This window comes from Rutidosis leptorrhynchoides, chromosome 7, assembly GCF_046630445.1.
Source record: "Rutidosis leptorrhynchoides isolate AG116_Rl617_1_P2 chromosome 7, CSIRO_AGI_Rlap_v1, whole genome shotgun sequence".
NCBI lineage: Eukaryota > Viridiplantae > Streptophyta > Magnoliopsida > Asterales > Asteraceae > Rutidosis > Rutidosis leptorrhynchoides.
The window spans coordinates 263,856,051-263,928,139 of record NC_092339.1 but is presented as its reverse complement, the minus strand read 5'-3'; the positions used below and the strand labels follow the sequence as shown (position 1 = coordinate 263,928,139).

The 72,089-nt window shown below is 32.7% G+C and overlaps 1 protein-coding gene and 1 non-coding gene across 2 annotated transcripts; both read left to right on the top strand.

Moving 5' to 3' along the window:
* The first annotated feature begins 27,174 nt into the window (after positions 1–27,174).
* On the top strand, positions 27,175–27,281 carry LOC139860938 (small nucleolar RNA R71). Its single transcript, XR_011763563.1, has one exon. It is a non-coding gene; the product is annotated as a small nucleolar RNA R71 (small nucleolar RNA).
* An 11,282-nt stretch (positions 27,282–38,563) lies between these two features.
* Positions 38,564–41,813, top strand: LOC139859990 (uncharacterized). The gene is made up of 7 exons (XM_071848761.1): positions 38,564–38,932; positions 39,093–39,425; positions 39,855–39,916; positions 40,072–40,442; positions 40,506–40,775; positions 40,952–41,070; positions 41,184–41,813. The coding sequence occupies exons 1-7, from the start codon at positions 38,564–38,566 to the stop codon at positions 41,811–41,813; spliced, it is 2,154 nt and encodes a 717-aa protein (XP_071704862.1).
* The last annotated feature ends 30,276 nt before the right edge of the window (positions 41,814–72,089 follow it).

The window sequence follows — 72,089 nt, the reverse complement described above, 5'->3', positions numbered from 1 at the left end:
AAACTAAGTACACAAGTAATTTGTCCATGGTTGTTCATACTTTAAAGATTCAAACCAAAGTTTGATCTTTAAGAAAGTAAACTTTAAAGTTTACTTCATGAATTACAAGTATGCTTTACAACCATGAACTTACAAACTTTGAAACAACATAAGTAGAACATAAACTAGTAAGCTTAGTTCTTGTGTGTTCTTGTAATTACAAGATAAAATGAAGAATGAAACTAAAGAGTTTGATTCTTGAAAACTAGTAAGTAAATGATAACAAGTAATAAAGTAACAACAACTAACAACAAAGAACAAAGATGATGATGATTTAAGGGTGTTTTGGTTCGGTTTTATCAAGACAAAAAGGAAGAAGAAGTTGTTCTAAATACTTACAAGAAAGAAAGAAACCTTGAGAGAAAAGAGAGTAAAAAAATGAAAGCAAGTAAAAGTGTGTGTGTAATTGTGAGAGAATACAAGTAGAAATAATACAAAAAATGAAATGAAAACTCCACACTTGGCCTACAAAGGCCGATGGCCAGCTGCTCCAAGGGGGAGGGGGGAAGTATTTGTTGGTCACTAGCATGAAAAGCTCATTAAAGTTGGTTATTAGGTGTTAGTTCATGGGGATTATGTGCAAGTAACATGGTAACTAGATTCCATACAAGTTAAGTCATCTAGTTAAGTCTTAGGAGTAATACTTACATACAAAAATGGGCTAACTAATTCCTTTAAGATGTAGGGTGGGCTTATAAGCCCATGTTCAAAAGTCAATAACATTAACAAGGCCCAAGTTCAATTAATTAACAAATTAATCCATTTAAAGCCCATGTAACTAACTAATAACCTTAGTTAATTAAAATGATTAATAAAATTAATCATGAATGTAAATAATATTCTAAAAATATTATTCGTGAAACTTTCGTGTGTCACAAAGACGTTTCGGCCAATTAAAGTCAAGTTCGGGCAATCATGGCAACATGTAAATGTAATAACATACATTCGTTTTATCACACGTATTAATAATAACAATTATTAATAAATAACGTTGGAAAATCTAGGGTCGTTACATTACCCACCTGTTAAAGAAAATTTCATCCCGAAATTTAAGCTGAGATAGATGGAGGAGTCGGGAAAAGGTGAGGATACTTCCGCATCATTTGATCCTCTCGCTCCCAAGTAAACTCAGGTCCTCGTTTGGCATTCCATCGTACTTGTACAATCGAAATCTTGTTGCGTTTCAAAGTTTTGATCTCTCGATCCATAATTTCAACAGGCTCTTCCACAAAGTGGAGTTTGTCGTCAATTGTAAGTTCCTCAAGTGGTATGATAAGTTCAGGTGCAGCAAGACACTTCTTCAAGTTTGACACGTGGAAGGTAGGATGAACTGAGCTCAATTGTGCTGGTAGATCTAAACGGTAAGCAACGGGTCAACACATTCCAAGATTTCAAAAGGACCAATGATAAGGCTAAAAAGGAACATATATTTCATAGCAAAATCCCCCAAGAAAGACAAGATTCTAGTTGCAATTGTTCCATTTTCGAGTAATATTCGTTTATTTTAAATAAGTGCGAAGACAAAAGGCGAAAACGAAGATTTGAAGACACAAAGGTCCAAAAAGCTCAAAAGTACAAGATACAATCAAAAAGGTTCAAATTATTGATGAAGAACGTCTAAAAATGACAAGAGTACAAGTTACAAAACGCAAAGTACACGATATAAAATTGTACGAAAGGGCGTTCGAAAATCCAGAACCGAGGCATGAACCAACTTTCAGCGCTCGACGTAACGGTGTAAAAATTACGAGTCAACTATGCACAAGAATAAAATATAATATTTAAATAATTCATAATAAGAATAATATTAAATAATAAAAAGTTGTTAATTGAGCATAGTTCAGGGGTCGTAAATGAAAATTTCAATTCTAATTTCACCTATAAAACTATGATTTACGATCAATTTTATGATACCCTTTTCGATAGTTTTTCTATCTTTTTCTTATTTTTCTATCTATCAATATCAATATCTATAATTTATATCTATAATTCTCTATCATAATGTTAATGTAATCAGATATAACAATAATCTTAATTTTAATTTTAAATTATGATAATAATAAGATTTATGATAGAGATCGTTTGAGTGTGTAAGTCGAAATTCTGTCCGTGTAACGCTACGCTATTTTTAATCATTGTAAGTTATGTTCAACCTTTTTACATTAATGTCTCGTAGCTAAGTTATTATTATGCTTATTTAAAACGAAGTAATCATGATGTTGGGCTAATTACTAAAATTGGGTAATTGGGCTTTGTACCATAATTAAGGTTTGGGCAAAAGACCGACACTTGTGGAAATTGAACTATTGACTATTAATAGATGGGGGGTATTGTCTAATTGAGTGACAACTCATTGGAGTCTGTCGAACCTATCTTCAAATTAATTAACCTAATAATTAATAATGATTATGGTTGTCCTATTTAGTGATGTTCATATGGAATCTGTTATAATCATTTAATTAATCAATTGGGTTGGGTAATTGATTATTCATTCTGATCAAGTGGATGAATTAATATTCATAAACTAATTAAAACAGGGGTGGATTACATACAGTGATAACTGGTGTAATTGTTGACAGAAGTGATAACTGCGTCACAGTTTAAATCCTTAATCAGTTGGAATATTTGACTTCGGGTATAAGGGTAATTTGACGAGGATACTCGCACTTTATATTTATGACCGATGGACTATTATGGACAAAAACCAGATAGATGTATCAAATAAACCAGGACAAAGGACAATTAACCCATGGTAATAAATTAAAATCAACACGTCAAACATCATGATTACGGAAGTTTAAATAAGCATAATTCTTTTATTATATTTCTCATCGTATCTTTATTTACTGTCATTTTATTACTCGCAATTTTATTTTCTGTCATTTTATTTATCGCAATTTATTTTACGCACTTTAATTTTTGTCATTTATTTTTACGCTTAAAATCGACAAACCGGTCATTAAACGGTAAAACCCCCATTTTATAATAATACTACTACTTATTTATATATATATTTTTACAAATAAACTTAATAATATAGCGTTAACTTCACCAGCTCCCTGTGGAACGAACCGGACTTACTAAAAACTACACTACTCTACGATTAGGTACACTGCCTATAGTGTTGTAGCAAGGTTTAGGTATATCCCATCCGTAAATTAATAAAACTTGTGTCATATTTTGTAGTATTTTGTATTAAAAATAATGCTATTTCGTACCCTCACGCTACATCATCAAGTTTTTGGCGCCGCTGCCGGGGACGCTAAAACGCTATATTTTTAATAATATAATAATATTGAAATAAATATAATAATATAATAATATTGAAATAGAATATAATAATATAATAATATTGAAATAGAATATAATAATATAATAATATTTTAGAATCAAAATATAATCGTAAAAGTTTTAAAAAGTCGTATTTATTAAATACTTCAGGGGTATATTATGTAACTTGTAATTAATAATTACTATCATGTCGCTTTCATGTGAATAATAAATTAATTAATTTCTTTTCATTTACTATTTATGAATAGTAAATGAGTTAAAAAAAAATTTGTGTAAAAAAAAAAAAACGTTTTTTTTTTTTTAAAGAAAAAAAAAATTCGTTTTTTTATATAAAAAAAAAAAAAAAGTTTTTTTTAAGAAAAAAAAAATTGTTTAAAAAAAAAAAAAAAAAAACGTAAAAAAAAAAAAAACGTAAAAAAAAAAAAAAAAAAACGTAAAAAAAAAAAATTATTAAAAAAAAAATATATATTTTTTAAGATTTTGTCTATAAAAAAAAATGTTTTTTTAGTTTTATTACCTTTAGATTTTTAGACTATAGTCGCAACTTTTAGTATTAAGTTTAGTTTTGCCATAGTTATTTTTACTTCTAGAATTTTTAGGCTTTGCCGTAAAATCCCTTAAGTGCTTATTCCTTAGATTAAGTTTTAGGTGCTTTAGAATTTTACGACGCCGTATTTCGCACTACTTTCTTATTTTTATTTTTCGACGCCTATTTTTCGACCTTTTTATTTTTCGACCTTTTTCGACGCGCAATCTTTTTCTTTCTTATTTCTCGCCATTCTAGTTTTTAGGACTTAGATTTTTTTCTACTTCTTCTCTAAATTTCTTAAAATTACGAAAATTTATTTTAAGTGGTTAAATTGATAGACATCAAAATTTTCTGGTTCGTAGTAATAGTTGGATTTGTACGTGGACCGGGTTATTGGAGCCAAACAGTACTCAATTATATTGAGACCAAACGAATCCTGCCCCTCTGCTGCATCTTTTGGCTATTCGAAACGTGGGCAAAATCAGAAAAGTCTATTGATTGGACAACTTATATAAGTTTTTCTTATTTTTATAACTAATAGGATATTCTGTGAATGCACCGAGCAAAACGTTCACCACCTTTCATACGTTCACCACCTGTAACTCGATCAAGACATCGTTTAACAAATATCGCCGCCGTTGATTTTTCTTTAGAATCGTCATCTAGTCGAACAAGAACTCCAACTCAAATTTCCGATAATCCATCTTTTGAACCCGACTTCACAATTAAGAACCCGGAGCATATTCAAGGACAATTCCAAGATCTTGAACCACTAATTATTTCTCCTGAGCCACAAACCATTAAATCAGAATCCTCTAGTGATTCGTATTCAACAAATTCAATTATGGAAGTAACGGAACCTCTAAGTATGGAAGATCGAATGAGAGCCACACGCACGGGCCAAGGTCACGCCATTATTAAACCAGAAGTTAATGCTCCAGATTATGAAATTAAAGGACAAATCCTACACATGGTAACTAACCAATGCCAATTCAGTGGTGCACCGAATGAAGATCCTAACGAACACCTTCGTACGTTTAAAAGAATTTGTACACTATTCAAAATCCGAGAAGTTGAGGATGAACAGATCTATCTCATGTTATTTCCCTGGACTTTAAAGGGAGAAGCCAAAGATTGGTTAGAATCGTTACCTGAAGGGGCGATTGACACATGGGATGTTTTAGTTGAAAAATTTCTTAAACAATTCTTTCCGGCATCTAAAGCCGTGAGACTTCAAGGAGAAATTGTTACGTTCGCGCAAAAGCCAAATGAAACTCTATATGAGGCGTGGACAAGATTCGGAAGGATGTTGAGAGGATGTCCTCAACATGGTTTAGATACTTATCAAATAGTACAAATATTCTACCAAGGTGTCAACGTTGCTACACGAAAAGACATCGACATAACAGCCGGTGGTTTCATTATGAAGAAAACCGCAACTGAAGCTTACAAAATTATTGATAACACAGCATCCCACTCTCATGAGTGGCACCAAGAAAAAGATATCGTTAGATCATCTAAAGCGGCTAGAGCCGATTCTAGCCATGACTTTGATTCCGTTTCCGCAAAAATAGATGCTTTCGAAAGACGAATGGAAAAGATGAATAAAGATATTCACGCAATACGAATCAGTTGTGAGCAATGCGGTGGACCACACTTATTGAAAGATTGTCACATTGAACCAACGATGGAACAACGAGAGAATGTTTCCTATATGAACCAAAGGCCGGGAAATAATTATCAAAATAATTATCAACCGCCAAAGCTAAACTTCAATCGAAATCAAAACATTCTTTACAATCCAAATGGACCAAACAACAACTCGTATAACCAACAAGGTCCGAATAACCAACCAACTCAAAACAACACTTTCAATCAACAAAGACCTAGCTTGTATAAACCACCACAACAAACCGAAGAGAAAAAGCCAAATCTAGAAGAAATGATGGCAAAGCTAGTTGAATCTCAAACACAATTTATTACATCTCAAACCCAAATAAATGATAGGTTTGATCAGTCATTAAGAACTCAACAAGCTTTCATTTTGAATCTAGAAAAACACGTAGGTACTCTTGCTAGCATGATGAGTGAGAGGGAACAAGGAAAGCTACCGAGTAATACTGAAGTAAATCCTCGGAATGAGAATGTTAATATGGTTTCAACGAATTCTGAAAAACCAGCACCAGAAGATGGGAAGGTTTTAGATGTGAGTAACAATGAAGAAGTTACATCACCACCACCAACCGAGTATGTAAAGCCAGTGGTGGCACCATACAAACCACCCATCCCGTTTCCAAGAAAAGGAGTTGAGTATGAGCAAGTGATAGGTAATAAAGATTGTGATACCTCTGGAAAGAAGAAGAAGAAGAAAAAGAATAAGAAAGTGCAAGAAACAAAAGCCGTAAATATAAACCCGGTGAAGACAGTTCCACCAAAACCTCCACCTAGGGTAGGTGATCCGGGTGAATTTATTGTTCCTTGTCTACTTAGTGATTGTGTCATGTATGATGCACTAGCAGATTTAGGTGCGAGTGTAAGTGTTATGCCTCTTTCCTTATATAAGAGATTAGGTGTAGGTAAGTTAAGTCCAACGGATATGAGTGTTCGACTCTTTGATCAAACCATTAAGCACCCAGTTGGAATTGCTGACAACCTACCCGTTCAAGTAGGCAATTTAACCTTTCTAGTCGAATTTATTGTCATTGACATAGAAGAGGACCCAAACGTTCCTCTAATTTTAGGTCGACCATTCTTTGCGTCCACCGGGGCGTTATTTGATGTAGGAAATGGAAGAATGACACTTAAAAGTGGTAACAAATCAATCACCTTTATGATTCGAAAGTCTAAATCTCCACCAACTAAAACCGTTGAACCAGTAAAAACGATTGGTAATAACCATGTTGTTTTACCAACTCCAACGGTAGTGCTTAGCAATAATAAAACGCCTAAGTGTGGGGAAAATGAAGTAAAACCTAATGATGACTTGATAATAAAGAACCCCGTTGTTGATACGAAATTAAATGACCCCGTTATTAACAGTTCAATGAAGAAACTTTTTAAACGGGCTATCGATGCTAGAAGTAAGGGGAACTTTAAGTTATGTAACCGGTTAGTATCCAATCTGTCGCCTAAAGAAAAGGCGAAACTAGTTGAATTTTGGGATATTACGGAAGAAGCCGGGCACTGGCTTAAAGAAAAAGTCACAGATAGGCAAGTTGATTATGGACCAAAAGAAATTGACGATGAAGTTAATCACAATTTCGACACCACAGCTACCTAAGTGTGGGGAGATTCAAATGTTCTAAGAAAATGTTATCTAGAGTTAGTTGTTCTGTTCTCGTGTAGTTCCGAGAATGGAATCCGATTGGTCTTTTCCGCTAGCAGACACTAAAGAACTAGTTTTCTCCCCCCATTCTGAATTTTTGTTTTTTTTAGGTTTTATATGAAATTAATATGCTTTTAAGTTTTGTGTGATATTTAAAAACAAAATTTACTTTAATTCATTAAGTTGAAAAAATGATTTCTAAAATTCGTCGTGAGTTGAAGACTAGGTCATTAAGCCGAAATTGCTTTACCCGAGGGTGGGACGGCAAATTTTGTTATCATTATTTTTAATTTTATTGATCTAAAGTATGCCAAAAAGATATTAGACTTTATAAATTTTTGAACGTGGGGTAATATACCCAACTTCAAAAATATGTATATATATGTTTGTATTTTATATTATGTACAAAACAGGGTAGAACAACGCACTTTCAAAGACTAACATTAAGTTCAGCAATAGCTACTGATTTTGACGACAAGAAGCAAAATATCAAATGTGATGTAAAATAATATGCTTACAAACTGGGTATTTTTAATCACTTTTCTACACTAATCACCCTCATGAATTTATAATTATAGTCTGATTTCATGCAAATGAGGGCATTGCATGATCTCAAGTGTGGGGAAGGGTTATAAATTCTCTCGGGTTTGCACTTAGTTTATTTGCCAAATTTTGTGAAAATTTGAAAAATTTTTAACTAAATGAAGTCAAAATCATGTTTATACATATTTATGAACGGTGAAAACTAGGTGATAATACCGAAATTATCGTTACCTCGAAAAGGACATAAATTGAGAAACAACCTAAAATGCTTGAATTCATTTAAAATGGAATAAAGGAGAATAAAAAGGCAAAGAAAGAAACTAAGTGTGGGGAGAATGTACCAAGTTATTCAATTAAAAACTATCTATCACATATCTTTGTACAAGATTATTGCAGGTACTTTTGTTTTGGATGATACTAATCAGTTTTACCCGGTTTACTGTAATATATTTGAAAGAATAGATGGATCTACACGATGAATCAATTCCATCATTTGAAGGAAGTAAAGTCTTCCGAAAAAGACACGCGCTTCTTGATTTAGGTCATGAAGTTGTCGTTCAGACCAGCTGTAGGTTGACGAAAAATCTAGAAAAGTCATCTCTAAAATCAGCAGGAAATCCACGGACCTCAGCATCAAACAGGGTCGCCAAGTGGTTAGATTTATCCTAACCATGAGAAGGATTTATCTCGTACAATGGGGAGGCACCGTGCAAATTAGCTTGATAAGACTAATGAATCAGATCCCCAGAAAGGATAATCTCCTTAAAAGATTAAAAATCAGCTTTTAAGACTGATATTACTCAATCCTTGAGATTGACCTTAAAGATTGAGAATTCAAACTCATGGAATTCAATGATATCTAAACTCGAGCTTGAACGAGAAAATATTTTGATCAAAAATACAAACCGATTTGTTTTCTGAAAACCCATTTTCAATGCGTTCATTACCATTAAACGTAAAATCCTAGGAATTCACCTGGAATTCATTAGGTCACCTGAACCAAATCGGGTGTCAACCGTAAGAACGGTGGTTGCATAGCATGGTCGGAGACAGGACCTTGTGCCAGACCGAAAAATCATAGGATGATCTTTACTATCGCTCCTACCAAGGATAGTTCTAGCATCCGACACGTTAAAAGACCATAATCAAATGCATGTCACGGGACATTGCCTTAACAGTTTCTTGTTCATCGCTTTCCTTTACAACCGGACGGTAGTTTACCGAAAGGTAATATACGGAACAAGTAAACTGGATGTGTGCTTTCCGATACCGGGATAGCAGTGGATTACACGAACCTAAATGTTTTTAGCCAAAATATTGATCCACAAATATATTTTGCAACACCGATGGTGGGTCAAATCAGAAAACTTGTCTAGGGTAAAATCTAGCTTGAATTTTTAAAAGATCAAATGTTTTCATAAAGATCCAATTTCCTAAAGGATCTACATTTTTATAGTCATGTGGGACTATAAACCGCCTTTCAAATGTGCACTTTGCTTTGGAAACCGAAAGTAAATCGGCTATTTGATTGCAAGTGTCGTTGACCTAAACCCAAGGCAACTGTGGATGACACACCCACGTTTAACCATGGTTCTATTGTTAATATCATTGTTTATACCGCTATATCAAAATCACTGATGTACAAAGTGTGAAGAATAAAGAAGTGATTCGTGTGATGTATTATATTATTTCAAGACTGTATTGCTTGAGGACAAGCAACGCTCAAGTGTGGGGATATTGATAAGGCTAAAAAGGAACATATATTTCATAGCAAAATCCCCCAAGAAAGACAAGATTTTAGTTGCAATTGTTCCATTTTCAAGTAATATTCGTTTATTTTAAATAAGTGCGAAGACAAAAGGCGAAAACGAAGATTTGAAGACACAAAGGTCCAAAAAGCTCAAAAGTACAAGATACAATCAAAAAGGTTCAAATTATTGATGAAGAACGTCTAAAAATGACAAGAGTACAAGTTACAAAACGCAAAGTACACGATATAAAATTGTACGAAAGGGCGTTCGAAAATCCAGAACCGAGGCATGAACCAACTTTCAGCGCTCGACGTAACGGTGTAAAAATTACGAGTCAACTATGCACAAGAATAAAATATAATATTTAAATAATTCATAATAAGAATAATATTAAATAATAAAAAGTTGTTAATTGAGCATAGTTCAGGGGTCGTAAATGAAAATTTCAATTCTAATTTCACCTATAAAACTATGATTTACGATCAATTTTATGATACCCTTTTCGATAGTTTTTCTATCTTTTTCTTATTTTTCTATCTATCAATATCAATATCTATAATTTATATCTATAATTCTCTATCATAATGTTAATGTAGTCAGATATAACAATAATCTTAATTTTAATTTTAAATTATGATAATAATAAGATTTATGATAGAGATCGTTTGAGTGTGTAAGTCGAAATTCTGTCCGTGTAACGCTACGCTATTTTTAATCATTGTAAGTTATGTTCAACCTTTTTACATTAATGTCTCGTAGCTAAGTTATTATTATGCTTATTTAAAACGAAGTAATCATGATGTTGGGCTAATTACTAAAATTGGGTAATTGGGCTTTGTACCATAATTAAGGTTTGGGCAAAAGACCGACACTTGTGGAAATTGAACTATTGACTATTAATAGATGGGGGGTATTGTCTAATTGAGTGACAACTCATTGGAGTCTGTCGAACCTATCTTCAAATTAATTAACCTAATAATTAATAATGATTATGGTTGTCCTATTTAGTGATGTTCATATGGAATCTGTTATAATCATTTAATTAATCAATTGGGTTGGGTAATTGATTATTCATTCTGATCAAGTGGATGAATTAATATTCATAAACTAATTAAAACAGGGGTGGATTACATACAGTGATAACTGGTGTAATTGTTGACAGAAGTGATAACTGCGTCACAGTTTAAATCCTTAATCAGTTGGAATATTTGACTTCGGGTATAAGGGTAATTTGACGAGGATACTCGCACTTTATATTTATGACCGATGGACTATTATGGACAAAAACCAGATAGATGTATCAAATAAACCAGGACAAAGGACAATTAACCCATGGTAATAAATTAAAATCAACACGTCAAACATCATGATTACGGAAGTTTAAATAAGCATAATTCTTTTATTATATTTCTCATCGTATCTTTATTTACTGTCATTTTATTACTCGCAATTTTATTTTCTGTCATTTTATATATCGCAATTTATTTTACGCACTTTAATTTTTGTCATTTATTTTTACGCTTAAAATCGACAAACCGGTCATTAAACGGTAAAACCCCCATTTTATAATAATACTACTACTTATTTATATATATATTTTTACAAATAAACTTAATAATATAGCGTTAACTTCACCAGCTCCCTGTGGAACGAACCGGACTTACTAAAAACTACACTACTCTACGATTAGGTACACTGCCTATAGTGTTGTAGCAAGGTTTAGGTATATCCCATCCGTAAATTAATAAAACTTGTGTCATATTTTGCAGTATTTTGTATTAAAAATAATGCTATTTCGTACCCTCACGCTACATCATCAACCAATGTATCGTGGGTTCAACTTTCCACGTTTTCCAAAACGAATTACACCTTTCCAAGGTGCAACCTTCAACATTACACGATCACCAACGTTGAATTCAAAGTCCTTACGTTTAAGATCGGCATAACTCTTTTGACGATCGCGGGCAGTCTTAAGTCTAGCTTGAATCTGAGCAATCTTCTCCGTGGTTTCGTGGACTACCTCGGGTCCGGTGATTTGCTTTTCACCTACTTCGGCCCAACAAATAGGAGATCGGCACTTGCGGCCATACAGTGCTTCAAAAGGTGCGGCATTAATGCTAGAGTGATAACTGTTGTTGTACGAGAATTCGGCTAATGGCAAATGCCTTTCCCAAGCCTTTCCAAAATCAATAACACATGCACACAACATGTCCTCCAAGGTCTGAATCGTTCGTTCACTTTGTCCTTCAGTCTGAGGGTGATATGCAGTACTCATGTCAAGACGAGTTCCCATGGCTTCTTGTAAAGAACGCCAAAATCTAGAAGCAAAACGGGGGCCGCGATAGGAGATGATCGATAAAGGTACACCATGATGAGATACAACCTCTTTGATGTATAGTCGAGCAAGTCTTTCCATTGTATCCGTTTCCTTCATTGCTAAGAAATGTGCAGATTTGGTAAGGCGGTTAACAATAACCCAAATAGTATCGTATCCGCCCACCGTCTTCGGCAGCTTGGTGATGAAATCCATTGTTATCTGTTCTCACTTCCATTGTGGGATTTCTGGTTGTTGAAGCAATCCAGAGGGCCTCTGATGCTCGGCTTTAACCTTCGAGCAAGTCAAAAACTTACCAACATAAGTCGCCAAGTCCTTCTTAAGATTCGGCCACCAATACTGTTCTTTAAGGTCGTGGTACATTTTGCCCGCTCCAGGATGAATCAAATATCTCGATTTGTGTGCTTCATCAAGTATAAGATTCCGTAAATCTCCATAAAGAGGTACCCAAATTCTTCCGGCATAACATCGGAGTCCAGACTCCCTAACCTCGAATCGAGAGACAAGTATGTTCAAATGTTCATGAGATATATTCTCCTCCTTGAGAGCCTCAACTTGGGCTACTCTGATCTGGCTGTTGAGGTTCGAATGGATGGTGATGTTCAGAGCCCTAACACGAAGAGGTGTCGTCCTCTCCTTTCGGCTTAAAGCGTCAGCTACAACATTGGCCTTGCCAGGGTGATAACGGGGTTCACAATCGTAGTCGTTGAGCGTCTCAATCCATCGACGCTGTCTCATATTCAGTTGCTTCTGATCAAAGATGTGCTGGAGACTCTTGTGATCGGTGAAGATAGTGCTCTTAGTTCCATACAAATAGTGTCTCCACAATTTGAGCGCAAAGACAACGGCTCCAAGTTTGAAGATCATGGGTAGTGTAGTTCCGCTCGTGAATCTTCAATTAGCGGGAGGCATATGCAATAACCTTTTATCGTTGCATCAGTACACAACCAAAACCACTCTTCGAAGCATCGCAATAAACAATGAAATCGTCACTGCCTTCAGGAAGCGATAGGATAGGTGCGGTGGTTAACTTCTTCTTCAAAGTTTGAAATGCTGATTCGTGTGCGGGTTCTCAAATGAACTTCTTGCCCTTGTGAGTCAGCGCGGTCAAGGGACGCGCAATCAGAGAAAATCCTTCAATGAACCTTCGGTAGTAACCGGCGAGACCTAGGAATTGGCGAATATGAGTTGGAGTAGTGGGGGTTTCCCACTTGCTGATGGCTTCAAACTGGCGGGATCAACTTTGATACCCTGGTCGCTCACAACATGACCCAGAAACTGAACTTCCTTCAACCAAAATTCACACTTGGAGAATTTGGCGTAAATTTGCTCTTGTCTTAAGAGTTCAAGTACTAATCGGAGGTGTTACTCATGCTCTTCTTCACTCTTAGAGTAGATGAGGATATCATCTATGAAGACGATAACAAACTTATCCAAGTACGGCTTGCAGACACGATTCATGAGGTCCATGAATACGGCAGGTGCATTGGTTAATCTGAATGGCATCACGAGAAACTCATAATGACCATAACGAGTTCTAAATGCAGTTTTCATCACGTCACTTTCCTTCACCCTCAATTGGTGATAGCCAGATCGTAAATCAATCTTTGAGTAAACGCTCGATCCTTGCAGTTGATCAAAAAGATCATCAATTTGTGGAAGAGGATACCGATTCTTGATAGTCAATTTGTTGAGCTCACGGTAGTCGATACACATATGGAAGGATCCATCCTTCTTCTTCACAAACAACACAGGTGCACCCCAAGGCGAGAAACTTGGTTGGATAAATCCACGGTCTAACAGCTCTTGTAGTTGACTCTGTAATTCTTGCATCTCGGAAGGTGCGAGTCTATAAGGTGCGCGAGCTACAGGTGCAGCTCCTGGCACTAAGTCAATTTGAAACTCTACTGCTCTCTGCGGCGGCAATCCCGACAATTCCTCAGGGACGACATCGGAAAATTCTTTCAGAATTCGAACGTCGTTCACGCTTTTCACCTCAGTTTCTACTGTTTTCACATGCGCTAGGACAGCAAAACATCCCTTCTTCATAATCTTTTGCGCTTTCACGCAACTAATGAGGTTCAGCTTCGAGGTACATCTCTCTCCATAGATAACCAGTGGCTCACCATCTCCTTGTGGTATATGAAGAGCTTTATCTCCACAAATGATATCGGCTCTTATCTTGCTCAACCAATCCATACCAACGATCACGTCAAAACTTCCCAGTTTGATTGGTATCAAATCAATTTCGAAATCTGCACCAGCTATGTTGATAATAGCTCCACGACTAATGTGGTTAACTTTTTCAAGTTTACCGTTGGCGACCTCGACAAGCATACTCTCTTTTAACGGGACTAATGACCAATTAATCTTATCGCAAAAATGTCTACATACATAACTTCTATCCGCACCAGTATCAAACAAGACAGAAGCTAAAAGATTGTTGATTTTGAATATACCTGTCACCAAGTTGGGGTTTTCTCGGGCGTCCCTTGCATTAACATTGAAAGCTCTAGCGCGGGGTGGTCCGCCGTCTTTTCGCTTATTTGGACACGCATTCCTGAAATGGCCCATCTGCCCGCATTCGTAACACTTCTTCAGCCCTGTGGGGTTCAGGTTCCCATTCAAAGTGGTGACCTTGCAGTCTTTTCCAACATGCCCAGACCGTTGGCACTTCTCGCAGACAACATTGCAATACCCAGTATGATGCTTGTAGCACCGCTTGCATTGTGGTAAGGTTCCTTTGTAGTTCGGGTTGGAGTTGGTGTTGTTGTTGGGGTTGGGGTTTCCACCGTTGTTGTTTCCTCTGAAACCCTCATGTCGTTTCGCCGAGTTCTGTTCATAGTTCCTTCCCCTGATGTTGTTGTTGTTGTGGTTATCCCATTTGCGCTTCTCACTAGTACCCGCTTCAGACTTAGTTTTCTCCGGTTCATCGATGGTTATCTGATTCATCAAAGTATGCGCCATGCGCATCGCTTCGGGAACATTCGGTGGATTGGATGAGGTGATGTTTCCCTTAATGCTCTTAGGGAGTCCCCAAAAGTACCTTTCCATTCGTTTGAATTCTGGGGTGACCATTGTCGGACACATCAGGGCTAACTCCAAAAATCTCCTGTTGTAACTATCAAGGTCGTTCCCAACGGCCTTTAACTGCATGAATTCCATTTCCATCTTTTGGATTTCGGTTCTCGAACAATACTCCTCAATCATGGCACATTTAAATTCTTCCCATGGCATAGCATACGCCTCATCAATGCCTTGTGCCTGTGCCATTGTGTTCCACCACGTGAGCGTGCCGTCAGATAGCATGCAAGAAGCAAATTTGGTTTTGCTGTCCTCCGAACAGTTGCTAACTCGGAATACTGATTCAAGTTTCTCGAACCATCTGGTGAGACCAACCGGTCCCTCAGTGCCGCTAAAGTTATGTGGTTTGCAGCTCTGGAATTCCTTGTAAGTACACCCATTTCGAACGGGTGGGATAACCGGTGGTGGTGGCGGTGGCGGTGGAGCTTGGGGTTGCATTTCCGTAATGGCTGCAGCTACACGTTCTTGGATCATCTCTTCAATTTGAGCAGCAGTAGGTGTGGATCGACCGTTAGCCATGGTGTTCTATACAAACATTTTGACTCAAGTCAAAATCCAGCATTCAATATATAATAATATAGTAAATAACAACCAACATGTAAACAGCACAACACATGTTAATTAAGTAACGCAAGTTGATACAAGTACCGCAAAACACCATACAGTAACGTAAATAGAACACTTGTGCAAAAAGTAACATTACAAAGTTTCCATTCATTAATAATAAGTTTCATACATCATGATAGATTCGTACAATACATAAGTGAAATATGAAACTACAACTAGATTACATCATGAAATCTAATACAAAAGGTTCTACGGTGAAGGTGGGTGTAGGATGTCCAAAACCTGAGCCAACTGCTCCTCGAGCTCAGTAACCCGAGCTCGGAGGATTCCTACCTCCCTTGTCAATTCCTTGACAGTGGGAGATGGTGGGGCAGGTGGTGCTGGTAGTGCAGGTGGTGCGGGTGGTGCCGGTGGTGTGGGTGGTGCAGACCGCACGAAACGAGGTGCAGACGTTCTGGCTCCAGAAATGGTCAGTACGTAACGGAGTGTCTTACGCACTTGTGGGTCGGCAGGGTACGGCACAAGCCGCTTACGAGCAGTAACCCTACAATTCCGACCAAATGCGTCAGTGAAGACTCGTCCTCCGTTGATCCCCGGAATGATGGTACCGTCGAAGCGATACCGCTTCTTCGGCAGGGTGGAGGGTGGCTGAATAGGTATATCAGCAGGGTCCTCGTCGTCACTGGAGTCTGATGAAGAATCATCTGATGAAGAATCGGCGGATGATGAGTCATCTGAATCATGTGGTGGTGGCACGGGTGGCTGAACTGGCAGTCCGAAGGCGGCCAACATCTCTCTGTGTCTGCCTGGCGGAATCGGCACTAAACGTCCATTAGGAGCGCGTCGGCATGGCATGCGCATATGGTTACGGAATGGCCCTTCCCCGAACTCCGCGGGAATCACAACACCACCGATGCGGGGCTGTGGCTCCGAGGGTCCGGGAGCAAACGGAGCTGGAATCTCCGTAGGGTCCACGTGTCCGTCAATAGTAGCCACTGGGGCAGGCGCCTGGCTGCTAGTCCCTGAAGATGAAGCGCCGGGGTCACTCGTGGGTAGCGGGATTGGTGTGTTGGCAGCAGCAGCAGGTGGGGTGGTTGACGAGTCTAAACTGCCCAAAACGATAGCAGGTGGAACATCCGACATCTGAACAAGGAAAAATAAATTTTCCATGTCAGTAAGTCATAAAGCAAGCACGTATTAGGCCAACAGTTTAAATCATGTATAACAATAAGTAGCATGGCAATAATAACGAATCGTACAGAAGTAGCATGTAATCGAAAGCAAGTGATATTGTACAGTAGTGAAATCATGTAGTAGCATACGGCATATAGCAGTAAAAGTAAGCAGCAGCATGCAGTAAGTTCAGCGAAAACAAGTAACTAGCAAGTTGTAGATTAGTCCTATTAGTGAATCCTACTCGGGTCGGTCTTAGACTCACTAATGCAACCTAATTCCCTACAACCAATGCTCTGATACCAAATGTGATGCCCCGTATAAAACCATCGTGTATGAATCATCAACAACAGGATCATTACAAGGTTAAGTACTATATGTATTTTCAAAAAGAGTTTGCATTCATTAATAAAGTGATGTCTAAACCAACATCGAATGTTTTACAATCCAAAAGCATGCTTCACTAAGTAGAAGCAAATAATAAGTGTATGTGACCACAACGGTCGTTACAAGTCATAGTTCAAAAGTACTAATGTTTGAATGCAAAATAAAGTAGTTCATACGATAACAACTCTAAGCAGCGGGTGTCTACAGCACGACTAGTACACAGCGGAAGCTAACCTCAAGCACCTGAGAAAAACATGCTTAAAAACGTCAACACAACGGTTGGTGAGCTATAGTTTAAGTATAAAAGTAATGTAAGGTAGGCTACGAGATTTCAGTGCTACAAAGAGCGATTCAAAATAGTATGATAAAGTATATGTTAACTGTGGGCACTTGGTAACTAACTTAATGTTTATACCCCCTGAAAGTACACTTGGCAAGTGCGTATGTCTACGAAGTATTAAACACTCGTTAAATGCTAGCGCTACTAGCCCGAGTGGGGATGTCAAACCCTATGGATCCATATCTAAGATTCGCGTTCACCGGTTCAAAAACCAATGACTAAACGTTACCGAGCTAAAGGGAATGTTTCTGCCGTTATATAACCCACACATATATAAGTTTAAGTACTCGTGCCTAGTATGTAAAACATAAAATCCGCATGTATTCTCAATTCCCAAAATAAGTTAAAGTAAAAAGGGAATGCTATAACTCACAATGATAAAGTAGTCGTAAAGTCGAGTCGGGAAAAGTGTGCAAGTAATCGGTCCGAAAGTCCTCAACCTAAGTCAAATAGTACTAAGTCAGTAAATCGTCCGAAAAGGTTTAAAAGTATGTAAATAAGGTCTTAAGGGTCATCATCATTCATCATCAAACAAAAGGTGTAAAGTAGGTTTCGTTCATGAAAGTAGTTTAAAACAAAGGCTGAATTCGATCAGTCACCACGGCCTCTAACCTTACTGAATTAAGGTGAGACCAGTGGCCATGGCTTTGTATATGAGTCCTTTAAGTGTGGTAAAATTTACAGAAGCAAACTCGTCTTCGTTTGACCGTGGCGACGGTCTAAGTGCAAGTAGGTCAGAAATTTCTGCACAACATTAAAAGGACATGGTGATGATCGGAGGGCCATAAATCCTAAACCGTAACTCGGATTAAGACGAGTCCTATATGAAAAGTTATCTACTCGAAAAGATCTATCTGAAAGTCATTGTTATGGTAGCCCAGGTTTACTGTTCTGTTACAGAAACAGCACAGCAGTAGGTAGAAGGCAGAAAGCAGAAAAATAGTGGGTTCCGGTGGGTTTGTTGCTTGATGTTCATCATGGTTCTCATCCTTGATGCCTATAGCTTCAAGTGTACAACTCATTGATGTGTTTACATCATCTTAACCAAGTTTTGACCATCATAACCCTAGTGTAAGTCTAAGACATGAAGCACAACTCACTTAAGTGTTGTATGAAGTTTGATGAACCAAAGTTACATCAAGGTCTTAGATCTAACACTTACATGAACTTTAAAACTAAAAACAAGTTACAAACTTGAAAGTAAACTAACTAATCAAGATCTTAAGATGTAGAACATAGTTCTTAGTTAGATCTTGAAGATCCAAGACCTTAAAGTCTAGATCTAAGGTTATTAAGTTAAATCCAACACAAGTATGTAAAGTTATAAATAAAGAGCTACACTTCCATGTTCTTGAATCTTTAAAGTTAACTTTAAGTTTCAAGAAAGTATGAGATCAAGGCTAACTTGTAGTACTTGACCAACAACAACAACAACAAACTTGAAATTAAAGTGTATAAAATGAAGAAGTACACAAGTAATTTGTTCATGGTTGTTCATACTTTAAAGATTCAAACCAAAGTTTGATCTTTAAGAAAATAAACTTTAAAGTTTACTTCATGAATTACAAGTATGCTTTACAACCATGAACTTACAAACTTTGAAACAACATAAGTAGAACATAAACTAGTAAGCTTAGTTCTTGTGTGTTCTTGTAATTACAAGATAAAATGAAGAATGAAACTAAAGTGTTTGATTCTTGGAAACTAGTAAGTAAATGATAACAAGTAATAAAGTAACAACAACTAACAACAAAGAACAAAGATGATGATGATTTAAGGGTGTTTTGGTTCGGTTTTATCAAGACAAAAAGGAAGAAGAAGTTGTTCTAAATACTTACAAGAAAGAAAGAAACCTTGAGAGAAAAGAGAGTAAAAAAATGAAAGCAAGCAAAAGTGTGTGTGTAATTGTGAGAGAATACAAGTAGAAATAATACAAAAAATGAAATGAAAACTCCACACTTGGCCTACAAAGGCCGACGACCAGTTGCTCCAAGGGGGAGGGGGAAATATTTGTTGGCCACTAGTATGAAAAGCTCATTAAAGTTGGTTATTAGGTGTTAGTTCATGGGGATTATGTGCAAGTAACATGGTAACTAGATTCTATACAAGTTAAGTCATCTAGTTAAGTCTTAGGAGTAATACTTACATACAAAAATGGGCTAACTAATTCCTTTAAGATGTAGGGTGGGCTTATAAGCCCATGTTCAAAAGTCCATAACATTAACAAGGCCCAAGTTCAATTAATTAACAAATTAATCCATTTAAAGCCCATGTAACTAACTAATAACCTTAGTTAATTAAAATGATTAATAAAATTAATCATGAATGTAAATAATATTCTAAAAATATTATTCGTGAAAGTTTCGTGTGTCACAAAGACGTTTCGGGCAATTAAAGTCAAGTTCGGACAATCATGGCAACATGTAAATGTAATAACATACATTCGTTTTATCACACGTATTAATAATAACAATTATTAATAAATAACATTGGAAAAATCCAGGGTCGTTACACAAAACTTATGGTTTTGTGTCACCCACTTGCTAACCTTGTATTAGGAAAGCAACACGTTCAGTTTACTTGCTCCGTATATTACCTTTCGGTAAACTACCGTCCGGTTGTAAAGGAAAGCATTGAACAAGCAACTGTTGAGGCATTGTCCCGTAACATGCTTTTGATTATGGTCTATATCGCGTCGGATGCAATTACTATCCTTTGTAGGAGCAATAGTAAAGATCACCCTATAGTTTTTCGATCTGGCACAAGGTCCTGTCTTCGACCATGCTATGCAACCACCGTTCTTACGGTTGACACCCGATTTGGTTCAGGTGACCTAATGAATTCCGGTGAATTCTTAGGATTTTACGTTCAATGGTAATGAACGCATTAAAAATGGGCTTTTAGAAAACAAATCAGTTTGTAAATTGATCAAAATATTTTCTCGTTCAAGCTCGAGTTTAGATATCATCGAATTCCATGAGTTTAAATTCTCAATCTTTAAGGTCAATCTCAAGGATTGAGTAATATCAGTCTTAAAAGCTGATTTTTGATCTTTAAGGAGATTATCCTTTCTGGGGATCTGATTCATTAGTCTTATAAGCTAATTTACATGGTGCCCCCCACTGTACGAGACAGATCCTCTCATGGTTAGGATAAGTCTGGCCACTTGGCGACCCTGTTTGATGCTGAGGTCCGTGGATTTCCTGCTGATTTTAGAGATGACTTTTCTAGATTTTTCGTCAACTTACAGCTGGTCTGGACGACAGCTTCCTGACCTAAATCAATAAGCGCGTGTCTTTTTCTCGGAAGACTTTACTTCCTTTTAAATTCCATTTATATTACATTAAACTGGGTAAAACTGATTAATATCGTCCAAAACAAAAGTATCTTCAATTATTTATACAAAAATATGTGATATATGTTCTAAATAACTTGATAAATTTTCCCCACACTTGGTTTTATTTTCCTTTCTTTGCCTTTTTATTTTCCTCTATTCCATTTTAAATGAATTCTAACATTTTGGGTTGTTTATCAATTTATGTCTTTTACAATGTAACAATAATTTCGGTGTTAACACCTAGTTTTATCGTTCATAAATATGTATAAACATGATTTTAAATTCATTTATTTGAAAATTTTGAAAATTTTTACTAGAATTGGGTAGTCAGTATCAGGGGCGATTCTACCTTATAGGCTGTGGGGTCCGATGACCCCACTACTTCGAAATTTTTTTATACAATGTACTCTTCAAATTGTATAGGACACCACTAAATTCAACTATAGGACCCCATATAATTTTAAAATTTGGGGTTTTTTTGAGTTAAACAACCACTAAAGTACCCTTCAAATATAATTAGCTCTGAAATTTTTTTGAGGGACCCCATTGGGTTTTCATCCTAGATTCGCCACTGGTCAGTATATAAGACTATGGTTGTTCTTTATTATCAGAGAGCACTAGATTCTAATACAACTACTACGTTACTAGTATTTTTAATGATAACCAAGTGTTTAAATTTAAAATTTTAAAAATCCGAAAGAATTTAACCCCTTCCCACACTTAAGATCTTGCAATGCCCTCATTTGTAAGAAATCAGTAACAATTTAAATTATTGAGGGTGATTAGCATAAAAAGATGATTAAGATTTTACCAAAGTTTCCAAACATATTGGCGTTTGTTTTGAAAGCAAAGATTTTTGGGTTTTTTTAAATGTTTTTGGCATACTTTAAATCAATAAGATTACAAATAATGATAACAAAATTTCTCGTCCCGTCCTCGGGTAAAGCAATTTCGATTCAACGACCTAGTCTTCAACTCACGACGAATTTTAAACATCAAATTTTTAACTTAATGAAATAAAGTAAATTTTTGTTTTTAAATTCACACCAAACTTAAATTTAAAATGCATAAAATTAAAAATTCATATTAATATTATTAATATTTTTATACATTAATTTTACAAACTTTATATTGAAAATATTAATTTTTAAAATATTTAAAAACTTAAATATATTGATTTAAAAAGATTTACAATATTAATTTAATATTTATATATTAATTTAAAAACAAGGTAAAAATAAAATTAAAAATCTTTTTGGTCTTTTATCCCACTTTAATTAATCAAATATTATCAAAAATATACGCCCCTCTTTTGGGTAAATTAATTTCAGCTATTTTACCTAGTTTTACCCCTGACGAATTTCTGAAATATTTTGAATTGATTGATTAAAGATATTTATACCTTAAGAATAAACGGTAAATTTCGCAGTGATGTAATAAATTTTTGTATTTATACCTAATTTTATTGAATATCAATTTAATACTTTATAGCGAACGATTCAGCGTTTATTATCAAAAGGTTAAAAGCAATAAAATAAAATAAAAACTGTACATACTTACCTATGAGAAAGAATTCTCAGAGACCTGCTTTAGCCGACTCATAGGAGAGTCGTGTGATTTGGTTTTCCATAGCTACATAAGCGTAACCTCGATTCTTCAATAACTTTTCTTCTAAACATATGAACGGTCCTTCTCTGCATAGAGTAACAAATTCGGTATTTGAATATGTTTGATTGTTCAAACATTTACCTTTGTGTGACCATTTTCCGCATTTATGACATCTTTCAAGGTGTCGTGCTCTTTTTTTTGCTGCGGATTTTGATTTTCCTTTACCAAAATGTGTCTTATGATGATTCTTCCTGAGTTCTTTCCTCACTTCATCCATTTTACCTCTTATGAATGATACCAGTTCACTCGGGAAGATGTTATTATTACGTTTAGTAATAAAATCGTGTAGTAGTAGACCATGGTTCAGATCAAAGGAATTCTTCATCTCGTAAAACCTAAAAGAAATAAAAATTCAGAATGGAGGGAGAAGGCTAGTTCTTTAGGGTTTGCTAGGGAAAGACCATTCAGATTCCATTCTCGAGAACTACACGAAAACAGAATATCTAACTCTAACAGAAATATATATTATCCTTAAAAATACTTGATTCTCCCCAGACTTAGTTAGCTGTGGTATTGAAATTATGATTAACTTCATTGTCAACTTCCATCAGACCATGTATGTAATGTTTAACTCTGTGACCATTAACTTTAAATTCAATCCCATTTGAATTTATCAACTCTATTGTTCTATATGGGAAAACTCTTTTAACTATGAATGGTCCAGACCATCTAGATTTTAATTATCCAGGAAATAGCTTGAATCATGAATTGAAAAGAAGGACTCTGTCTCCTTCCTTAAATTCTTTTGAACTTCTGATTCTTTTATCATGCCATTTTTTCGTTCTTTCCTTATAGATTAACGAATTTTCATATGCATCATGTCTTAATTCTTCTAATTCGTTTAGTTGACTTAATCGTAAAGGTCCGGCTTCATGCAAATCAAGATTACATGTCTTCAAAGCCCAAAATGCTTTGTGCTCAATTTCTACTGGAAGGTGACATGCTTTTCCGTAAATGAGTTTAAAAGGTGTGGTTCTACTTGGAGTTTTGTAGGCTATTCTAAAAGCCCAGAGTGCATCTTTGAAAATTGTAGGCCAATAGAATCCAGCGTCGTAAACTTTTCTTGCTGTAAGTTGAGGCCCATAATGCCCTCCTGTTGATCCAGTGTGACAATGGTTTAAGATTTGACTAGCTTCATCTCCGAATACGTATCGGCGTATTATTCCATCGGGACAACTTTTAAATAAATGTGGATCTTCCCAGAAATAGTGTTTTATATCACTAAAGAATTTCTTTCGTTTTTTGTACGACAACCCTTTTTCAAGGAATTCACATACTAAGTAGTTTGCATAGTCTGCAAACCATGAAATTTTATTATAATCGATCTTCAAAAGATATTCATCAGGAAAGTTATCTTGTATAGCCGATTCATTTAGAACTTCTAATTCAGGATTTTCAAGACGAGAAAGATGATCAGCTGCGAGATTTTCTGCTCCCTTTTTGTCTCGGATTTCAATATCGAATTCTTGTAAGAGTAAGATCCAACGTATTAATCGTGGTTTAGTATCTTGTTTTGAAAATAGGTATCTAAGAGCAGAATGGTCGGTATATACCACCGTTTTAACTAGAACGAGATATGAACGAAATTTGTCAAAAGCAAAGAAAATAGCAAGGAGTTCTTTTTCAGTAGTTGTTTAATTCGTTTATGCTCCTTGTAACGTCTTACTAGCATAATAAATAGGTTGAAATCGTTTTTCAATCCTTTGTCCTAAAACGGCTCCCATTGCAAAATCACTTGCATCGCACATGAGTTCAAATGGTAGATTCCAATATAGAGTTATCATGATCGGCGCATTAGTGAGTTTTTCTTTAAGAATATTAAAAGATTTGATGCATTCATCTGAAAAGATGAATGGAGCATCCTTTTCTAGGAGTTTATTCATAGGAGTGGCAATTTTAGAAAAATCTTTTATGAAACGTCGGTAAAAACCGGCAAGCCCTAGAAAACTCCTAACTCCTCTAACATTGGTGGGATGTGGAAGTTTAACAATTACATCTACTTTAGCTCTATCCACTTCAATTCCTTCCTTTGAAATTTTATGACCAAGAACGATGCCTTCTTTAACCATGAAATGGCATTTCTCCCAATTAAGAACTAGATTTGATTGTTCGCATCTAATAAGCATTCGTTCAAGATTAACTAGACATGTTTCAAAAGTATCACCGAAAACTGAAAAGTCATCCATGAAAACTTCTATGCATTCTTCTATCATGTCATTAAAAATCGCCATCATGCACCTTTGAAAGGTTGCAGGGGCGTTGCAAAGTCCAAATGGCATGCGTTTGTAACAAAAGTACCATAAGGGCACGTGAACGTGGTTTTCTCTTGGTCCTCGAGTGCTATTGGAATTTGAAAGTATCCGGAAAAACCGTCAAGAAAACAATAGTAACTGTTCCCAGCTAACCTTTCCAACATTTGATCAATGAAAGGTAAGGGAAAGTAATCTTTTCTGGTGGCGTCATTTAATTTTCTATAATCAATACAAACACGCCATCCTGTTACAGTCCTAGTAGGAATAAGCTCTTTTTTTTCATTTATGATGACAGTCATGCCACCCTTCTTAGATACGCATTGAACTGGGCTTACCCATGGACTATCAGAGATTGGATAAATTAAACCTGCATCTAGCAGTTTAATAATTTCTTTCTTAACAATATCTTGCATATTAGGATTTAGTCTTCGTTGGCGTTGCACATACGTTTTATGACCTTCTTCCATAAGGATTTTATGTGTGCAATACGAAGGACTTATGCCTTCAATATCATGAATCTTCCATGCAATAGCTGGTTTATGAGCTTTTAGCACAGCAATGAGTTGAGATTTTTCATTTTCAGTAAGAGAAGACGATATTATTACAGGTAATTCAGATTCACCATGTAAATAAGCGTATTCCAAATGGTTTGGAAGTGGCTTTAATTCTAATGTCGGTGGTTCTTCTATCGATGATTTGTATCGATATCTGTCTTCCTCTTTTAGCATTTGAATTTCTTCTATTGTTGGTTCGTATCCATTAGTCATAAGTGCGGCTAACATTTCAGCTTCATCAATTGGTTCAGTTTCTTCTCCTAAAGAACATTCTCCTGTTCCTTGTAATTCTGGAAATTCTTCTAACAATTCTGCATGTGAATCTATAGTTTGAATATAATAACATGTATCATCTGCAGATTGCGGTTGTTGCATGGCTCTATTAACAGAAAAGGTAACACTCTCGTCCTCTATACTTAGGGTCAGTTTCTTACCGAACACGTCTATTATTGCTTTAGCTGTGTTTAAGAATGATCTTCCTAATATAAGAGGAACTCGAGAATCTTCTTCCATGTCCAGAATAACAAAATCTACTGGAAATACTAAAGTACCAACTTTAACTAGAATGTTCTCCATTATCCCTCTAGGATATTTTACTGATCGATCTGCTAGTTGTATACTTATTCGTGTTGGTTTCAATTCTCCAAGGTCTAGTTTAGCGTATAATGAATACGACATTAGATTTATACTAGCACCTAAATCTGCCAATGCTTCTATTGAACTAAGACTACTCAGAAAACATGAAATTGTGAAACTTGATGTATCTGATAATTTCTCTGGTATCTTATTCAACAACACTGCAGAACAATTAGCATTCATAGTAACAGCCGAGAGTTCTTCCATTTTCTTTCTATTTGTGATTAGATCTTTCAGAAATTTAGTATATCTTGGCATTCCTGAAATCACATCAATGAAAGGAAGATTTACATTTATTTGTTTAAACATATCCAAGAATTTGGATTGCTCGGCTTCAAGTCTTTCTTTTCTCATTTTACTTGGATAAGGAAGTAGTGGTTGGTATGGTTTAACATAAGGTTTAGTTTTAACTGTGTTATCTTCATTAACCTTTTCAACTACCGGTTCTGTTTCCTTCTCTTGTTCAGGTTGTGGTGCCTGTGGAGTACGAATAGCGTCATCAGAAATTACAGGTATTTCAGGTGGTTTAAATGTAATACCACTTCTTGTGGTAATGGCTTTAGCTGTTTCATTCCGAGGGTTAGCATTTGTATCGCTAGGTAGACTTCCCGATTTTCTTTCACCCATCAACCTTGCTTGGTTATTTACTTCTTGTTCCATATTTTGAATAGAAGCTTGTTGATTTCTAAATGCTTGAGCATTTTGTTCATTGGTTTGTTTCTGACATGTGAAAAATTGCGTTTAAGATTCAACTAGCTTCGACATCATGTCTTCTAAATTTGGCTTTTTATCATCGGTTTGTGGTGGTTTATTTGGAAAAATAGGTCTTTGCTGATTGTAAGTATTGTTAGATACTTGTTGATTGCTAGGACCTTGTTGATTGTTATATGGAACATTTCGGTTATAATTCTGATTTTGATTGTAGATTGGTCTTGGCGGTTGATAATTATTCTGATAATTATTTCCAGGCCTTTGGTTCATGTATGAAACATTTTCTCTTTGTTCCATTGTTTGTTCAATACTGAGACAATCTTTTGTCAAATGTGGTCCTCCACACTGCTCACAACTAATTCGTATTGAGTGAATATCTTTAGTCATCTTTTCCATTCATCTCTCGAAAGCATCTATCTTTGCGGACATGGAATCAAAGTCATGGCTAGAATCGGCTCTAGCCGCTTTAGATGATCTAACGATGTCTTTTTCTTAATGCCACTCATGTGAGTGGGAATCAGTGTTATCAATAATTTTGTAAGCTTCAGTTGCGGTTTTCTTCATAATGGAACCACCAGCTGCTATATCGATGTCTTTTCGTGTAGTGATGTCGCATCCTTGGTAGAATATTTGTACTATTTGATAAGTGTCTAAACCATGTTGCGGACATCCTCTTAACAACTTTTCAAATCTTGTCCATGCCTCATATAGAGTTTCATTTGGCTTTTGTGTAAACGTAACAATTTCTCCTTGAAGTCTCACGGCTTTAGATGCCGGAAAGAATTGTTTAAGAAATTTTTCAACTAAGACATCTCATGTATCAATCGCCCCTTCAGGTAACGATTCTAACCAATCTTTGGCTTCTCCCTTTAAAGTCCAGGGAAATAACATGAGATAGATCTGTTCATCCTCCACTTCTCGGATTTTAAATAAAGTACAGATCCTATTAAAGGTTCGAAGATGTTCATTTGGATCTTCCTTCGGCGCACCACTAAATTGGCATTGATTAGTTACCATGTGTAGGATTTGTCCTTTTATTTCAAAATCTGGCGCATTAATGTCTGGTTGAGTAATTGCGTGACCTTGGCCAGTGCGTTTAGCCCTCATTCGGTCTTCCATACTTAGAGGTTCCAGATTTTCTATGATTGAATTTGTTGAATCTGAATCACTAGAGGATTCTGATTTAATGGTTTCTTCCTCGACAATCTCTGGATGAGTGATTAGTGGTTCAGGATCTCTGAATTGTCCCTGAATATCCTCCGGATTCTCAATTGTGAGGTCGGGTTCAAAAAATGGATTATCGGAAATTTGAATTGGAGTATTTGGTCGACTAGATGACGATTCTAAAGAAAAATCAACGGCGACAATGTTGGCTAGATGTCTTGATTGAGTTACAGGTGGTGAACGTATGAACGGTGGTGAACGTTTTGCTCGGTGCATTCACTGAATATCCTATTAGTTATAAAAGATAAAAATTATATAAGTTATCAAATTAATAGACTTTTCTAATTTTGCCCACGTTTCGAATAGCCAATAGATGCAGCAGGTAGCCAGGACCCTTTAAATCGGAAGCCCACAACTCGCCACTAACAAATCCAACTATTACTACGAACTAGAAAATTTTGGATGTCTATCAATTTAACGCTTAAAATAATTTTTCGTTTTAAAATTTTAGAGAAGAAATAGAAAATTCTATGTCCTAAAAACTAGAGCGTCGAGAAATAAGAAAGAAAAAGAGTGCGTCGAAAAACGTCGAAAAATAAAAGGTCAAAAAATAATAAAATGCAGCGTCGAAACTTAAAAGTCTAAAAACTAAATATTAAAACTTACGTCTAAATGTATTAAAGCTTAAAAGGAATTCTATATCCAAAACGGCAATAACTTAAAAAGTACTAAAATCTATTAAAACTAAAGCGATAAGCGATGTCGTAAAATTCTAAAGCATCTAAATCTTAATCTAAAGAAAAAGCACTTAAGGGATTTTACGGCAAATCTTAGAAATCTAACAATAAAAATAAACTACGGCAAAAACTAACTTAAAACTAATTACGAACGATAAAAATACAAATTACAATTAAACGATTAAAAAGATACAAAATTTAAAAATAAAACTAATGTAAAAAAATACATTTTTTATAAAAATATTATTTATATATTATTATTTTATAAAAGTATTAATTTATATAATTAATAATAATAAAAACACTTAATATTACAAATAAAATTAAAACTAAACTAAATATATTAATTACTAAAACCCTAATTAGATTAAATATTAATCATAATAAAATTATTAACCCTAATCTGTAATTAATGCGTACTAGGTTTGCTGCCAGAGCAGGCTCCGCGAGTGTGGATGTCTGCTGCCCAATAACTCCGCGAGTGCGGAGGATGCAGATTCAAAAGAGCTGCAGGCTCAAATTACGCAGGTTCAACGTTTATGAATTTTTTTTTTACTTTTTTACTTTTAATTTTTTATTTTCAGTTTTTATTTTATAGAAAATGTAATTTAAATAACACTTATATTAAAAATTGCTTACTAGTTTTTTTTATAACTTTTCACAATAAATAAAAATATAAACTTTTTAACAAACTTAAAAATATAGATATATATTTTTCTTTTTTTTTTATGTTTTTATATTTTTGTTTTTAATATTTAAAACTTATATTTTTTACAAAAATAGATTAAAACTTAATAAAAATCTTTTTCTTTTTATGGCATTTCGCTTTGGCGTTAAGTGAGTTCTCCGGCAGCGGCCCCAAAAATACTTGATGTTATACGAGGTAGTAGTGTATACGAAATAGTTATATTTTTACTACGAAATACTATTAAATACGATACAATTTTACACAAGTTATTAATTTATTTATAGAATGGATATACCTAAACCTTGCTACAACACTATAGGCAGTGTACCTAATCGTACAGTAGTGTAGTTTTTAGTAAGTCCAGTTCGTTCCACAGGGAGCTAGCCAAGTTTAACGCTATATTTTAAACTATATTTGTAAATATATATATATATATATATATATATATATATATATATATATATATATATATATATATATATATATATATATGTGTGTGTGTGTGTGTGTGTGTGTTATATAAGTAGTATTATTATTATTATAAAAAGGGGATTTTTACCGTTTAATGACCGATTTGTCGATTTTAAAACTTTAGTCACAATTAAAACCTAATGTAAAATATTAAATATACAAATAAATTAATTTAAAGCGTAAAGTAAATGACGATAATAAAATTGCAATAAATTAAAGTACGATAATTAAAATGACGATAAATAAAATTGCGATAATTAAAAAGTACGATAATTAAAAATGCAATAAGATATAAAATAAAGGAATTATGCTTATTTAAACTTCCGTAATCATGATGTTCAACGTGTTGATTTTAATTTATTATCATGGGTTAATTGTCCTTTGTCCTGGATTATTCGATATGTCCATACGGTTTTGTCCATAATAGTCCATCAGTCATAAATATAAAGTGCGAGAGTCCTCGTCAAATTATCCTTATACCCGAAGTCAAATATTCCAACTAATTGGGGATTCGAACTGTAACAAGGTCTTAATACTTTGTTTAATGAATACACCAGGTTATCGACTGCGTATAATCCAAGGTTTCAATACTTTGTTAACAATTACACCAATTACCCTTGAATGTAATCCACCCCTGTTTCAACGAGTCCATTGACTATTAATCCATCCCCGTGTCCGGTAAAATGAACAATTATTGGTATTTATAGATATCCCGCCCACCGTACCCGATTAAGCGTATGCGGTTATTTATAGATACGTCGAATTGTAACCTTTAATATTAAATTAACGAGGTATCGTTTAGTTAATATAAAACCCATTAATAGCCCATAGTCTAATTTCCACAAGTGTCGTTCTTTTGTCCAAACCCCAATTATGGTACAAAGCCCAATAACCCCGTCTTTAATATTTAGCCCAACATCATGATTATTTCTGCTTAAATAAGCATAATAATAACTTAGCTACGAGACATTAATTTAAAAAGGTTGAACATAACTTACAATGATTAATAATAGCGTAGCGTTACACGGACAGAATTTCGACTTACACAATTAAAACATTCGCTAACATAACCTTATTATTATTAATCTTAAATTAAAATTAAAATTATATATATATATATATATATATATATATATATATATATATATATATATATATATATATATATATATATATATATATATTTGTGAGAGATATATTAAATATTGTATAATAAATCGATCAGAATGCGCGGTCTTTTATAGGCTCACGTTTCACTGTTGAGCTCCGCGAGTGCGGAGGTTTTCTTCATCACAGCTCCGCGAGTGCGGAGGTCTGGAATCCAGCTCATAGATTAAATCCAAAACGTGGGCCGCGTATAATTATAAGACAAAATTACGCTCGTCGTCCCTGAACTTGTATCCAGTCTTCTCAAGTCATCCTTAAACTTTTTTTTGCTGGCGTCGTCCCTGTTGTTGTACTTTGTAACTCCGGTCGTCTTTCCGTCTAAATTCCATCCATTTTTTCTATTATCCTCAATCATGTGCAACTCACGTGACGGTACTTAAGGGTATTTTAGTCTTTCATGAGGGTATGTGCCAAACATGTGCCATATGAGGCTATTATTGTAATTTTCGTTCAGTGTGAGGGCATAGTCCTTTTCCTTGATCTTTTAATAACCTAAAATCATCCCTCCTCCCAAATCTCACACCATTTAATTTCAGATTTCATCTTTTCAACACCCTAAATCTAACCACTTTCCCTTCTTCTTTCTGGTTCCATTTAGCTGATCTAGATTCCCATTATACCCATTAAAGAACATCGCCCAAATCAAGAAAATTGATTGCTATGGAATGAAAAGAACATCGACAAAACGGCGGCTATGGTGGTTCGATGATGATGGCGGTGGTAGCGGATCTGTGATGGTGGCGACTTAAATTCCGATGGCGACTCAGAGTCCGATGGCGGCGGATCTGAGAGGTTGCGAATGAGATAAAGTAAAATTTGGGCATGGTATGTATAAGAATCAGTGTTTGTTGTTCATTTGAAAATGATGAACACGCTGCTAGATAAAGCAATATTTGGGTATGGTATGTGAATCTGGGTTTTCCAAATATCGGTTACATATTTATATACTATTGTATATTTTACGATGTAATATTTGAGTGTTTGATATTTAACGATGTAAATATAGTAACATAAACATAATTTATACGGAGTATTTGGTTATAATTTTAATATTAATTTAAATTTGGATGGATTGGATTTGAATGGATTACTTTTACTATGGGTCCGGTTGTTGTGAAGTGTGGTATTGAAGTTCAGTGTATTTGCTAAAGAAGGCTAACGGAAATCGGAGAAAAGAAGAACACTCACCGCAGAATGGAAAGTTCCGGCAAATGGGATAGATAAAGAGAAATGGAAGCAGCAACGAGTGCATTCAAAAAGGAAAGGGAAATGGGTTGAATGGATGGTCAATTATTTTTAAAGGGAAAAAAAGAAAAGAAATAATAAATTAAATTATATAAATAAAAAATAATATAAAGACTAATATACCCTTACGTACACTCAAGTGAATCACACATGATTGAGGATAACAAAAAAAAATAGACGGAATGTAGATGGAGGGACGGCCGGAGTTACAAAGTACAACAACAGAGACGACGCCAGCGAAAAAAAAAGTTTAAGGATGACCTGAGACGGCAAGATACAGGTTCAGGGACGACGAGCGTAATTTTGTCTAATTATAATATATAATAATATATATAATTAATTATATATTATATTATATTCTTGTGCATAGCTGACTTGTAATTTTTGGTCCATTGCGTCGCGCGCTGAAAGTTGGTTCATGTCTCGGTTCCGGATTTTCGAACGCCTTTTTGTACGATTTAATATCTTGTACTTTCTGTTTCACGGCTTGTACTCTTGTAATTTTTAGACGTTTCTCAACAATAATTTGAACCACTTGGATTGTACTTTGTACTTTTTAGCTTTTTGGTCATTTGCGTCTTCAATTCGTCGAATCTGTCTGTTGTCTTCACCCATTAATATTTAAACGAATATCACTTGTAAATAGAACAATTGCAACTAAAAGCTTGTCTTTCTTGAGGGATAATGCTATGAAATATGTTCGTTTTTAGTATTATCAAGTATCGACGTGTTAAGATACCACCCCAAGTAATATGAAGAGTGAAGTGTCGACGTGTTAAGACACCACTCGGGGTGAAGCATCGACGTGTTAAGATGCCACTCCAAGAACTATGACGGGTGAAGTGTTGACGTGTTAAGACGCCACCCGGGGTGAAGCATCGATGTGTTAAGATGACACCCGTAGGGTTAGTGTACGACGTGTTAAGTACTCTAATGGTTGTTATGAACACCGATGGGAAATTCGAGTACCATTCCTTGTACAATTGGTTAATCATGGTTATGTGTTGTAGTATAGCATATTATATCGTTCGTGTTATATGCTATTGTTTGTGCTAGCTCGTGATATCGTTGATTTAGCATTGTACTTTGAGATGGTATGCTAATTTAAAATGCTAGCGTGTATGAGGTATTTGTGTAAGTGTTTGCAAGTAGGTATATTATATATGTATGTGTATAATTATTGCATTCACTAAGTGTTTTTCTTACCCTCTCGTTGTTTACCTTTTTATAGGCTTCGGCGTGGACAAGGGTAAGGGCGTTCGTTTGGATTAGTGATCTCGCTTTGTTATGTTAGGAGAAGCTTTTGGACGTATAGCTTTTTGAAATTTGACCGAGATTTGGGTAATTTAACCCCCAAACATCATGCTTTATTGTCGTTTGGAATTTAAACTAATTTGGTCGAAACTTATATTTTGTACGAAACTCGTAATACGGCCATATGTGGGCCCGGTGTCGTAAAACTATTTTTATTATTGAAATGTGTTAGTTTTACTTGTATTGATGTGTTGTGAAAAGCGTTTCGTCTAAAAGTGTCGGGAAGTGAGAGATCTTTAAACGGAAATTGAACATTTTGGACAGCGGGCTGCCAGCCCTTGTGTGCGCCGCGCACCCTGCTGATATAAAAAAAAAAATTTGTTTGCTGTTACAGTTGGATAATGGGTTGGGTTGTTACATAACCGCTTTAAGTAACACTTTTATCAAATCTATTTTTTTAAAAGAGGGCAACATTAAGTTAATCCATTATCAAATACCATCTTCTTCAGCCGAACAAATTCGCCAGACTAACCGGTACCATTCTAAATGTAATTATCCCTTAATCTATTATTCTTTTAATGATCAGTGTTGTTTGTCTTCATATTCGATCATCTTTTGTGCAGTATATTTGTAGTTAAAACTTATTTCTACTTACTCTAACAGGCTTATGGTAACTTTGTAATGCACTTAGGGTTTTTATTTTATTTTTTGTTTTAGTTTAATTTAATGTTTTGTTTTTTTAAGAATCATGTTAATTTATTATTATGTTAGTCCATTTAACATCCAATCATAGTCATTAGAAATAGCCTATGTGCTTCTAAAATAACTGTTTAACCCTAATGTAAGTCAGGACTTCAAGGTCTATTCTATCTTTATCAGTGCGTTTGCCTTCATTTGTAACCATAGTTGAGTCCAAACTTGCCAATACTCAGTTATGAATCAAATACAGTGTTAATCAATTCTTAATATCTTGACTAAAGTAATTACATGATGTTTTGTTTTAGTGTGTATTTTAAAAGTTTGTATTATTTCAGGCTTTTTCGGACCATTGGGTAAAAAATCAGTACAAGAATTTTGTTCCTAAAGGTCCGGTTTTCATTCGTACCCCCCATGGTTATGAAGCTGCTGTTGGAATTGTATGGATAGGTAATCAACTATGCTTTGGTCCAGGGTGGTCAACGATTTTGAAAGAATTGAAGTTGGAACCCAACGACTTTCTTCGTTTCACTGTCATTGATCCTCATACTTTTGAAGTCACAATCTTTGGCAGTGATGATTGCTAGAAAGATGTTCCACCAAACGAAGATCCTATGTTTATCCAGTGTTTAGAAGATCAAGACTGCAAAAAACAGGTAATTTTTGTAATAAATATAGTTTTTTATTTTATTTTTATATTCATAATTATCTTTGCTGTTTTTTTACATCCTATAGAAATTGTTTTGGTTGATAATTGTTTAGTATGATTATTTGTTGTCTGCAGAGGCTTCCACCAAAATGGATCCAAAACCAATCTACGAAATATCCACCACAAAATGTTATGTAGATAATCACTGATCGTGGATTTCGTCGTAGGGTTAGCCTTACACATCAAGGAAACAAAGTTTCTTTGAGTTATGGTTGGGCGAACATTGTTCATCAACTTGAAGTTCATCCTTTGAATTTGATGATTTTCAAGAGACTAGATGTTCACACTTTCGATCTAACAGTCTACTGCCCTAACTGTTGCGAAAGGAGCACGACGGCATCAATCCACGAGCAGTATCATAGCTACATTGGTAATCATCTCAGAGCCAATATTGAGAACTATGATCAGCAAATAAGTAGACCAGTTATCAATGTTGTTCAAGATCAAGGTCAGCCTTCATCACAAAATCTGCCAGTAGATCCGACTCATCCTTCCAATCCAAGTCAACAGTTTACAATTCCAATTAAGAAGGCTAAGTGTTTGGTAAGTTACAACTCAACCAAATTTTTTGTTCACATCATGCATTTCAATTGTATTATATGGCTTCCTGTTTTTAATTACTGTGCTTAAAAAATTATACAATTATCATGTACTTATTTTTGATTAAATGTTTTATTTTATATATCACAGCGGATTCCTGAAGAATTGTATTCGCTACCAGTTGTGTCAAATCGGTCTACTGTTAATGTTATCAACCTAGATGAATCTTCAAGCACCTGGACGTTTATATCCAAAGGAAGAAAGAACAATACAAGGTATGTTGTGTCGGCTGGTTGGAGTCAATTTCAACCAAAAAAACAACTTGAATGATGGCGATCAGTGTGTTGTGACATACAACGATGATCAACGAAATTTTACTTTGAATGAGATTAAAAGGGCTCCTAAGCCCTAAGTTTGATGATGTTTTAAGAATGAAGTTTGTCTTTGATATATGTTATTAGGCTGTGTCATTGGATTTAAGTTTCTTTTGGTTGGTTTGTGTTTAAACAATTTGTGTTTAGATTTAAGTTTCTTTTAGTTGGTTTGTGTTTAAACAATTTATCGTTTATGTTTGCATTACAATCTTAAAGCAGTATTTATGTTTTAATGTTTGGTTATCTATTATTGTTACTTGATTATTATACTGGTACATGTTTAAGTATTTTGTTATTAACTTCTGCAACAAATAAGAGTGTGATTTAGATTTTCATGGTAACAACTTTCTATTCACCTATTTGGTAACAACAAATAAGTTCATCACTTATGGGCCGAGCAAAATTTTGTCATTGTGTTCTTTATTTTGGGCTGAAGATTAATTTTAACACATGCTTAATTAATATTTTGCAGTTGGTTTCAAAATCAGTTTTGAAAATTTAAATTTAAAAAAAAAAAACGAAAATTTCAAATTTCAAAAAAGTTGATCATCTTATAGAAAGTACATAATTTTAGGCAATTACAGAACATCAATAACACTATTATTGAAACAATCATCATTCAATTGAGTGTTTTTTTTTATCTCCATCAACCTTCTTAATATTCACAAAACCATATCATAAACTTTCATACATATTCTTTCAATTTCGTCTGCAAAAGTATGTGGAATATACTAATCCGTATCAAGAAACATATATTAGGACGACTTTGATTTATAACTGTAACTTTTTCTAACATAACCTATTGATTCGTCTAAAATTCATTTCATATTGTAGATTGTAAATTATGGATGCACCATCTTCAAACTTGAAGAAAAGAGCCAGGAAACATTTTATGGAATTACGACAATCAACCACTCAAGAACAATCATCAAATAACCGAGCACCAGTATCCTCCATTGAAATCAACCTATAATTCACTCTAATCAAATAAATATAGGTTATCCGTATTCTTAATCTTTTATATATGTTTTTATACTACATGCTTCATAAATTTTCATTTACATGAATTTTATACTATATGCTAAGTTTGAACAATTTAATGTATGTACACAAGGTCAAATTGCTGCTACCAACAGAAAAGAAAGGAAATAAAAAATTGAGTCCTCAAAAAGAAAACAATGTAATAAAGAGAATGTAAGCACGTCCAGAAAACCATGTAATATGCCTCGTAGTATTTCATAGTATTACAACTACTACTACAGACATATGCACTCTACATGTATATAAGTTATTAATCAAATTTCAATATTTTGTAGTTTTGAACAAACTGACAGTTCCTTCTACAGCTTATAACGTGGCGCCTAATAACTGTATGTTTTGTTCCTTATATTAACCAACAACTACAATATGAACCTACAACTCCATATCCAATGCAGTTCACAAATTTCATTAGTAAGTTTGCATATTGTCATACCGTATTTATATTTCGTATAAGTATTGCCAATTGATATATTATCTCATAATACTTTTATTCTCTATTTTAATTTACAACCAATATTCTACATTTTAGGTTACAACCCTTATTCATGTTCTACACCATGTTCTTCAACTTCAAAAACAACAATGACAGGTACACTGATTAACGTAATAGTAATAATTATGTTACTCAACAACTTCATTAATGGTCATACATTGTATACTCAGGAGCTTATAATGCATCCGTCAAAGGGAAGGAACGACACCAAATTATAGACGCAAAAAGGAATTCTTTGGAAGCTACCACAACACAACAAAATTCGACAAACTCATCTGCCTCTTTACCTTATATCTCATCACCTTGTGAAAACATGACACTTGGTTCCGGTCAAGTATTCAATACACTAAATTCACATGGAATTCCTACTGTGCAGCCTACGACACCAGCTCCTAATTTCAATAATGTTTTGATGAATGATTCTGATCCAACAACCTTAGTTGTTAACAATACTTTTAAGAGTACTTTTATCACTTATATATATTTACTTCAGTGATGAAATCCATGTCAACATAAAACATGATCATAACGTGTGGACTTTTTTTTTATAACTTAACACTTTTTGTGGTTTTCTAAAATGCAGGTGCACGATCCACAAGAATAGCTAAGTTGAAAAACACCGGTTTTAACAAATAAAGACCAAGGAACAACACTCATCCCATTTCTTTTAATATCAATGATACAGGATCATCTGGTGACAATGAACATAAAATTAAAGGCATCTCAGAAGGTCACAACGTATGTCCTATTATAACTACATTACTTATACTTTATTTAAAAATACAATTTATTGTTTATGTTTACCTAATAACATCATATACTAAATGGCTTCACAGATTACGTTGATGAAGGTGATTTTTCGTTCGAATGTAAAGCATGTGGAGCATACTTATGGTACAAAGAGACCCGGCATGGTAAAAATACAAAAGGAATAGCAGGTTCCTTTTCATTATGTTGTATGAAAGGAAAAATTGAACAACCGGAATTCACAAAAAATCCTCCAAAACTTCTGTGGGATTTATACATTAATAATCATCCAAAAAGCAAACATTTTCTCAAAAATGTTAGGCAGTATAATATGGTGTTTATGTTCACTTCAATGGGTGGGAAGGTTGATAAAACTACTAATAGAGGAAGAGGACCTTACACATTTCGTATCCGTGGACAAAATTGTCACAGGATGGGTGGTTTAGTACCTTCAACTGGATCATCACCAAAAGATTCTCACTTGTATATTTATGATACAACCAATGAAGCTACCAACCGGAAAGCAGCAATAGGGTAAGCACTATATTTTATTATACCTACTATAAACTTTCCAACTATTTGTATCAACGTTATTTTTGAAAACATAAATCTCACATATATGCACATACGTTATATATCTCTTACCGGTGGTAAAAATTTTAATCAACCAACGACTCTACGCGATACACTAGATGAAGACCTTATAAGAGAGTCGATGGCACTGCTTGACGACTGCAACCCATTGGTCAAGATGTATAGAAGGGCAAGAGATTTTTTTGAACAAAATAATGAACCTAACTTTAAAATCAAGCTAATAGCTCGCAGAAGCAGTGACGAACGTAACTACAACTTGTCAACAGTTGATGAAGTTGATGCACTAATAGTTGGAGATATTGATTTAAAATTTGATAAGAGGGACATAATTGTAGATAGTCTTAAAGAAGGATTACAACGTATTAGCGACTTACATCCCCAATATTTAGCTCTTCAATATCCTCTTTTGTTCGCACATGCTGAAGATGGATATCGTACTGATATTTACCACTGTGATGTTGATAAAAACACAACAAGGTTAAAGAAACATGTTATAATGCGAGAATTTTTTGCTAATAAGTTACAAGAAAGAAATCTCCAACTCTTGTCCATCTAGCACGTAAGTTACATCAACAATTGTTGGTTGATGCTTACACCATGGTCGAATCAGAAAGAATATATTACATCCGAAAAAAATAAAACATACTTAGAGCCGACATTTTGCAAACCTTACTGAAGCGAATCTCACCGGTGAAGTTGTAAACAGCATGCTTGGTAATCGAATCAAATTACCCGCGTCTTTTACTGGAAGTGCACGATACATGATAGAAAACTATCGTGACGCTATGGCACTAAGCAGAGTTTATGGTTATCCTGATCTCTTCATTACTTTTACATGTAATTCTAAGTGGCCAGAGATTAGGAGAGCCTTAGAAGGTACTGGATTTAATCCTGAACATAAACCAGCTTATCAAGCAAGGATGTTTAAGATCAAACTTGATGATATTAAAAAAAAAATAGTCTGTTTGGAAGGGTTAAAGTTGGTACGTCTTCATGTTTCTAATTATTTCTAATTTATAACATAAAATTTATACCGATCAACAGTTAAATTACTTTATTTGCCTGCAACACACATGTTTTTAGCATTATTTAAACATATTACTATAGCCTGTCCTAATAATTTATATTCAAACTTATTTTCTTACAGACCTTTACACCATAGAGTTCCAAAAAAGAGGTTTGCCTCATGCACATATCTGTATTTTCCTTGATGAAAGAGACAAACTACCTGAGCCAGAAGATGTCGATAAGTTCATTTATGCATAAATACCTGACAAGGATGCTGACCCAGAACTTTACCAACTTGTGTCGGATTTAATGATTCACGGTCCGTGTGGAGATAAGAATCCAAGTTGTCCTTGCACAGACATTGAAAAAAAAATCCACAAAAAACTTTCCAAAACCCTTTACAGACTGTACAACTGTTGATAAAGAAGGTTATCCAATTTACAAACGTACAGACAACGACAGGAAGGTTAGAAATTATGGTCACGATCTTGATAATGGAAGTGTTGTTCCTTATAATGCAGTGCTACTTAAAAAATATCAAGCTCATATAAATGTTGAATGGTGTAATCAACTTAGTGCAATTAGATATCTATTTAAATAGATCAATAAATGCAATGATAGGGTCACTGCCGGTGTTTGCGATGAAGTGACAGATGAAATCAAAAAATACTATGACTGTAGATATGTATCATCATGCAAAGCAGTATGTCGTATGTTATCTTTTGATATACACAATAGAAATCCAACAGTTATACGCCTTGCCTTTCACTTATCTGATCAACATTCAGTTATCTTTGATAAAGAAGATTTAATAGAAAACGTTTTAGACTCTGAATCTGTAAATAGATCTCAATTCCTTGAATGGATGAACATTAATCGAGTCAACGAAGATGCAAGACAGCTATCGTATCTTGACTTTCCAACAAAATTTGTGTGGAATAAGGAAACAAAACTTTGGTCTCCAAGAAAAGTTTTCACCGGCACAATTGGCCGTATACATCACGTATCTCCTCAAACCGGTTAACTATTTTATCTACGTATTTTGTTGAATAAAGTTAAAGGCCCCACTTCATATGAAGATATCCGGACTGTTAATGGTCAACTCTGTCCTACAATTAAAGATGCATGTTATGAAATGGGTTTATTAGACGACGATCAGGAATACATCGATGGTATAAAAGAGGCAAGTAGTTGGGGTGGTAGTCACTTTGTTCGGAACTTATTCTGTCAGTTACTTACATCAGAGAGCCTAAGTAGACCAGAAGTTGTTTTTGATGAAGCTTTTGAATATTTATCTGTTGACATTATTCGCCATCACCTTTCAGGTTATCTTGTAATGATCTTTTTAATTCGTGTTCATTAACTACAAACCGATCCCTGGCAATTATCTGCTTTTAAAATTTCTATATTTTATATAACCAATTACTAATACCTGCATAATTTAAAAATTTTAATTTATTTGGTTTTGAATAACATCTTTATCTATGTTTGTGTATTACAGACATCCAACCTACCCGTGAAATGATGAATAACCTTACATTGAATGAAATTGAAAAACTACTTCAACGCAATGGTAAATCTTTAAAGAATTATCCTTCAATGCCTTATCCGTCTTCAACAGTGCTTAATTTATCAGATAATCCATTTATTATAGATGAATTGTCATATAATATGCCTGAACTAGAAATACAGTATGCTGAATTAATCGGTGGACTAAACACTGATCAAAAAAGGCATACGATACTATCGTAAGTGCTGTTGCAGCAGACATAGGCGGAGCATTTTTTGTATATGGTTCGGGTGGTACAGGAAAAACTTTTTTATGGAATACATTGTCAGCTGCGTTGAGAAGTAGAGGTCAAATTGTGTTGAATGTTGCTTCCAGCGGAATTGCCGCTTTGTTATTGCCTGGTGGAAGAACTGCTCATTCGCGTTTCGAAATTCCTATAGATCCAAAGGACGAATCATACTATAGGATTCAGCCTAATAGTCATTTGGCAGAATTGATTAGAAAAACTAAACTGATTATCTGGGATGAAGCTCCAATGGTTAACAGGCTATGCATTGAAACACTAGATCGGTCGTTACGCGACGTTTGTCGGCAAATTAATAGTAACAGCATGGATACTCCATTTGGAGGTAAAGCCATAGTGTTTGGTGATGATTTCCGGCAAGTTCTACCTGTTATTACAATGGGAAAATGGGAGGATGTTGTAGCTGCAACTCTTAATTCATCATACCTGTGGGATCATGTAAGCGTCTTGAAACTAACTGTCAACATGCGTCTCACATCTATTACTTCAACTCATCCAGAAAATCAAAATGAAATCAATGTTGAGGAAATTCGCAACTTTGCCGATTAGTTGTTAAACATTGGTAATGGCGAAGTCAACCCAACTGAAGATGGTATTTCCGACATTGAAATGCCTGATAATGTTTTGGTTAAAGATGTTGCCGATCCAATAGGTTCCATTATTAGTTCATTTTATCCTGACTTCTTGGAAAATCTTGGCAACCCTTTTTACTACCAACAACGCGCCATCCTGGCTCCAACTCACGAGTTAGTCAATATTATTAAGGATCGAATAATGGCTTTGATAGATGGTGATGAGAGGTCATATCTAAGTTCAGAAAGCATTTGTCAGTCGGAACGAGATTCACATTTTAACAGCGAGTTATACACTGCCGACTACCTTAACAGCATTGACATTGGTGGCTTACAAAACATCATTTGAAATTAAAAGTTGGTGTACCAGTGATGCTTCTCAGGAATGTAGATCAAGGTGGTGGTTTGTGTAACAGTACTCGATTACAAATTACTGAACTTAAAGACCGAATGATTAAAGCAAAGGTATTGACCGGTACACATGTTGGCAAAATAACTGCAATTGGGCGTATGCTTATTGTTCCAACAGATAACGAATTCCATTCCGATTTCAAAGAAGACAGTACCCTATAGCTGTTTGTTTTGGTATGACTATAAATAAAAGTCAAGGTCAATCACTTGCACATGTTGGTTTGTTCCTACCAAAACCCGTTTACAGTCATGGTCAACTTTATGTAGCTCTATCGAGAGTTACATCAAAGAAAGGGTTGAAGGTACTTATATTGGATAAGGATCAAGAATTATCAATTACAACTAAAAACGTAGTCTATAAAGAAGTTTTGCACCAACTTTAATAAATTATGTTATATGTTTATTTATTAGTGTTTGATTAACTTATTGTTATTGAACTTTTATTCTTACTTATGAATATCATCAAGTCTGTTTTTTCATAACGTCATAAATATATGTTGTGTATTAACTATATTGATAAACAAAGCATACAACCGTTCATTGTTCGTTGACTTCTACTAAAGCAAATTTAGTAATGAAACGACAAAAATACTTTTGACAATACTCATCTATTATTGTTAACTCATATGAAAATTTAAGGAAAAAATAGCCGGATCTATTCCCGTGCAACGCACGGGCTCATAGATTTAGTATAATTAATACCAGTTAATGAAATAAAAAGTCAAAAAGAATAAAAAAATTCAAATGTTAACGGTTTTAGAAAAATCTAATTTCTCTCCTTTTGTACGAGTATTTTCTTCCCTCTCTTGAATTTAATTTTTTTCGTCTTCTCTTTCCACAATCGGATTTATCAACATATTTAATTTATTAAACATTCATATACGATAAGCATGGAATTGGGTAAGTACTCAGTTTCTTGAATACATATTTAATTTATGTTCTTCGATATGTCGTAAACGTAACTTAATACATATATTCTTCACAAGAAAAATTATTTTTCAAAATAAATTATTTTATTTTATTTTTATTTTTTTGGCAAAAAACAAGGAATTAAATTAAAACACAAATCATCAAAACAGTGATTTGATCAAAACAGTGATTTGAGACATTACAAAGGATTTAATTCTTTGTAATTTATTTACTTTGATTTTTTTTTTTTTTTTACTTTGATTATCTTTATTACTACTATTTTTAATTCTATGGTTAAACTATAAACCACGCAATTCTGTATTTAATGCGATTTTAAATTTAGGATTTAATTTTGTTTTTTTCAATGTCAATCAATTTAATTTCATTCTCTACTTTTTTTTTTTATTTAATTTACATGCAGTTTAGAATTATAATTGATCACGACATTTCGTATAACAATTTATGCGATAAAAGTATATCACATTATAATGGGGATAAATCAACGTCCTTCACTAAAAATTGTAATTGCGAAAATTTTGCCGAGTTCAACTTTTGAAAACGTAGCGCATGTTTCGCTAATCATATTTTTTATCGCCGATCCTTTGAAAAATTCTATTGTTCTTCTTAGGGATATTCTATATTCTATATGTTACAATGGTCTTTGTATTGGTCCTATTGTCCTCGGTTGTGATTAGTTAAAGACTTGTATAAGAAGAATTTATTTATTTATTTATTATTTTTTTTTTTTTAAAGGCAAGCTTGTATAAGAAGAATTGTCACTTATGAAGAAGTGCATACTATCGATAGCAAGAGCTGCAACCATAATCGTGATATTGGATGACGGCTGAGATGTTGAAGTATCATTTTTGTATTTCGTGATGTATGTAAAAATGGGTTAACGAATACTTTAAATCGAACCGTGTCAAATACATCCATGTGTGTTTTTACGGTGTTAAGTAGCAAGTTAAAATAGATCCTGTTAATATACATTCACAAAATTATTTGTGCACATAGTGTTGAAATAAATAGCTTTGCAAAATTATTCCACAGTGAGAATTAGATTTGTATTAACCACTTCACTGGATATGTTTTACTAATTTTTAGTTTTTACTAATACTTGCACATTCAAATGTAACAATGCTTCACATATATATAATCACATTATATTTTTGTTGTTGGATCATAATTTAATATTGTATTTTATATAGTAATTGACACTCATATTTATTTAGAAAACAATGTTCAATTTCGATTGTGTCATGAAAACACATATTGGTTTTATAGTAATTGGTAACCATTTAATTTTATATAACATTCGGTTTAATAACATTTATTTACTATATGTGATTTACTATAACATATTATTCAACAATTTGTCTTCAACAAATCCGTGATTTCATGAGTCCTTCATCTAGTTCATATTTTAATGAATATTAACATTCTGAAAAATAATATGTGAAAGTATTTAGAAAAAGAAGTGACATTTTGTAATTAAAAGGAGTAACATTCTGTAAATAAAAATGTGTGGTATTTTTGTAATCAATTTTAAACTTTCTGACGCTGTGACATTTTCGTAAACACCTTCACAAAAAATATTAGCACGATAACATTTTTTATTTTTTTTTGAAAGGCAAGCAGATTTTATTATTAAGAATAAAATAGTACACGAATAAAACACGATAACATTATTACGATAACATTATTAGATATTAGATATTAGATTAGATGAATGATAGTTTAAATGACAATAACAAAAAGAATAATGAAAAATTAATATTTATCAATGTAAATAACATTCTAGCATAAAAAAGGAAAAAGAAAAACTAATAATAAATTCATATACAACTATTATTCATATGATGAATGTTAAAGTTTTTGGTAAGGATGACATTGGGTCGGATTTGAATAATTCTGGACCCAAACCCGATTAAGAAAATATGTCCCGTATCCATCGGCTTCTCATTTACTTTACTAACTATTGAGTTATCGAGTTTCCATACGGATAAACGGGGATCCACCTTTACTACGTTTGAATAACTATATATGAAAGGACCCGTCCTAATCCATCCGGACGAAGTCCATATCGATTATAAACGATTCATAACAGTTGATTACATCGCGAGGTACTTGACCTCTATATGATACATTTTACAAACATTGCATTCGTTTTTGAAAGACAATATCGAAAGTTGACAGGCATGCATCACATTTCATAATATATCAGACTATCAATGACTTAACAATAATCTTGATGAATTCAACGACTCGAATGCAACGTTTTTTGAAATATGCTATGAATGACTCCAAGTAATATCTTTAAAATGAGCAAATGCACAGCGGAAGATCTCTTTCGTACCTGAGAATAAACATGCTTTAAAGTGTCAACCAAAAGGTTGGTGAGTTCATTAGTTTAACATAAATAATCATTTCATAATTTTAATAGACCACAAGATTTCATATTTCCATTTCTCATAAACATACGTCCCATGCATAGAGACAAAAATATCATTCATATGGATTGAACACCTGGTAACCGACATTCACAAGATGTATATAAGAATATCCCCATCTGTGACATCCCAGGTAAACGTTCCCCGTAGCATGATATTGTCCGCTTTGCCCGTAGGCGCACGGATTTTTCTTGGCCACCACACACGACGAGCACTTTCCCAAGAGGTCACCCATCCTGGTAGTGCTCTTGCCTGAGCACGCTTAACTGCAGAGTTCTCATGGGATCTGCTGCGCTTGTGGTCCCAAAACGCGTCATGCTAGGAAAGGTCTCCACACCCTTTTAAGGCATGCTTCGTTCCCCTCTCCAACCGATGTGGGGCGGATGTAACACGGATGTTACAATCCTCCCCCCTAATGGGACACAGCGTCCTCGCTGTGCACGTTTGGTCCGGGGCCTGGCTCTGATACCATCTGTGACATCCCAGGTAAACGTTCCCCGTAGCATGATATTGTCCGCTTTGCCCGTAGGCGCACGGATTTTTCTTGGCCACCACACACGACGGGCACTTTCCCAAGAGGTCACCCATCCTGGTAGTGCTCTTGCCTGAGCACGCTTAACTGCAGAGTTCTCATGGGATCTGCTGCGCTTGTGGTCCCAAAACGCGTCATGCTAGGAAAGGTCTCCACACCCTTTTAAGGCATGCTTCGTTCCCCTCTCCAACCGATGTGGGGCGGATGTAACACGGATGTTACACCATCATTCCGGGATCCTCCATCGGACATGATATAAATTTCGAAGTACTAAAGCATCCGGTACTTTGGATGGGGCTTGTTGGGCCCGATAGATCTATCTTTAGAGTTCGCGTCAATTAGGGTGTCTCTTCCCTAATTCTTAGATTACCAGACTTAATAAAAAGGGGCATATTCGATTTCGATCATTCAACCATATAATGTAGTTTCGATTACTTGTGTCTATTTCGTAAAACATTTATAAAAGCACATGCATTCTCAGTCCCAAAAATATATATTGCAAAAGCATTTAAAAGGGGAGTAATGAAACTCACGCATATAATTATTATAAAACAGTTAATAAAGCATTTGCACGTATTCTCAGCCCAAAAATGTAAAGAGTAAAAAGGGCAAATGAAACTCACGCATATAAATATTGTAAAACAGTTAATAAAGCATTTGCATGTATTCTCAGCCCAAAAATGTAAAGAGTAAAAGGGATTCAAATGAACTCACAGTACTGTATTTTGTAGTAAAAATACATATGACGACATTTGAACAATGCAGGGTTGGCCTCAGATTCACGAACCTATATTATTCATATATATATATATTAAAACATATAATCGAAATTGAACAAATTTGTATATTGATATACTTCTTATATTAGTAATTTATTAACTACTTGTTTATATATTTTAAATACTTAGGATTTGTATAACTATATGTATATATATAATGGATTTAAAGTAATGGATATGTCATGTATTATAATTATCATATATTGATGTTTTAGAAATTGTCATATTAGGTATTAAAAACATTATATTAATATCTTTGAAATATTTATTTAAAATAATAATAATAATAGTGATAATAATATTAATGATAATAACAATAATGCTTGTGTTAATAATAAACCGTTTTATCATGAGGTTCGGATTAAATTATCCAATTTCTTAACTATAACTCTTGTAACTTAATTTCATAACCATTTTCATATTTTTCATATCATCTTTTATTAAAAATTTTATACTATGAATGTTATTTGTATGTTTCGAATCATGTTAATAATAATACTAACAGTAATAATAATACTATTTGTAATAATATTAGTAATGATATTACTAAAAATTCTTAAATGATAATGCTAGTAACACAAATGAAAATGATAAGTTTTGTTAAATATAATACGAATAACGTTTATTAATAATGATAGTAATATTATTAACTATGATATAATAATAACGATTTTACTTATTTTATGATAATAACATTCATAATATTAAGTTAGTATTAACAATTATTAACATATTCGTAATTTTAATCGTAATATTTCATAATAACAATCATGATACACTAATAGTAATACAAATCATAATAATATTATTAGATATTACAATAATAATAATAATAATAATAATAATAATAATAATAATAATAATAATAATAATAATAATAATAATAAAAATAATAATAATAATAATAATAATAATAATAATAATAATAATAATAATAATAATAATAATAATAATAATAATAATAATAATAATAATAATAATAATATAATAAAAGAGTATACCATTGTAAAAGCTGCTCAAAAAAATATATGCCCCAACAGGGCTCGAACCCTCGACCTCACCCTTAACCTGAAACACCCAACACCATTCAGGCCATAGCCTATTTTCTGTTTTAGAATCCCATCAGTATGTATATAACCCGTAAATTATGTGTTCTTGCTTCATCTTCTTCATCAAATATTTGGACGACCAACAATTCAAATCAACTTTATAATGAATTAGTTTTAGGATAAAATACAACTCATAAACACTCGTAATTGTTATCTCAAATTACTATCTCTGTAAAAAAAATAAAAGCTCAAGAATGAGCTGTTGTCAGCGACGGTTTAAGGAAAAAAAAATTAAAATCGATTTTTGATTTTTGTGATGTTTTAGAAAAATGTTATAACACGAAAGAGACTCTAAATCGATTGTATAAACTTTCTGTATTACCAATTTAAGGTATAACCTCAAAACAAAACACGAATTTATTGATGAACACCATATTGACTTTTTTGCAATTAAACTTTGACTCCAAAATTCTCTTTTGTTTTGAAGAATTGAAAGATGAGATTTTGCAGATAGAATCACGACTAGTTTTAGAACAGTTTTGCATTTAAAGATTTTAGTAATTAGTTCGAATTGAAATTATAGCAAAAAAGTAGAAACACAGAGTACCGTCGAGTTTTTTTTTTTATATATAAAAAAAATTTGTCCTTCAATTGTGAACGCATAAAATGATATTATTGCAGTCGACACTTCCAATCAGAAGAAACAAAATACTAAAAAGTAGGAAAATGAAAGCTAACAATTTTTTTGATTCCATAAATCGTACTATGAATCAATAATTATAATTAATTTAATATTTAATAATATTAATAATAGAACCTAATATATTAATATTAATATTATTAGATAATATTATTTATAATAAAAACTCTAATAATACAAATAATAATATTATTACTAATCACAATAATACTAAGAGTGATATCAATATTTTTTTTGATAAATAAAAATGATAAATTAGTAAGTTATAATAATAATAACATGATGTTAATATTTTTAATACTAATAACATTAATAATGATATAAACTATCTTAATGTTAATAATTTTAATAAACCCTTTATTATTAATAAAAAAAAATGTTAATAATTGGTAATAGCATAACAATAATCAAATATAACAAATCAAAGGTAATAATTTCATATCTATAATTTTTAAATATACTAATAGTACAGATATTGATATCAATAATGATAATGAATGTAATAATAATATATCAATTAGAATTAAACCTGTTATTACATTTAATACATTAATATTTCGATTTATTAATTTTGTAATATTTAATAGGTATATAATATATAGTACTTTTTTTGGATATTTATTACTTATAATTTATGATTTTACATATCATAGTAATTATAGAAATCCCATATATATATATATATATATATATATATATATATATATATATATATATATATATATATATATATATATATATATATATATATATATATATATATATATATATATATATATATATATGTATGTATATATATTCATTTTACATTTCATTTAATTGTTTTGTATCTTATTTTTACATATTTCAAAGAAATGTTTAATTTCTATATTTTATAATTTCAGATTATTATATATTCTCACATTTACATATATATATATATATATATATATATATATATATATATATATATATATATATATATATATATATATATATATATATATATATATATATATATATATTTATATATATACATAATTACTTACAAATTATTGTTCGTGAATCGTCGGGAATAGTCTAGGTCAAATGTATTCATGTAACTGTTCCAAAATTTTCGAGACTCAACATTACAGACTTTGCTTATCGTATCGAAATCATATAAATATTAAGTTTAAATTTGATCAGAAATTCCCGGGTCATCACAGTACCTACCCGTTAAAGAAATTTCGTCCCGAAATTTGAGTGAGGTTGTCATGACTAACAATAAAAATGTTTTCATGACAAATATGAGTTGATAATTAGAGTTTTATCATTATTGAATAATTTGGATAAAATGATTCGATTACTCGAAGCGTACGAGTGAAGCTATCCCAAAAGAGTGAAATGAATAAATGAAGTTTCGTTTTAACTTCTGACGTTGCCTTGGTTGAATTCCGGAATTCAAGGGATTTAGAGAAAATCTTCGAAATCTAAAAGATTTAATTCTTCGACGAGTAAAGAAATTAAGATCTCTATAATTAAATACGGTGATATGCCTCGATTACTCTGTTTGATATTTCCATTATAAATTAAGCTCTTCCATTCCATTATTCTCACCATTCCCATACTCTCTTTCTTAGTTCATACATCCAAAAGATTATGGAAATGCTTAATCCAGTTCTAATCCTTATCCTTATCCTTACTATCGTAACAATCATTCTCCTTTTCCAACTTTCACCAGAGGAATCTGTCTCTATTTCGCCCTCGGGATTCTATTTCGCCCTCGGGATTATAATGTTTTTAATTCTCCCGTGTCTTTATGTTGCGATAAACATTGATATACACGGTTTGTAATTTATGTGTTGTTATCGGCTTTATATTCTCCCTTATATTTCAAAGCTCTATGCTTTTATTTTATCTTCCCGACTTCAAGTCAAGCGATTAATGGTCCATAATTTGTAGATATAGAGTCTCGAAAAATTATAATGTTCTAAGCAGGAAGGAACGTGATAGCACGATTTGATTTTCAAATTTATCAACATCACGGAAGATAGAACCATCAAGAATATTTTTTTTTATATGTTCAGGAGTTAAGTAGAATGAAAGAGTTATGTAACATGGCACACGATGACGTTATGATCTGTGAATCATCACGTTCCATTTAGAAACTCAGCATGTCTTACTGTAATATAATCACGTTGATCAAGTGTCATTATATTATACTAATTCATGCATCAGTTCCCAACATTAATTCAATAACATTCATATTTTAAGCTCGAAAGTTTACAGAATATAGAAACTAATAGTTTCTATATGATGTAACACTGATATCAGGAAGAGTTTAATGATTTCAGATATGAATAGTTATTAAAATATCTTCAGAAATATGGAGGATATTTATAACGAAAGATACGATGATATCTTGGAATTTCTAATATCGATAGATGATGAAGAAGATTTGTCCGTAAAGGTTTAGATTCGGAAGCAAGGTATTCGCTACAGATTTCATCAGAAACAGAATCATTTGGATTCTTTGAAGTCAAACTTATTTTTTGTGATTTGTCCACAGCTTCCTTCATAGTTTCGCATAATCCACTTTTCGACACTAATTTTCTATTGTATGTTTCCAATGCAATGATACACAGGAAGCACGAAGAGGTATATAATTTCGGACGAGAATATTTATGAAAATATCCTCAAAAATATCGAAGATATTGATGATGATATTTTGGAATTTCTAAGTTCGATGGTTGATGGAGAAAGATTTTCCGCAAGATTTTAACATGACTTCGGAGCAAGATATTCTCTAACAATTTCAATGGACCTAGATTTATCTGGATTCTATGAATTTAGGGTATGTTACTTGTATTTCTCCTTAGTTTCCTTTATGGTTAGCTTAATTCGCTTTCCAGTTCCAACTTTTCTGAGCTTTTCCCAACATACTAATCTTTATCATCAAACTTTCGATGATTATGGTCGTTTACGGTTATCTACAGTTTCTGCTGCTTCATTCAGTTTTTTTTTTTTTTTTTTCAATATTCAGAGTATTGATTTGTGACTGAGTGCTTTTCAGAATTTCAGAATGAGAGATCATAATTCTAAGAGATAAATGTCATATATATAACTGTTGATGTAGATATGCTGTGAGTTTTCAAAGTACTGATTGCTGATTCCCGGTAATTGTTATGGCAATTATTGTTACATTGTGTAGATGAATACAAGATGGGGTTTCAACGAATAAATATAATGATTCTTCGGAGAAATTAAGTCGATGAGTAATGAAGTTGCTGATAAGTTTCTGTTAATGTGGTGAAATATAAACAGTTCCCCGGTAACGATGACGAAAGGTGGGCTTATAAATCAAGTTATAATAAGTTTAATCCGAATGAAAGTCAAAGTTGATTTGCTGGAGCTATGACAAAAATTGGCTAATTGGGAAAGGAATTGTAAAGTTATTTTCGGTAGTAACAACGCCCAAGGAGCTAGCACAGATACGTGTTAAACGTTTACTCATGATCTGAGTGTTTCTAGGTGCATAACTATATGCATCAATCTTTTCTTTCGTTGATGAAGTACGGTTAGTTCATCCTCTCGATTGAAGTGTTTTCAAGAATCATGAATGGTTTGAACGCAGATTGGAATCGTCAAGATACAAATGAGGTTTAAGATGAAATCAAGTGGCAAACTTGAAGAATTGTTTAGTTTCATATGTTATAGTCAATAGTTTACTTCATTTTAATTATCCAATGTCATTAATCCACAGTCGATAGTCCACAGTTGACAGTCCAATAATTCATATTCATATATAATTTAATATATAATATTCGAATTAATACGTATCGTGACCCGTGTACATGTCTCAGACTCGATCACAACTCAAAGTATATATATTATTATAGAATCAACCTCAAACCTGTATAGAGAACTCGATCATTACTGCATATAGAGTGTCTATGGTGATTCCAAATAATATATATAGATGCGTCGATATGATATGTCAAAACCTTGTATACGTGTCCCGATATTTAAAGTGCGTAAAATAAATAACAGAAATTAAATGACGATAAATTAAATGCGTAAAGTAAATAACACAAATTAAATGACGATAAATAAAATTACGAGAATATAAATTGCGATAAATAAATTGCGATAATTAAAATGTAATACGGAATTAACAGTTAGCTAGGAACAGTTAGCTAGGATTTTGTTAGCGTGGATTCTTAACAAAATTTCATATTGTTAATTAATTTGTTTCTAATCAATTTTTATTGTGTCCATTATTTCTTCATTATGCCACTTATTGGATTCTGATAGGTCAAAATCCAAATATGTAATTGGATGAATATGGTTATTCTGTGGTGAACGAATTTGTATATCGGTGGATGTAAGTAGGATAATATATGACTGTTGAAACAGATTCGAAGAACGTACAATGTAACTTATTAATGTGAAATTTAAATAGTCCTCGGGTATTACCTACCCGTTAAAATATTTTCACCATTAACAGTTTGTACAAGAGAATTTTTAATTACAATCTTTATGAAAACATATATACATATATATTTTCTTCAGATGTATTCATGGATTTAATGAGTTAATATAATATTAAACTCATTTGCTTTTCGGTTGGATCTAGAATAAATAATCTTTAAAACTTTAGAGATTACATATTCGACATGTCGAACGAAGATCATGCTCAAAGTACAGATGATGATATTGAAGCATGGATTGTTGATGGTACTGGTGCTGTTATTGATTGTACTGTTGTTGCCGGTGATGTTGCTGAAGCTGGTACATTTTGCACCATATTCTCCGAATTGATTATTCGAGCGCGAAGTTTGTTGACTTATTACTCCAGAATGATTGTCGGTCGGAACGAGCGGATGAATAAGGTTCAGAATTATGGATAAAATATAATCTTGTCAAGTTACCCCGGAAATGAGACTGAAAATGGTGTCTTGAACAGGTTCGCCGGTAAACACTTCAGGTTCATTGTCAAGAGGTGAATTCGGTTGGTGGAAGGGATTGCCTTCTGCGCGTTTCTATTAATTAAGTCGACTACGAACCCATCAGATTAATTGATAAGGGCTGATTGGTTGATTCATGCCGATGACGCTGTTTTTCGGAGCTTAGGTGACATCTATGTCGGTATAGCTGTCGGAATAACTATCGGAATAGCTATCGGAATCTGAGGGACTCGAACTGGTTGTAGGATTCATCTCGTACGATCAGATGAAGGATTTTCGATAAGAAGTAGATTATAGGATGTAGATTAGTACCCTGCAATACATAATTTACATATGCATATTTAATACTAAAATTCCATAAGTTACGGAGGAATCAACGGAATATGTCAGACAAAGTTACAGTAACAGATACGCTAAGATATGAAGTAGCAGATACGCTAAGATATGAATTTTTTCTTTACATTATTCATGCAGTCAATGCAGTAAAACGTGTCTAGACTAAGAATGATAAGTAAGTGATTCTCTAAGAATGATAAGCAGATAATTTTTGACACAAAAAGATAAGCAAAACTTTTGATATGTAGACACGGTCGAAGTCCAGACTCAATAATGCATCCTAACGACTTATCAGTTAGACACACTAATGCAGACATGGTTCACTAAGACCACCGCTCTGATACCAACTGAAAAGACCCGTCCTAATCCATCCGGACGAAGTCCATATCGATTATAAATGATTCATAACAGTTGATTACATCGCGAGGTACTTGACCTCTATATGATACATTTTACAAACATTGCATTCGTTTTTGAAAGACAATATCGAAAGTTGACAGGCATGCATCACATTTCATAATATATCAGACTATCAATGACTTAACAATAATCTTGATGAATTCAACGACTCGAATGCAATGTTTTTTGAAATATGCTATGAATGACTCCAAGTAATATCTTTAAAATGAGCAAATGCACAGCGAAAGATCTCTTTCGTACCTGAGAATAAACATGCTTTAAAGTGTCAACCAAAAGGTTGGTGAGTTCATTAGTTTAACATAAATAATCATTTCATAATTTTAATAGACCACAAGATTTCATATTTCCATTTCTCATAAACATACGTCCCATGCATAGAGACAAAAATATCATTCATATGGATTGAACACCTGGTAACCGACATTCACAAGATGTATATAAGAATATCCCCATCATTCCGGGATCCTCCATCGGACATGATATAAATTTCGAAGTACTAAAGCATTCGGTACTTTGGATGGGGCTTGTTGGGCCCGATAGATCTATCTTTAGAGTTCGCGTCAATTAGGGTGTCTGTTCCCTAATTCTTAGATTACCAGACTTAATAAAAAGGGGCATATTCGATTTCGATCATTCAACCATATAATGTAGTTTCGATTACTTGTGTCTATTTCGTAAAACATTTATAAAAGCACATGCATTCTCAGTCCCAAAAATATATATTGCAAAAGCATTTAAAAGGGGAGTAATGAAACTCACGCATATAATTATTATAAAACAGTTAATAAAGCATTTGCACGTATTCTCAGCCCAAAAATGTAAAGAGTAAAAAGGGCAAATGAAACTCACGCATATAAATATTGTAAAACAGTTAATAAAGCATTTGCATGTATTCTCAGCCCAAAAATGTAAAGAGTAAAAGGGATTCAAATGAACTCACAGTACTGTATTTTGTAGTAAAAATACATATGACGACATTTGAACAATGCAGGGTTGGCCTCAGATTCACGAACCTATATTATTCATATATATATATATTAAAACATATAATCGAAATTGAACAAATTTGTATATTGATATACTTCTTATATTAGTAATTTATTAACTACTTGTTTATATATTTTAAATACTTAGGATTTGTATAACTATATGTATATATATAATGGATTTAAAGTAATGGATATGTCATGTATTATAATTATCATATATTGATGTTTTAGAAATTGTCATATTAGGTATTAAAAACATTATATTAATATCTTTGAAATATTTATTTAAAATAATAATAATAATAGTGATAATAATATTAATGATAATAACAATAATGCTTGTGTTAATAATAAACCGTTTTATCATGAGGTTCGGATTAAATTATCCAATTTCTTAACTATAACTCTTGTAACTTAATTTCATAACCATTTTCATATTTTTCATATCATCTTTTATTAAAAATTTTATACTATGAATGTTATTTGTATGTTTCGAATCATGTTAATAATAATACTAACAGTAATAATAATACTATTTGTAATAATATTAGTAATGATATTACTAAAAATTCTTAAATGATAATGCTAGTAACACAAATGAAAATGATAAGTTTTGTTAAATATAATACGAATAACGTTTATTAATAATGATAGTAATATTATTAACTATGATATAATAATAACGATTTTACTTATTTTATGATAATAACATTCATAATATTAAGTTAGTATTAACAATTATTAACATATTCGTAATTTTAATCGTAATATTTCATAATAACAATCATGATACACTAATAGTAATACAAATCATAATAATATTATTAGATATTACAATAATAATAATAATAATAATAATAATAATAATAATAATAATAATAGTAATAATAATAATAATAATAATAATAATAATAATAATAATAATAATAATAATAATAATAATAATATAATAAAAGAGTATACCATTGTAAAAGCTGCTCAAAAAAATATATGCCCCAACAGGGCTCGAACCCTCGACCTCACCCTTAACCCGAAACACCCAACACCATTCAGGCCGTAGCCTATTTTCTGTTTTAGAACCCCATCAGTATGTATATAACCCGTAAATTATGTGTTCTTGCTTCATCTTCTTCATCAAATATTTGGACGACCAACAATTCAAATCAACTTTATAATGAATTAGTTTTAGGATAAAATACAACTCATAAACACTCGTAATTGTTATCTCAAATTACTATCTCTGTAAAAAAAATAAAAGCTCAAGAATGAGCTGTTGTCAGCGACGATTTAAGGAAAAAAAAAATTAAAATCAATTTTTGATTTTTGTGATGTTTTAGAAAAATGTTATAACACGAAAGAGACTCTAAATCGATTGTATAAACTTTCTGTATTACCAATTTAAGGTATAACCTCAAAACAAAACACGAATTTATTGATGAACACCATATTGACTTTTTTGCAATTAAACTTTGACTCCAAAATTCTCTTTTGTTTTGAAGAATTGAAAGATGAGATTTTGCAGATAGAATCATGACTAGTTTTAGAACAGTTTTGCATTTAAAGATTTTAGTAATTAGTTCGAATTGAAATTATAGCAAAAAAGTAGAAACACAGAGTACCGTCGAGTTTTTTTTTTTTATATAAAAAAAATTTGTCCTTCAATTGTGAACGCATAGAATGATATTATTGCAGTCGACACTTCCAATCAGAAGAAACAAAATACTAAAAAGTAGGAAAACGAAAGCTAACAATTTTTTTGATTCCATAAATCGTACTATGAATCAATAATTATAATTAATTTAATATTTAATAATATTAATAATAGAACCTAATATATTAATATTAATATTATTAGATAATATTATTTATAATAAAAACTCTAATAATACAAATAATAATATTATTACTAATCACAATAATACTAAGAGTGATATCAATATTTTTTTTGATAAATAAAAATGATAAATTAGTAAGTTATAATAATAATAACATGATGTTAATATTTTTAATACTAATAACATTAATAATGATATAAACTATCTTAATGTTAATAATTTTAATAAACCCTTTATTATTAATAAAAAAAAATGTTAATAATTGGTAATAGCATAACAATAATCAAATATAACAAATCAAAGGTAATAATTTCATATCTATAATTTTTAAATATACTAATAGTACAGATATTGATATCAATAATGATAATGAATGTAATAATAATATATCAATTAGAATTAAACCTGTTATTATATTTAATACATTAATATTTCGATTTATTAATTTTGTAATATTTAATAGGTATATAATATATAGTACTTTTATTGGATATTTATTACTTATAATTTATGATTTTACATATCATAGTAATTATAGAAATCCCATATATATATATATATATATATATATATATATATATATATATATATATATATATATATATATATATATATATATATATATATATATATATATGTATATATATTCATTTTACATTTCATTTAATTGTTTTGTATCTTATTTTTACATATTTCAAAGAAATGTTTAATTTCTATATTTTATAATTTCAGATTATTATATATTCTCACATTTACATATATATATATATATATATATATATATATATATATATATATATATATATACATAATTACTTATAAATTATTGTTCGTGAATCGTCGGGAATAGTCTAGGTCAAATGTATTCATGTAACTGTTCCAAAATTTTTGAGACTCAACATTACAGACTTTGCTTATCGTATCGAAATCATATAAATATTAAGTTTAAATTTGATCAGAAATTCTCGGGTCATCACAATATATAAGTATTGAACAATAAGAAAATATCATATTGTAGTTTATATTATTATATTAAAATTATTATTGTTGTTGTTGTTGTTGTTGTTGTTGTTGTTGTTATTTAATTTTGTTATTGTTATTTTCTAAATTGAAATATTCATCAAGTCGTTTATTGTTACTATTATGTAGGTTTATATATAAACCCAGCTCCAGACCCGAGTCCGTAAAAAAAGTTCAAAAACGTCCTCATACCCGGACCCAGACCTGAATATCCGGATCAGAACTCAACCAAAAACGTAGGGTTACGGGTCTACTCATCGGGCACGGGTATTTTTGTCATCTTTATTATTCGGTAATAAAAGAAATGATTATAATATTCAATTAATGAAAAATAATTAAAAGTGACAAATATAAAAATTTCATAGAAGAATAATGTTTATGATGAATATATTAACATTGTGGAATAAAAAAAACTTAAAAATTCATATGAAGTTTTTATATCTGATGAATATTAACATTGTAAGTGACAAAAAAAAAAATTCAAAGATAAGTAATGTTTATAAATGAATGTTTACACTTACAACAACAATACTCAATTCCGCACATGTGAGATGTTAACACTTAATGTATGAATAATAACTCTCCGAAGAAAAAATAAAATGTTGATCTGGATATTATCATTGTCCTGATGAATAAAACTCTCTTTGTTCCAAATCTATTCTCTTCAAATAAAAAATACACATATTAACATATATTATTATTATATTGTACATTTTGTTCACTTTCAAATGTTACGCATTACTTTTTACCTATCCTTTTGTCTTACATTAATAAAGTAGGGGTATAAAATAATTTTATATCATTATTATGAATTATTTATGAATGTGAACAATTAATTTAAGATATTTCAAAAAGAAATATTGGACAACTGTTTGGGACATCCCAAAAAGTTACATTCAGAATTCCAAGAAAACGCGCAAAATTCATTAATAAATAACGATGCCTGCTAAGAAGAGAATACTCGGCTAATAAGAATGCTTGTTCAAAATCAATATTCTTAGGAAAGCCAAAGTTCTAATATTCTTGGTCCGTATGTTCCCTTTAGCATTGACGAGGCTTTTCGAAGCAAGTCTTCACACATAAATTCTGCCCCTGGTGCCGGTTTATGGCAGGCCATGGAATGGATTTTTGGAAAATTGATTTGGAAGAATCGTAATGCTAAGGTTTTCAATAACAAAGGTTGGTGCCCCCGGTTGCCTTAAAGGAAATTCAAGTTGCGTCTTTCGAGTGGATTTCGAATAGAATCAAAGAGAATTCGATCGATTGGAAGACGTGGTTAATCAAGCCTTCTGTATATATTCTTTAGTTAGTGTTGTGCATCTCGCGCCTTGTTTCTAGCTGTAGGCTTCTGATAATGCTAAAAGCGAACATATATTTCATAGCATTATTCCTCAAGAAAGACAAGCTTTTAGTTGCAATTGTTCTATTTACAAGTGATATTCGTTTAAATAATAAAAGGTAAAGACAAAAGACAGATTCGACGAATTGAAGACGCAAAGGTCCAAAAAGCTCAAAAGTACAAAATACAATCAAAGAGGTTCCAATTATTGATAAGAAACGTCTCGAAATCACAAGAGTACAAGATTCAAAACACAAAGTACAAGATATTAAATTGTACGCAAGGACGTATGAAAATTCGGAACCGGGACTAGAGTCAACTCTCAACGCTCGACGCAACGGACTAAAAATTACAAGTCAACTATGCATATGAATATAATATAATATATAATTAAATCTTAAAATTAATATATATATATTATATTATATTTATAAAACGTCGGCACAAGGAAACAAGCAACATGTGAGCTCTCCCAGCTGGCCATGCGATCGCATGGCCAGGAAGAAGAAAGTCCATGCGATCGCATGGCATGAAAAGTCAGGCCACATCTCCTATAAATTCGCAGTTTGGTGAACGCAAAAACATATATATCCATCCTCTCTATATCTATACGTAAATATTTATATTTATATTTTAATTTTAATTTTAATTTTAATTTTAATCCTAATAATAAGGGTATGTTACCAAATGTTGTAAGGGTGCAAGTCGAAATTCTGTCCGTGTAACGCTACGCTATTTTTAATCATTGTAAGTTATGTTCAACCTTTTTAATTTAATTTAATGTCTCGTAGCTAAGTTATTATTATGCTTATTTAATCCGAAGTAATCATGATGTTGGGCTAATTACTAAAATTGGGTAATTGAGCTTTGTACCATAATTGGGGTTTGGACAAAAGAACGACACTTGTGGAAATTAGACTATGGGCTATTAATGGGCTTTATATTTGTTTAACTAAATGATAGTTTGTTAATGTTAATATAAAGATTTACAATTGGGCGTCCCTATAAATTACCATATACACTCGATCCGACACGATGGGCGGGGAATTTATATGTACGAATAATCGTTCATTTAACCGGACACGGGAATGGATTAATAGCCACTAGAATAATTAAAACAGGGGTGAAATTATGTACAAGGACACTTGGTATAATTGATAACAAAATATTAAAACCTTGGGTTACACTCAGTCGACATCCTGGTGTAATTATTAAACAAAGTATTAAAATCTTGTTACAGTTTAAGTCCCCAATTAGTTGGAATATTTAACTTCGAGTATAAGGATAATTTGACGAGGACACTCGTACTTTATATTTATGACTGATGGACTGTTATGGACAAAAACCAGACGGACATATTAAATAATCCAGGACAAAGGACAATTAACCCATGGGCATAAAACTAAAATCAACACGTCAAACATCATGGTTACGGAAGTTTAAATAAGCATAATTCTTTTATTTCATATTTAATTTTCTTTATTTTATATTTAATTGCACTTCTAATTATCGCATTTTTTTTCATTGTTATTGTATTTAATTGCACTTTTAATTATCGTACTTTTTAATTATCGCAAGTTTATTTTATCGCACTTTTATTATTCGCAATTTCATTATCGTTATTTACTTTACGCTTTAAATTAAGTCTTGTATTTATTTATTATTTTACATTTGGTTTTAACTGCGACTAAAGTTTTAAAATCGACAAACCGGTCATTAAACGGTAAAAACCCCCCTTTATAATAATAATATTACTTATATATATTTGTATTTTTATAAAAGTAAACTAATATAGCGTTAAGCTTTGTTTAAAGATTTTCCCTGTGGAACGAACCGGACTTACTAAAAACTACACTACTGTACGATTAGGTACACTGCCTATAAGTGTTGTAGCAAGGTTTAAGTATATCCATTCTCTAAATAAATAAATATCTTGTGTAAAATTGTATCGTATTTAATAGTATTTCCTGCTAAAATATAAAGCTATTTTATATACACCTCGCATAACTATCAAGTATTTTTGGCGCCGCTGCCGGGGATAGTCTTAAAAGCCGGAAGCGCAACGCTATATAAAAAAAAAAAATTTTATTTTTAAGTTTACTTTTATAAAAAAATACGCATTTATAAAAATACGTTTTAAATATTCTAAAATATAAAAAGAAAAATAAAAATATAAATATTTTTAAGAGTTTGTTAAATATTTAAGTTCTATAAAAGTTTCTTTATCTTTATATTATAAAAATATAAGTTTTATTTAATTTATATAAATATATTATATAAATATATTAAAAAAAAAAAAACTCGAGTCCAGTACTGTAGCAGCCCAGTAACTGGCCCGAAACCCTAGCCCATGCGATCGCATGGCTGGGTAACTTAGGACTCATGCGATCGCATGAGCCCGTCTGACACGCCACAGTTTGACATCGTACTGCATTAATTACGGATTATAATTATTATTATTATTATATTTAAACCCTAATTAGGGTTATATATTATATTATTTAGTTTAGTTTATTTATTATTTGTATTATTTAGTTAAATTAGTTTAAATAAATTATAAATTTAATAGTTTTATAAAATAAATAATATAAAAATAATATTTTTATAAAAATTGTACTTTTTACAACTTTTTGTATATTTTTATATTTTGTTTTTTTAATAGTTTTAGCGTAATTTTTGTATTTTTCGCTCGTATTTATTTTTAATTCATAGTTTTTGCCATAGTTATTATTATTATTTTTTTTACTTCTAGATTTTTAGGCTTTGCCGTAAAATCCCTTAAGTACTTTTTCTTTAGACTAAGATTTAGGTGCTTTAGAATTTTGCGACGCCTTTTTAAGTTTTAGTTTCTTTTTAAGTTATTTCCATTTGGGATTTAGTTTTTCCTGTAAGCTTTAATATTTTTAGACGACTTTTACCTATGTATCAATTATCATTCCAATTAGTAATCTCAATTTGCGATTATAATTTTAAGTTAGTTGTAGTAATAAGGTTAGGTTAGTCAAGTGTTTTTAAGTGTTATAAGTTTCTTTTATTTTTCCGTCACCTTTTATTTTTCAACCATTTTTCTTTTTCGACCTTTTTCGACGAACTCTTTTTCTTTCTTATTTCTCATCATTCTAGTTTTAGGACATAGATTTTTATTCTACTTCTTATCTAAATTTCTTAAAATTACGAAAATTTATTTTAAGTGGTTAAATTGATAGACATCAAAATTTTCTGGTTCGTAGTAATAGTTGGATTTGTACGTGGACCGGGTTATTGGAGCCAAACAGTCCTTAATTATATTGAGACCAAACGAGTCCTGCCCCTCTGCTGCATCTTTTGGCTATTCGAAACGTGGGCAAAATCAGAAAAGTCTATTGATTGGATAACTTATTATAATTTTTATTTCCTTTTAAAAACTAATAGGATATTCAGTGAATGCACCGAGCAAGACGTTCACCACCTTTTGTACGTTCACCAACTGTAACTAGATCAAGACATTTAGCAAATATTACTGCCGTAAGACTTCAAGCAGAAATTGTTACGTTTACACAGAAACCGAATGAAACTCTATATGAGGCGTGGACAAGATTTGGAAAATTATTGAGAGGATGTCCGCAACATGGTTTAGATACCTGTCAAATAGTACAAATATTCTACCAAGGATGCGACATCACTACAAGGAAAGACATAGATATAGCAGCTGGTGGTTCTATTATGAAGAAAATCGAAACTAATGCTTACAAAATTATTGATAACACTGCTTCCCACTCACATGAGTGGCACCAAGAAAAAGATATCGTTAGATCATCTAAAGCAGCTAGAGCCGATTCTAGCCATGACTTAGATTCCATTTCCGCAAAGATAGATGCTGTCGAGAGACGAATGGAAAAGATGACTAAAGATATTCACTCAATACGAATTAGTTGTGAGCAGTGTGGAGGACCACATTTGACAAAAGATTGTCTCAGTATTGAATTAACAATGGAACAAAGAGAGAATATTTCATACATAAACCAAAGGTCTGGAAATAATTATCAGAATAATTATCAACCGCCAAGACCTATTTACAATCAAAATCAGAACTATAACCGAAATATTCCATACAACAACCAACAAAGTCTTAGCAATCAACAAGTATCTAACAATACTTACAATCAGCAAAGACCTAATTTTCAAAACAAACCACCACAACAAACCGATGATAAAAAGCCAAATTTAGAAGATATGATGACGAAGCTAGTTGAAACTCAAACGCAGTTTTTCACATCTCAGAAACAAACTAATGAACAAAATGCTCAAGCATTTAGAAATCAACAAGCTTCTTTTCAAAATCTGGAATAAGAAGTAAGTAACCTAGCAAGGTTAATAGGTGAAAGAAAACCGGGAAGTCTACCTAGTGATACAAATGCTAACCCCCGGAATGAAACAGCTAAAGCCATTACCACAAGAAGTGGTACAACACTTAAACCACCTGAAATACTTGTAACTTCTGATGAAGCTATTCCTACTCCACAAGAACCACAACCTAATCAAGATAAGGAAAAAGAACCAGTAGTTGAAAAGGTTAATGAAGATAACACAGTTAAGGCTAAACCTTATGTTAAACCATACCAACCACCACTTCCTTACCCGAGTAAAATGAAGAAAGAGAAACTTGAAGCCGAGCAATCCAAATTCTTGGATATGTTTAAACAGATAAATGTAAATCTTCCTTTCATTGATGTGATTTCAGGAATGCCTAGATATGCTAAATTCTTGAAAGATCTAATCTCAAATAGAAAGAAAATGGAAGAACTCTCGGCTGTCACCATGAATGCTAATTGTTCAGCAGTGCTGTTGAATAAGATACCAGAAAAATTATCTGATCCAGGAAGTTTCACAATTCCATGTTTTCTGGGTAGTCTTAGTTCAATAGAAGCATTGGCAGACTTAGGTGCTAGTATAAATTTAATGCCGTATTCACTATACGCTAAACTAGACCTTGGAGAATTAAAACCAACAAGAATAAGCATACAACTAGCCGATAGATCAATAAAATATCCTAGAGGGATAATGGAGAACATGCTAGTTAAAGTTGGTACTTTAGTATTTCCAGTAGATTTTTTTGTTCTGGACATGGAAGAAGATTCCCAAGTTCCTCTCATATTAGGAAGACCATTCTTAAACACGGCTAAAGCAATGATAGACGTGTTCGGTAAGAAATTGACCCTAAGTATAGAGGATGAGAGTGTTACCTTTTCAGTTGATAGAGCAATGCAACAACCACAATCTGCAGATGATACATGTTATTATATTCAAACTATAGATGCACATGCAGAATTATTAGAAGAATTTCCAGAATTACAAGGAACAGGAGAATGTTCTTTAGGAGAAGGTAATGAACCAATTGATGAAGCTGAAATGTTAGCTACACTAATAGCTAATGGATATGAACCAACAACATAAGAAATCCAAATGCTAAAAGAAGAAGACAGATATCGATACAAATCATCGATAGAAGAACCTCCGAAATTAGAGTTACAGCCACTTCCAAACCATTTGGAATACGCTTATTTACATGATGAATCTGAATTACCTGTAATAATATCGTCTTCTCTTACTGAAAATGAGAAATCACAACTCATTTCTGTGTTGAAAGCTCATAAACCAGCCATTGCATGGAAGATTCATGATATTAAAGGAATAAGTCCTTCGTATTGCACACATAAAATCCTTATGGAAGAAGGTCATAAAACGTATGTGCAACGCCAATGAAGACTAAATCCTAATATGCAAGATGTAGTTAAGAAAGAGATTATTAAACTGCTAGATGCAGGTTTAATATATCCAATTTCTGATAGTCCATGGGTAAGCCCAGTTCAATGCGTACCTAAGAAGGGTGGCATGACTGTCATTACAAATGAGAAAAATGAGTTTATTCCTACTAGGACTGTAACAGGATGGCGTGTATGTATTGATTATCGAAAATTAAATGACGCCACCAGAAAAGATCACTTTCCCTTACCTTTCATTGATCAAATGTTGGAAAGATTAGCCGGAAATAGTTACTATTGTTTTCTAGATGGATTTTCCGGATATTTTCAAATTCCAATAGCACCAGCGGACCAAGAGAAAACCACATTCACGTGCTCTTATGGTACTTTTGCTTACAAACGCATGCCATTTGGACTTTGCAACGCCCCTGCAACCTTTCAAAGGTGTATGATGGCGATTTTTCACGACATGATAGAAGAATGCATGGAAGTTTTCATGGATGACTTTTCAGTCTTCGATGATACATTTGAATCATGTCTAGCTAATCTGGAACGAATGCTCATTAGATGCGAACAGTCAAATCTAGTACTTAATTGGGAGAAATGTCATTTCATGGTTAAAGAAGGCATTGTTCTTGGACATAAAATTTCAAAAGAAGGAATTAAAGTGGATAGAGCTAAAGTAGATGTAATTGCTAAACTTTCACATCCCACCAATGTTAGAGGAGTTAGGAGTTTTCTAGGGCATGCCGGTTTTTACCGACGTTTCATAAAAGATTTTTCTAAAATTGCCACTCCTATGAATAAACTCCTAGAAAAGGATGCTCCATTCATCTTTTCAGATGAGTGTATCAAATCTTTTAATATTCTTAAAGAGAAACTAACTAATGCGCCGATCATGATAACACCAAATTGGAATCTACCATTTGAACTAATGTGCGATGCAAGTGATTTTGCAATGGGAGCCTTTTTAGGACAAAGGATTGAAAAATGATTTCAACCTATATATTATGCTATTAAGACGTTACAAGGAGCACAAATAAACTATACAACTACTGAAAAAGAACTCCTTGCTATTGTCTTTGCTTTTGACAAATTTCGATCATATCTCGTTCTAGCAAAAACGGTGGTCTATACCGACCATTCTGCTCTTAGATACCTATTTTCAAAACAAGATGCTAAACCAAGATTAATCCGTTGGATCTTACTCTTACAAGAGTTCGATATTGAAATCTGAGATAAAAAAAGAGCAGAAAATCTCGCCGCTGATCATCTTTCTCGTCTTGAAAATCCCGAATTAGAAGTTCTAAATGAATCGACCATACAAGACAACTTTCCTGATGAATATCTATTGAAGATAGATTGTAAAGAAATTCCATGGTTTGCAGACTATGCAAACTACTTAGTTTGTGGATTCCTTGAAAAAGGATTATCGTATCAAAAACGAAAGAAATTCTTCAGTGATATAAAACACTATTTCTGGGAAGATCCACATTTGTTTAAAAGTTGTCCAGATGGAATAATACGCCGATGTGTATTTGGAGATGAAGCTAGTAAAATTTTAAACCATTGTCACACAGGACCAACAGGAGGGCATTATGGGCCTCAACTAACAGCAAGAAAAGTTTATGATGCTGGATTCTATTGGCCTACAATTTACAAAGACGCACACCTTCTTTGCAAATCCTGTGATGCTTGTCAAAGGGCCGAAAAAATAAGTCAACGTGATGAAATGCCACAAAATGTCATCCAAGTATGTGAAGTATTTGACATTTGGGGTATTGACTTTATGGGTCCATTTCCAAAATCTCATAATAATCTATATATACTCGTAGCCATTGATTATGTATCTAAATGGGCGGAAGCACAAGCTCTCTCAACTAACGATGCACGAGTTGTAGTCAACTTTTTAAAACGTCTTTTTGCAAGGTTTGGAACACCGAAAGCTTTAATAAGTGATCGGGGTACTCATTTCTGTAATAATCAACTTGAGAAAATTCTTAAAAGATATGGAGTAACTCATAAAATCTCCACCGCATATCATCCACAAACAAGTGGACAAGTTGAAAATACCAACCGAGCTTTAAAACGTATTCTAGAGAAAACCGTAGGATCAAATCCGAAGGAATGGTCCATTAAATTGGAGGATGCACTCTGGGCTTTTAGAACAGCCTACAAAACTCCAATTGACACCTTTTAGACTTGTTTATGGAAAAGCATGTCATCTTCTAGTAGAAATTGAACACAAAGCATTTTGGGCTTTGAAGACATGTAATCTTGATTTACATGAAGCCGGACGTCTACGATTAAGTCAACTAAACGAATTAGAAGAATTAAGACATGAAGCATAAGAAAATTCATTAATCTATAAAGAAAAAACGAAGAAATGGCATGATAAAAGAATCAGAAGTTTAAAAGAATTTAAAGAAGAAGACAGAGTTCTTCTTTTCAATTCACGATTCAAGCTATTTCCGGAAAAATTGAAATCAAGATGGTCTGGACCATTCATAGTCAAAAGAGTTTTCCCATACAGAATGATAGAATTAATAAATTCAAATGGGATTGAATTTAAAGTTAATGGTCACAGAGTTAAACACTACATAGATAGTCCAATGGAATTCGATAATGAAGTTAATCACAATTTCGACACCACAGCTAACTAAGTGTGGGGAGAATCAAGTCTTAAAGGATAATATGTATTTCTGTTAGAGTTAGATTGTCTGTTTTCATGTAGTTCTCGAAAATGGAACCCGAATGATCTTTCCCTAGCAGACCCTAAAGAACTAGTCTTCTCCCCCCATTCTGAATTTTTATTTTTTTAGGAAATGAAGACTGCCTGTGAACTAAACCATGGTCTAATGCTACACGCTTTGATCACTAAACGTAATAATGACACACTTCCGAGTGAAATAGTATCAGTAATCAGAGAAAGATTGGATGGAGTAAGAAAAGAATCCAGATGCGAAGATAATAAGTTACAATTTGGTAAAGGGAAATCAAAATCCGCAGCGAAAAGAAGAGCACGACACCTTGAAAGATGTCACAAATGCGGAAAATGGTCACATGGAGGTAAGTGTTCAAATAATCAAACCTATTCAAATACCGAATTTGTTACTTTATGCAGAGACGGACCATTCATATGTTTAGAAGAAAAAACACTGAATGCTCGAGGTTACGCCTATGTAGCTATGGAAAACCAATTAAACCGACTATCTTATGAATGGGATAGATCATATAACTAAGAATACTATCTCACAGGTAAGTCTGTACAGTTTTTATTTTTATTTTTATTTTTAACCTTTTGATAATAAACGCTAATTTGTTCGCTATAAAGTATTAAATTGGTATTGAATAAAATTAGGTTTGGCGACCGAAATTATTGATATCATTCAAAAATGTATTACATCACTGTGAAATTTAACGTTTATTCTTAAGGTATAAATATCTTTAATCAATCAACCCAAAATATTTCAAAAATTCATCATGAGTTAAATTAGGTCATGGAACCGAAATTACTTTACCGAAAAGAGGGGCGCATATTTTTAATAATATTTGATTGATTAAAGTGGGATAAAAAGCCAAAAAGATTTTTAATTTTATTTTTACCATGTTTTTAAAATTAATATATAAATCTTAAATTAATATTGTAAACTTTGTAAAAACAATATATTTAAAATTGTAAATATTTGAAAAATATAATATAAGTTTGGTGTGAATTTTTAATTTAAAAAAAAAATAAGAATTTTTAATTTTATGCATTTCAAATTTTAAGTTTGGTGTGAATTTTTAATATTAATTTTGAATTTTATGTATTTTTATTTTAAGTTTGGTGTGAATTTAAAAATAAAAATTTACTTTATCTCATTAAGTTAAAAATATGATTTTTAAAATTCGTCGTAAGTTGAAGACTAAGTCATTGAACCGAAATTGCTTTACCCAAGGGAGGGACGAGAACTTTTATTATCATTATTTTTAATCTTATTGAATTAAAGTATGCCAAAAACATTAAAAAATCCAAAAATCTTTATTTTTAAAAACCACGCTTTGATTTGACAAATTTTAAAATTTTGTCGAGGGACAGACTAGGACAACGATTCGAAACGCCCTCGCTCCTAAATGAAAACAAAATTTTTAAAATTTAATTAATTATAAGTTTTATAAAGTATAAGGTTATATAAAAAAAAAACATGAAATTACTGTAGCCGGCACCCCATGCGATTGCATGGGGTTTGCACTTGGAACCCATGCGATCGCATGGGGACCAAATGCAGGCCAGAAACAAATAGACAGCGAGTTCTGTTTCTTCTCCACAAAACACACACATTCACGAAACTCACCCAAAAATTCACCAATTTTCGCCATTTTTCCACCGTAATTCATCAAATTTCTTGCTCTAATCATGCCTAGATTCTCATTCTTCAGCAAATTGGTAAAAATTACACCCCTAAACTCTATAAATTTCTAGTTTTTGTGATAATTACCAATTTTTTACCTAATACAATTTTGTTAATTTCTAGTGTAATTAGTGTTAAATTGTTAGTATTTTATGCATGTATAACCTAGATTGAGGCTATTTAACATGATTTGAAGCCAAAAACTTCAAAAATTTTAGAAATCTAGGGTTTGTGTTCTTGAGCAATTTGGGGCTTTTTGATATAAACAGGTTATGGCCGATTTTTGTCATGAATTATTGCTAAATTGAGTAGTGTAACATGTTTAGATAGTTAAATGATCCAAACAATGATCCTAAACTTGATTTTTGGAGATTAAAGTGGACTTTTTAAGTCCAAAATTCATGAACTTGATTAATTTGATGTAATTGCCATTTGAGACTTGTTTAATTATTAGTAATGAATATTTTGACATGTTATTTGAGTTAAAAGCTTATGAACTTTGTATACATTTTCATATGTGCTTATTTGAAAAATGTAGAATTGAGAAAAAATGTGAAAATGTGTATAAGTTTAATTTTGATTTAACATGTTATAGTGATTGTTTTAAGTTGTTATTTTGCTAACACTAATGCATATTTGGATGCACAAATTTTGTGTTTAATGTGTTTTGCAGAAAGCCGATACTGGAGGTTCAGGAGCATCATCATCTAGACGACCAGCACCAGCACCAGAACCAGAACCAGAAATGCAACACGAACAAGAACCACAACAGGAACAACAACAGCCTGATCAGCACATACCTTATTATGATCCGGTACAGTTTGTTGATGAATTCATAGTATTTCCAATGAGGCCGCCAGTAGAATTCCCAACGATTCCTGAGCACACTCTGCATCCTAATCTGAGATTTGATAGGAGATGGAGAGATTACGAGACATATCAAAGGAACAAATTCAAATTGGTAACAAAAAATGTAGAGGTGCCAAGGGTAATCGATTGGGCCCCTTTGGAAACGGTCCATCTAGCTGACCTGTTAGACAGCTTTTAGTTCAAAGGTATGGCAGTTCTTCTTTTATAGATTGGGAACGTCTTTTCACCATTCGTAGACCTGTATATAAGGAATGGTGTGTTGAGTTGATGAGTACTGTATCACTTGATACAAATATAGTTAGAATAGATGATAGAAGATTTCTTAGGTTTATCCTTGGCGGTAGGATGTACAGAATGTCCATGCTGGACATGGCCAGGGCCTTACAGATATATACTCCTTGTGAGTTGCTATTACCCGATTGTACAAATTTGATTCATTATGGTGAAAGGGTAGATAGTAACTTTGACGCTGACGCCATTTGGAGGCGTATGTCACATTTTGATGTTTTTACACGAGCAGGAGGACACTCCTATACACATATTGACAGAGCCGAGTGATGTGGGAGCAGAGTAGTATATAAAATAGCTTATATTTTTACAGGAAATACTATTAAATACGATACATTTTTACACAAGATATTTATTTATTTATAGAATGGATATACTTAAACCTTGCTACAACACTTATAGACAGTGTACCTAATCGTACAGTAGTGTAGTTTTTAGTAAGTCCGGTTCGTTCCACAGGGAATCTTTTTAAACAAAGCTTAACGCTATATTAGTTTACTTTTATAAAAATACAAATATATATATAAGTAATATTATTATTATAAAGGAGGTTTTTACCATTTAATGACCGGTTTGTCGATTTTAAAACTTTAGTCACAGTTAAAACCAAATGTAAAATATTAAAAATAAATACAAGACTTAAATTAAAGCATAAAGTAAATAACGATAATGAAATTGCGAATAATAAAAGTGTGATAAAATAAACTTGCGATAATTAAAAAGTACGATAATTAAAAGTGCAATTAAATACAATAACAATAAAAATGCGATAATTAGAAGTACAATTAAATATAAAATAAAGGAAATTAAATATGAAATAAAAGAATTATGCTTATTTAAACTTCCGTAATCATGATGTTTGACGTGTTGATTTTAGTTTTATGCCCATGGGTTAATTGTCCTTTGTCCTGGATTATTTAATATGTCCGTATGGTTTTTGTCCATAACAGTCCATCAGTCATAAATATAAAGTGCGAGTGTCCTCGTCAAATTATCCTTATACCCGAAGTTAAATATTCCAACTAATTGGGGACTTAAACTGTAACAAGATTTTAATACTTTGTTTAATAATTACACCAGGATGTCGACTGAGTGTAATCCAAGGTTTTAATATTTTGTTATCAATTATACCAAGTGTCCTTGTACATAATTTTACCCCTGTTTTAATTATTCTAGTGGCTATTAATCCATTCCCGTGTCCGGTTAAATGAACGATTATTCGTACATATAAATACCCTGCCCATCGTGTCCGATCGAGTGTAT

Bases quoted from the DNA above. Each gene is read 5' to 3' on its own strand.
- LOC139859990 (XM_071848761.1), top strand. From the start codon at position 38,564: ATGGCACTGCTTGACGACTGCAACCCATTGGTCAAGATGTATAGAAGG. The intron at 39,917-40,071 runs GTTAGAAATTAT...ATGCAATGATAG, and splicing joins GTACAGACAACGACAGGAAG to GGTCACTGCCGGTGTTTGCG. The intron at 41,071-41,183 runs GTGCTTAATTTA...TGATCAAAAAAG, and splicing joins TGCCTTATCCGTCTTCAACA to GCATACGATACTATCGTAAG.